This window comes from Pleurodeles waltl, chromosome 8, assembly GCF_031143425.1.
Source record: "Pleurodeles waltl isolate 20211129_DDA chromosome 8, aPleWal1.hap1.20221129, whole genome shotgun sequence".
NCBI lineage: Eukaryota > Metazoa > Chordata > Amphibia > Caudata > Salamandridae > Pleurodeles > Pleurodeles waltl.
The window spans coordinates 503,870,959-503,943,047 of NC_090447.1; positions in this window are offsets into that span (position 1 = coordinate 503,870,959).

A 72,089-nucleotide genomic window follows, 5' to 3' on the forward strand; every position below is an offset into this window, starting at 1 on the left:
GTGTACAGTGGGATGGTGAACAGTGTAACAGCATTTAGCATAGTGGCATAAAGTAGAATGGCATAGCGCAGAGTGGCATAGAGTGATAGCATAGAGTGGAGTGCGTAAAGTGTAGTTGTGAACAGTGGAGTAAGATAGACATAAATGTTGTAGGATCTAGTTGCGAACACTAGTGGATAAGAATATAGTGGAGTGGTGTACAATAGAGTGGCATAGAGTGGAATGTGGTGGAGTGGAGGTGTGTACAGTGGAATAACATAAAGTGGAGTGGTGTAGAGTGGAGTGGCTTAGAGTGGAGTGGCATAAAGTGGAATAATGTACAGTAGAGTGGTTTATAGCACAGTGGTGAAGAGTGGAGTGATGTGCAGTTGGGTGGCGTACAGTGGAATAGCATAGAGTGGAATGGCATTCAATGGAGTGGCATTGAGTGAAGTGTGGTATAGTGCAGTGGCAAACAGTGGAGTGGTAGAGAGCAGAAAAGCATAGAGTGGAATGGTGTAGAGTGGAGTGGTGCAGAGTGGAATATCATAGAGTGCAGCGTTGTAGAGAGTCTCCCTATGATAGACAGATCAATTTGTGCTGGATTTTGATAAAGGGCTTTATGATGCTTTTCTGATGCATTCCTGTAGTTTTAATACCAAAGCATAACTTGGTGATATTTAGTTAGATGATTGCTATATTATGAGTCCTTTTTTGACTCACAATAGTCACTGCCTTCAAGGGGTTAGGTGATGCCTTGATTTTCTCTCCACACAGAATTATGTGTGCCTATCTTTTTCCAGTGTAAGATTAAGTGGTGTAGAGAATACACAATAAAGAGGCACCAGAAACATATGCCCTTCTTCTCTGTGTGACATATTTGAACTTGAAAGTGCCCATTGAGAATGGAATGTGAGAAACCAAAGATGCCCAGTGTACATTTTGTATAATGAAAGAACAGGAAACAAAGTTGAGCTCTCAGCAAGCAGCACATCACCAAACCCAAAGACTCTTAACTATAAAAGAGGCACCACTTTGTTCTCGTTAGTTATTGAAATGTCTATATTACTTTGGATCAAGCCAACCTATTGTATGGACGTTACAAGCCCTCTGAGGCATATGCTCCTATTAGAGACCAGATAGCCACTTACAGCACTAAAGCCTAAGAATCAGCCATCCTCGGAGGGATGTGGGGAGGGGACCTTTGGTTTCCTCACCATTATCACTTTTAAATAACTTTCATAACCAGAAGGACTTATTGACTGAAGTCTCATGCAGGATACTGAATTAATTGCTGCTTCAGCACAGTGACTCAACACAACTCTCCAGTCATTAGGTGAAATTCTACCTGGGTTTTAACTCAGTCATTGTATCTGGAGCAGGTACTGGAACATGAGCAAGTGAGTGGTCCAGAAAGTGAGGCAATTGAAGCACTGCACCACTTCCATGGCCGGGTATCTAACTAGTTTTATACATGGATGGGTTGTTGACTGGCCAGGCTTGAGGACAGGCCCTGCATCTAACTAGTGGGAAATGTGCATCGATGACTGAAGGCCAAGTACAGCATAGATATTTTGGAGTTTGGGTGTAGGATCTCAATGCATGCCAGACCTGTGTCCAGCTAGTAAAATGCACAAGTTAGGGGCAACAGTTCAAGCCAGATGCTTAACCCCCATTGCACTCATGTGCAGTGGGAGCTAGCAGTCCAAGCCCTGAATTCAACCTGTAAGATGCATTTGTGTTGGGTGCAGGGGTTGAACACATTGCAGGCTCTCAGCCCATCTGGAAACGCACACAGATAGATGGATGCAGGGTCTAGGTTTAGACTAGCCACTGCATTCAACCAACATGGTGCACAGCCAAAGGCCATAAATTGTGAGGGTGGACACTCAAGTGGTTGGGTATGGGGTCTGGCTGCAGGTCAAACCTTGTGCACAACTGGTAGAGTGAGCAACTGTTAGGCAGTTGAGGTCCCCTTTTAAACTAGCATGAGGTGCAGTCAGGTGGCAACAAACTAGCACTGTGGGGGATCAACACAAAGGCAGTTCGGTAAAGAGCATGTGACCAGGGCCTGTGTCGAACCAACAAGCCATGCACATGTGTGGCTGAAGGGTATGTGCAAGGTGGCAACATGTATGGGTGATTGGGTGCATGGCCTGGCCAGAGACCATGGCCCTCATTATGAACTTGGTGGTGTGGGCCACCATGCCAGCGATGGCAGGAAATCCTGCCATACGGTATGGCGGCCCACACTGCCACATAATGATGACAGGGAGGGCCACCATAGGCGGCCCTCACCCACTGCCAGGCTGCCTCCAACAGGCAGCCTGGCAGTGGAGGGCATCATTATCCGACAGGGCAGCGCTGTTGCCCCTCAGATAATGGTCCCAATTTTCCCAACCTTTCCCTGGCAGGTTTCCCCACCAGGGAAAGGCTGGCAGAAGGGGTGCCCCTGGGAGCCCCTGCACTGCCCATGCACTTGGCATGGGCAGTGCAGGGGCCCAGGTGCAGTATCCCATCGTGCAGGTCACTGCCCGATTTACGGACAGTGATCTGCGTGAAGGGCGCAGCTGCACACACCGCAAAGAGGCATTGTCGGCGGCTCCACGTGGAGATGCCGGCAATGTCACGGCCAGGTATTCTGCTGGGCTGGCGGATGGAACCAATGTTTCCACCTGCCGGCCCAGCAGAATGTTTGTAATGCGTCCAGCAGGGTCCCAGGGGGGCTGGCAGTCGATGGAAAGACCGCCAGACTGAACACAGCGGTGAAAACTGCTGTGTTCGTAATGAGGGCCCAAGTCCTTCATCCACCTGTTTGGATAAGCACTCAGGTTGACAAAGAGTTTAGGCACAGATCAGGCTCCCCATTCAATCCCCACTGTGCTTGGCCGAGTCGGAGCGTACAGGTAATTGGATGTAGGGCTTGACTTCTGCCCATGCCCTATGCACACTTGCCAGTGGGGTGCACAGACCAATGAATTAAGAGTCTGTCTTGTGGCCAGGCCCAGCATTCAATTAATAGAGGATATAGGCATTTGGGTCCAGGACCTGCTTTCAGTGATCTGCTCTTATTACTTGGTTGTATACTTTTTAAAAACATTATATAGTTTTACAATTGGCCTGTCACTTCATTATCCAGCCCTCAATTACTTATATTGATGCAACAATCAATTATCCCTCTGTGATGTCCTTGTTGTGGGGCTAAAGTGTCAGCAGGCCTGATAATACTGTGTATGGAGTCTACGTTTCCCGAAAACACTCCTCCTTTTTCCGTGCAGGTTGAAGCTGATTCTTTTGCTCCTAATTGTATAAGTACACACAGCCTATAATAGATTTGTCTCCCAGGAAAGAGCCATGTGCATTTTCATTTTTTTTAGGTTGAGCAAAAAACCAAACCACATCTGGCTGCTTGGTGGGGCACAGAATTGTCTGTCTGTGCTCCAAATAGAGCCATACGTTGTTTGGATTTTTTCTTACCAAATAGCACCTGGCTCTTTGCTGGCACATAATTTTGTGTCTCTACTCCAGAAAGGAGCCAGATACTGGTTTGAATTTTTCGTAGCTCAAGAAAAAAATCCAAACATTGTTTGACTGCTCACTGGACAAAGACACTTAGGGGCATATTGATACTCTGCTTGCGCCATATGTGCATTATTTAGTTTGGTGCAAAAATGGCTCAAAATTAACTCCATATTTATATTTTAACACTACATCCATCTAGCGTCAAAATATAGGAGTTTACATTTTTTTTTTTATGTGTGAACCCACCTCGGGTCAATGAGATGCAAGGTAGGCGTTCCCATATAAAAAATGACGCAATCCCCATAGAGCCATATTTATCTCCTGGTGAAAAAACAACACAAACCTATGAAGCGGACCCAATAAATGACGTTAACTCCATTTTGCATCATATTTTAATACCTGGGTCTGCCCAGACATTACAATGAGGCCCCTACACCACTACTTAAAGAAAACTCACAGAAGGAACATTTGTTACCTCCAGGACAACATGGAAATCGTACTGTTCCAGCTAGGTACAGGCCGCAGACGTCCCCAGCAACAACAGCTCCCTCCACCACCACTACAACAACCCCAAACACCACCACCACACCCACAAAGGTAACACAAAAGGGTGGAGAAGATATTTTGGCAGAGGACAACCCTCCTTGGTCTCAGGGAACAAGACCTCATCAGGACTAACCGTCTCAACCTTTAGTCGATTCTACTTCTGCTGACCCACATTGTGCCAGACATCACAGCCAGGCTGCAAACTCCCAATAACATACCACCTATCATAAAACTCCTCACTGTTCTGCACATGCTGGGGTCTGGATCCCTTCATACAACAGGGGCACTAATGGCTTGTGTCTCCCAGCCATCAATATCAGTCTTTCTGCCCAAGGTCATAGATGCCATCATCTGCCTCACACCCTGGCACATCTAGGAATGATGCCTGCACCATGAAACAGGCATTAAATGGTGTGTAAAAAAAATAGGGAGGGCAAACTTCAATCCTAAGAATCACAACATATTTTCCTAGGTATGAATTTCAAACACTCTGCAGGACTGCAGAGAGAAGGTGTGATATGTGGGCATATATGTGTATGAGAAGGGCCCCTATGTACTCAGCAGAAGTTTCTGCAACCTGTAGCATCTCCTGCTGAGTGCATCATTGACCTTCACATGAATACATGATGTTGGACTATACCGCCATCATGTTGTGAGTTATATCTGACTACGCACAGACATGGCTGAAAGTAAGGGGTACACTAAGGCCCACAAGGACAGTATAGATGCAATTGGTGCTGCACCACTGTAGTTCTATAGGTCGCTTGGTGTCATTATGCAAGGCCATGTAATGGAGATTGACCATACACTGGGTCCAGACTACTGGCAGTTCCATTTGTCCTGTGCACTGTGTATCACAGACAGCCTATATGATCTGCATGACCACACACATGTGCTGAGTCTGTTCCACTGACCTGCTGCTTCTCACTGACAGTATGGGGATGCACTGCTTCAGCTCTATCCCTGGCACATCACTCACTAACCTGCAACACCAGATACATCCTCTGGCCACTGAGCAAGTGTGTCTGAATTGAGCCATATTCCTATGCCCATGTACTTATCCCTCACTGGATTAACAATGGTATACCATGGCAACAGTAGCAAGGAACACACCGTTGGCAATACATCCATGTTTTAATTCAGTTAATGTGCAGGTAGGTACAACTCTCTTCACATGAGTCCACTGCCATTGCAATTTTTAAAGTGTGTCTGCCTTGCTATGGCACACACACTTCACTTACTTCACCGAAGGATGTATAATGTCATTCCTCAACACCTTGGAATACCCACTCAACCCAGGGTAGCAGTTTGTCAGTTAGCTATGATAATGATATAGATTTATACTACATCTGATGAAGGCTGAAATGCTCTGGTTGTGATAATGGGCCAGCCACTGCAACAACCATAGCATGTCCCTCAGGTGGAATATACAAGGTCAAGCTGTCCCATATGTCCATGGAGGTGTTGTGCTAACAGACGGCTACATGACAATGCCATGTATAAATGGTGCAGTGAAATGCACCACAGGAGTTTCATGGACAATGATGTTTTGTGGATGTGTGGGTCTACCTCATCTGAGACTATGAGGGTCATTATGACCCTGGGTGACAGTGTTAAAGTGGTGGTAAGACCGACAACAGGCCGGCGGGAAACAAAATGGAATTACGACCGTGGCGGAAACCGCCAAGAAAGACAGCCACTTTAAAACTCCGACCGCCTTGGCAGTACAAACAAACAGCATGGCGGTCACCGCCAACAGACAGGCGGAGGCGATGTACCACCCACAGTATCACAACCTACCACTCCGCCATCTTTTCCGGGGCGTATTCACAGTGAACAAAAACATGGTGGAAACAGGACTTCGAAGGGAAAACGCTCACCTCTACACAGCCCATGAGGAACCAGGACACCATGGAACCAGAGCTGCACATTTTCCCTCCCCTTATCTTCTTGCTTCTCTACCAGGAGCATGAATGCCGGCGGCGAAGACCACGGTGAGTACTGCACCTACGACACAGGGGAGGGGGAGGGAAAAAACAGGGACACATACACGCAACACGCAACACCCCCACTCCCACCCTCACCCACTACAACACACACACTAATGCAGCATAATACATTACAGTTAGACCCTGCAAGCCCCCTGGAAGAATGAAAGACAAAAGGAAATGAGTGTAACCATTGTAATATATTAAAATCCAGTAAGCAAAAATATATATACACTATTAACAAATATATACACCAAGAACAGTAGTCCAGGTATTGCTCCATTGAAGTCTGTGGAACACTGGGCCCACACGGTATGGGCGAGGCCCACACCCAATACCCGAACATGATGGAGAGAACACTGCAGGGGCATCAGATAGTAATAAAACAGGCACCTCAGGGGGAAGGGAAAGGAGGGGCACCTCAGCCGGTTGAGTGCACGACGCCAAATCCAAGAGGGGCAACATGCCCACTGTGCAATCCTGGGGAGTGCAAAGCCACAGTCTCTCAAGTTTCTACAGTGGGTGGTTTGCCCACTGTACAATCCTGGGGAGTGCAAAGCCACATTCTCTCAAGTCTCTACAGTGGGTGGTTTGCCCACTGTTCAAACCTGGGGAGTGCAAAGCCACAGTCTCTCAAGTGGATAACAGTCTCCACTGGTTCTGGAGGGGGCTTGGTGCCCAGAGTGCTTCATCCTGCGAAGGACTGAGGTAGTGGATGCCTTTCTCCACTGGTTCTGGAGGGGGATTTGTGCCCAGAGTGCTTCATCCTGCCACGGACAGAGGTAGTGGATGTAAATCTCCACTGGTTCTGGAGGGGGCTTTGTGCCCAGAGTGCTTCATCCTGCCAAGGACTGAGGTAGTGGATGTGAATCTCCACAGGTTCTGGAGGGGGCTTTGTGCCCAGAGTGCTTCATCCTTCTCATGAAGGACACAGTAGCGTCAGTGCCCTTGGCGCTCATGGGCCAGCAGTGCTTGTGGCGGCAGTGTCCTGCTCAGCAGTGCTTGTGGTGGTGGTGTCCTTGGCAGCGGTGCTTGTGGCGGCGGTGACCTGTTCAGCGGTGCTTGTTGCAGCAGGGTCCTTGGCAGTGACTCAGCTTCTGGGGGTCCTGTCTGGCCCAGCGACTCAGCTGCTGGCAGTCCTGTCTGGCCCAGCGACTAAGCTGCTGGCGGTCCTGTCTGGCTCTGCAGGGCTGGTCCTGGCGGTCCTTTCTGGCCCTGCGGGGCTGGTGCTGGCGGTCCTGTCTGGCCCTGCAGGGCTGGTGCTGGCAGTCCTTTCTGTCCCTGCGGGGCTGGTGCTGGTGGTCCTGTCTGGTCCTGCGTGGCTGGTGCTAGCGGTCCTTTCTGGCCCTGGGGTGCTGGTGCTGGCGGTCCTTTCTGGCCCTGCGGGGCTGGTGCTGGTGGTCCTTTCTGGCCCTGCGGGGCTGGCGGTCCTGTCTGGCCCAGCGGGGATGATGGCGGTAGCCTCCTGGGCAGCGGGGATGATGGCGGTGGCCTCCTGGGCAGCGGGACTGATAGTGGTCTTCTCCGCCGTACTGCTCTTTCCAGACTTGCTGAGTTTCTTGTGCCCCTTCCCCACCTTGGAAGGTGTCGCAGCTGAATCCACACTCCCACCTGTACCCCTGAGAGGGGCTTTGGTGGCTTGAGTCTTCCCCCTCTCCTGCCGGGCACTGCCCAACTTTTGATGCTTGACAGGTGGGGGACTGTCCGTGCTGTGGCTCCTTGCCACACTGGCTGCCCTGCTGCCTGATGCACTCCAGAATCCGGTGACTACTGGCACCACTGGTCCCGGGGATGTTGTGTCTGAGGTGCTAGGTTGAGACCTGGAGAGTTGGGCCCTAGGAGACTGACGGGGTGGGGAGATGAGAGAAAGAGGTCAAGGGTGGACAGGAAAAGGTTTTTGGGAACACTGGGATGGGTAGCTGGAGGGGGTTTGGGAGTGGAGGAAGAGGTTGTGGTTGTGGTTGTAGGAGGTGTTCGTTTGGTGACTTTGGGTGAAGGTGCATGCGCTGGAGGCTGTCGTGAGGTGGATGGCTGTTGGGTGGGTGTGTGCCTGAGTTTGTGTATCTTGGGAGGGGGCGTCACAGACACACTGGGAGAGGACACAAGGGACGTGTGTGAATGGTAGTGGGGGTGGTGACTGCATGTGAGCGGGGTGTGGTGGTGTGTGTGTAGTGATGGAAGTAGTGGCTGTAGATGTAGTGCATGCAGGTGTGAGTGGAGACGAGACTGGGAGGGAGGAGGTAGACGAGGAGGATGGGGACACAGTGGAGGCAGTGGATGTTGGTGTATCTGCATGTGTGTGATGCTTGCATGAGTGCCTGTGGGATGTGTGGTGCTTATGTTTGCCAGAGCTTCCCTTGTGTGTTGACGTGTGTGCATGCTGGTCTGATGGTGTGCTTGGGGTAGGCTGAGGTACAGGGGTGTGGGTCTGGGTGGAGGTAGTTGGAGGGGGGAGGCTAGAGACAGGGAAAATAACAGCCATTAGTGCTGAGGCCAGAATCTGAAAAGCTCGCTGAAGGGCTGCCTGACCAGAATGAATGCCCTCCAGGAATGCATTTGTTTGTTGCAACTGCCTCTCTACACCCTGGATGGCATTCAAAATGGTAGACTGCCCAACAGTGAGGGACCTGAGGAGGTCAATGGCCTCCTCACTGAGGGCAGCAGGGGTGACTGGGGCAGGGCCTGAGGTGCCTGGGGCGAAGGTGATGCCCACCCTCCTGGGTGAGCAGGCACTGGGCAAAGGCTGAGTTGCTGATGGGAGGCGGTGCTGGTAGGGGGGGTGGCAGCTGTACCTGTAGAAGCAGGGGGCACAGATGTGGGCACCACCACAATGGAGCACCCATCAGAGGACGAGTCCGTATCACTGGTCTCAGCTCCAGTCCCTGCCGTGGAGCTCCCCTTGCCCTCCGTCCCACTGGTGAATTCCGAGTCCGTAGTCTCACCCTCCAGGGCCATGTGCAATACAGCTCCCTCCTGCTCCGGTGCCACTGCTCCTCCGCCTGATGATGCTAATGCACACAAGAACAGGGAGACCACAAAAAGGGGGGGGTGACAGAAGAAAGACATGTTGAGTGCATGCATTACCACTACGTTGGCAGACACAACAGACACAGAAGCCCCCTGCACTACGCCATGCACTTGGGGTCCACTGTTCAATCCCTGGGACATGGCCTACAAGGCTAGGGCTGAAATCTGCACACATGGATGTCACAGGAGCCTGACTAGGTGTACTTGGCACTGTACACAGGAGGGGTGGGGTGCAACAGGGTCTGCCAGAAGAAGGGGAGCTAAATAGCACACTCGCCCTGCCCTAGGGAAACCCACAGCTCACCTTCCCCACCCAGACACCTCCACTGCGCGCTGAATCAGCTGAATGGGAGTGTACTCACCCCCTTGTGGATGCTGTGATGCCCTCAAGCGCTCATCTAACTCCGGGTACGCCACTGCCGGGATCCTGAACATCAGGGGGTTCATGGTGCGACGGGCACCCCTCCCACGTTGGGAGGCCATTCCCAGCTGGGCCTCCGCCGTCTCCTTGCTCCAGCGCCGAATGTCCTACCATCTCTACGGCAGTGGGTGCTCCGTCTGTGATAGACCCCCAGGGTCCAGACGTCCTTGGCGATGGCACGGCAAACATCCTTCTTCTGGTGGGCGCTGACCTACAGGAATTGTACAGGGAAAAAGTTATTACCAACTGCACCGTCACAGTCATTGGCCCCCATCCCTACCCTTGCCATGTGGCACATGCACTCACCGTTGTTTCATGCATGCCTCAATCTCCCCCCCATCATTCATCCTCCCCACTCCACACAGGCATAGCCCATACAGCATGCTCCCAGTGTACTAACCTGTTTGTCTGGAGGACCGTAGATTAGCGTGTACTGGGGGAGGACCACCCCATCCACAAGTTTCTCCAACTCCTCCGATGTGAATGCAGGGGCCCTTTCCCCAGATGCACAAGCCATTGTCTCTTCCAGACTGAGGTCACAGCAGCATTTGCAGTGTAGGTCCTCTCCTGTCGAAAATCACGTATAGAGTGATTGAACAGATAGAAAATGGCAGTCACGTCCGCGGCGGTGCGTACCGTCACCACCGGCGTACATCGTCATTGGCTCCTGGGATCCATAGGGTACAATGTTAACCAATGGAGAATTGCGCTGCGGTCTTCGACCGCCTACCGCGACCGTGTACAACGCCAGCACAGTTACCTCACATCCCATTGTCCCACTTTACAGGTCAGGCAGCCACCATTTCAGGGGCCCACATGGCATAATTTTTAACTGTGTCACACATACCTGGGCCTTTCCTTAGCACTCATATATGCAAATTTCGGATTATGAATCGTGTTCTGTGTAAGCTGTGTGTACGTACCTCCGAGTTGGTTTACTCTGTGTTCGCTGTTGTCCTTCATAGGCACAGTCCGCTGGGACATGTGAGGAGATGGCGGCATCCTCCGGTGTACAGACAGCTGGTGGTCCTGTCGACAATGGAGGAAAGACATGTGATCATCACCTACAGGCTTGATCGTGCCACAATCCTGGAACTGTGTGCCCAGTTGGAGCCAGACCTGATGTCAGCTATCTGCCATCCCACAGGATTCCCCCTTCTAGTGCAGGTGCTGTCAGTACTCCATTTCCTAGCAAGTGGGTCTTTTCAAACAACAGTGGCCATAGCATCAGGGATGTCCCAGCCTATGTTTTCCAACGTGTTGACCAGAGTGTTGTCTGCCCTGCTGAAACAAATGCGGAGCTACATCGTTTTCCCTCAGGTGGCGGATTTGCCTACAGTGAAAGGTGATTTCTATGCCCTGGGACATATCCCCAACATCATAGGTGTCATTGATGGGACACATGTGGCTTTGGTACCCCCCGCAGGAGTGAACAGGTGTACAGAAACCGGAAGAGTTATCATTCGATGAATGTGCAGATGGTGTGTTTGGCCGACCAGTACATCTCCCATAGGTATGTTGACATTACAATTGAAAGAGCATGTTGACACTGTAATTGCTAATACACTAATTCAAAATCACAGACAGACTCCTGATTGTTTTGTGCTTTAAGGGTGTTTATTTAAGTGCTAAATAGTGGAGGGGGTTGTAAAATGGTGAGCGGTGATGGTGGAGGAATGTCCATGGCAGAGTCCAGTCTATTAATCTCACAGGTGCATTGTCCAAAGGGGCATAGGAAGTGGAGCTGGGGCAGTTTAAGGATTGACAGGGTGATAAGGTGGGACAAAAGGATGACAATCAGGGCAGTCTCATTTCTTGGCGGGGGTCTTGGCATCGTTCTCTGTCTTTGTCCTGGATCTCGGGGACAGTTTGCAGGGTGGTTCTCCTTCTGTAGGGGGTGGGGTACTGGTGTGGTGGTCCTGTGGCGGTGCCTCCTGTCCACTAGCGCCGGCGGGGTGGTGGGCAGTTCATCGTCCAGGCTAGTGTCAGGGGCCCCTTGTTGTGCCACAGTGCCTCCTGGTGTTGAGGACTTCCTTCAACACCCCTACGATGGTGCCCAGGGTGGAATTTATGGATCTGACTTCCTCCCTGAAAGCCCAAATACTGTTCCTCCTGCAGCCGCTGGGTCTCCTGAAACTTGGCCAGTACCGTTGCCATTGTCTCCTGGGAATGATGGTAGGCTCCCATGATGTTGGTGAGGGCCTCGTGGAGAGTGGGTTCCCTGGGCCTGTCCTCCCCCTGTCACACAGCAGCCCTCCCAGTTCCCCAGTGTTCCTGGGCCTCTGTCCCCTGGACTGTGTGCCCACTGCCACTACCCCCAGGTCCCTGTTGTTGTTGGGGTGGTGGGTTAGCCTGGGTTCCATGTAGTGGTGGACACACTGCTGATTGATGTGTCCTGGGGACAGAGGTATGGGCCCACTGGGTGGGTGCTGTGGTGGTGTTTCCAGAGGGGAAGCTCTGTGGTGGCCTGTGCCAGTGTGTGGGGAACCGACTGTCCCGAGGTCCCAGATGGGCCGGGCTGGTCATCTAGATCCAGTTGGACAGAGCTGCTGTCTTCACTGTTGGCCTCTTCTGTTGGTGGTGTGGACATGTGTGGACCCTCCTGTCCGGTGACATTGGGTAGGGGTCCTGCAGGGGTATAAAAGGATGTTTATTGCATCTGTGTGTGCCATGGTGTGCAATGGGTGGGCGACTGTGTATCCCAGTGCTTGCATTCCTGTGTGGGACCTTGTGTGATGGTGGTTTAGGGGGGTGTATGGGTATGTGCAGTGGCCATGCATTGGTGATGGGTGTCCATGCTTTGGTGTTGCATGCAGGGCTTGGTGTTGGGATGTGTGGTTTGTGATATTGGGATATTTGTGAGGAGTTGGAGTGACGGGGGTGAGGGCAAGGGTGGGGGTATGTGATAGCATGCAGGTAGGGTGGGGGATGTAATAGTTAAGAATTGACTTACAAGAGTCCATTCCTCCATCTACTCCTGTGAGGCCCAGGAAGCAGAATCGCCAAGACTTGCTCCTCCCATGTTGTTAGTTGTGGGGGAGGAGGTGGGGGTCCGCCGCCAGTCCGCTGAACCGCATGGTGGTGTCTTGAGACCACGGAACGCACCTTCCCCCGTAGGTCGTTCCACCTCTTCCTGATGTCATCCCTATTTCTTGGGTGCTGTCCCACGGTGTTGACCTTGTCCACTATTCTTCGCCATAGCTCCATCTTCCTAGCTATGGAGTTGTGCTGCACCTGTGCTCCGAAAAGCTGTGGCTCTACCCGGACAATTTCCTCCACCATGGCCCTGAGCTCCTCCTCAGAGAACCTGGGGTGTCTTTGCCATGCCAGGGGGTGGTGTGGGTGATGTGTGGGATGGTGTGTGTTGTGTTAAGTGGGGTGATATTTAGTGGTGTGTTGTGTGACGTGCGTGGAATTTATGTAGGTGATGGTATTGTGTTCCTGTGGATGCTTGGTAGTAGTTTGTAATGTATCTCTCTGGCCTTCTTTCAATATTTTGGTTGTAAGGGTTTCTGGGTGATGTGGGGGGGTGTTTTATATTGTATTGTGTGTGTGGGAGTGGTGTGTGTATGTGTATCAGGTGTGTGTATTTTGATTTGTCCAATGTGGCAGTGTTTTGTATATGTGTGTGTATTTTGAGGACAGCGGTGTGTACTGCCAATGGAATACCGCGGTTGAAAGACCGCCGTGTGGATTCGTGGGTCGTGATAGTGTGGGCGTATTTCTGTTGGAGGTTTTGTTTTCACCAGTTTATCACTGACATTTGGCGTGGCGGACTTCTGTGGGTGTCTCAATTTTGGCGGATTTCGAGCAGTGGGTCGTAATTGCTGTGGCAGAATTCCATGGCCGCGGCGGTGTGTTGGCGGTCTTCTGCACGCCGGTAAGCGTCTTTTACTGCCAATGTTGTAATGAGGGCCTATGTGTGATTGAGTCATCATAGTTGTTTGTCAGTTTCACTGATCTTCCACTAGAATGACTTCTTAACTCAGCCTAACACTGAACTATGTTGTCCATTTACAGAAACTGAGAATTTACTCTAAGCAATGTTTACCATTCGTGTCTTACAGGTGCACCAGCCCCATACACCATAGGAGAGGTAGCGAGATTCGATGCATCAAGTAATTGTCATGGTGTGCATCCTGTCAGCTAATTCAGAGTTTGGTGTGAGTCAGTCAGAAGTGTGAAATGGAATGAGAGATGTTTTTGCCACACCAATGAACAGAAATCATAGGAGGATTAATGGTGACATCACAGGACATATGTGAGAGGCCCAAGCGCCACCAGAGCTTCACTTTTTGTGAGGCTTCGTGGCGCTATGCCCTGCACCGTGTATACAAGGTGGGGTTAAGACCCATTTTGTGGCTTCACTTTACCTTGTCAATGCGGCCCCTTCACACACAGGACTTTGCGTGGAAGGAGTGTGTAACTGGTGTTACTGCAAAACAGCAACACCCATAGCAATTAGATGCTGCCCCAGATTAACACATTTTCTTACACCAGAGGCAGTGCCAAACTCTGAAAACACACCAAGGGGTAGCGTTAGCAGGGCACAACAAGCTAAAATATATGTTTTTGTACCCTCTGTTTTTGCACTGTCGATGGGTGCTGCATTTGGCAGCACACATTGAAAGTGCAATGACCCTTTGAAGATTATAGGGCATACTTATACTCTGTTTGCACCAAATTAGCATCACTTTTTTTACTCTAATTCAGTGCAAAACTAAATCCATATTTATACTTTGGTGCTAGACCCGTCTAGTGCAAAATTTATGAAGTTAAAGTCAATTTTGGAAGAGGAAACCGACCTCGCCTTAATGAAACGCAGGGTAGGCGTTCCCGTGCAAAAAGTGACTCTATGGCCTTAATGCCATATTTATACTCCCGTGCAAAAATGGTGCACAGGAAGGAGGAGGGGTGAAAAAATGGTGCAAAACCTAGGTTAGGGCAGGCGTTAGGGGACCTGTGGATCTATTTCCATGGTGGAACACCATGAAATAAGCCCACAGGTGCCCTCCCCAGGGACACCCCCATCTACACCAGAGGGACAGAGGACTATAGGGGACCCCATCCCAGGTAAGTACAGGTAGGTACAGACAAGTTTTTTTTTTAAGTGCCACAGAGGGCCCTGAAATGGGCCCCCATACATGGCACGGGGTGCAATGGCCATGCCCAGGGGACCCTTGCCCCCTGTGCAAGCCATTGGAGTGGTGGGCATGACTCCTGTTTTTTATAAGACAGACTTCATGTGGTATGGATGGTTTTGCATCAGAAAATGCCTCTAAGCAGGTTAGATTCATTTTTTTACTGTAACCCACCTAATGTGATTCTTTGGTGCAAAACACCCTTCTTCCATACCGCCAGCCCCACCTGACTAATGCCATTTGTTTTTATGCAAGCCTACCCTTTGCACCGGCTTGCACCAATCCATAAATATGGTGCACAGAAATGGTGCAAGCCGGTGCTAAACGTTTTGGTGCAAAACTGCATTAGTGCAGTTTTTCACCAAAAAGTATAAATCAGGGCCTATGTTTGATAGGAAGGTGGCCCTTCCTGCGCAGAAACAATCTCCCCCTCAACGCAGCCAGCTATACACCATAGGGCAAAGGTTGCTGGGTTGAAGGTTGGAAGCAAAATTAGCATCAGTATAGGTGACAACACAGTGATGCGCCATATTCTATTCAATATGGCACAACCCTGAATTGTGAAAATGGCAGAGTGCTGCGCTGCCAAATGTATGTTGTGGGGTTGTGTAATCAGATTGGCTTGCATGTAGTTCTAGGGCCAACGTGTACTGGCATGGAATTGTGTGTAAAAGGGATAGTAATGGCTGACCACATATTCATGAATATCTACCATTATAGGTCACAGGCCAGCTGTATATGTACATAGCATGCCTGTTGAAAACCACCTTGTCACAGTACCATTATCAGCAATGTGTGCCATACATAGCTTACACTTGTTGACAAGATGGCACAGCTGTAGGGTTCTAACTACAATAGTCTCGAGGGGGTTTCTGTAGGAGACAGACACACACCACAGGTGCCTCAGAACCCTCCAGAGATAATGAGGTAGTAGTACAGCAAGGAACTACAGTCATCAATGTACACAATGAGTGGACAACTTCACTCCAGGGTTTTCAGGCAAAAGTGTATTAATCCCCTGACACCAGATGTCTGATGTAGGTCACATCAAAGATGCATAAGAAGGGAATGCTGTGTGTGTAGCTGGTGCTGTAAGGATGTCTGACATGCATCTGCTGATGATGTAAGATGCATCTGGATACAGTTGCAGCACCCAAAGCTGTGCCACAATAACTGTGGGCTTAAGGGCATCCATACAGCCACCATGTGTGTGCTGTTTAACACACGTAGAACTAGATAGCACAGGGTAGGGGGCTTCAGTGCTGTAATGTCCGACAACAGTGGTGTGCAGCTCAGGCTTAGCCCAACCTTTCTCATGGCAAGATAGCACCAGTTGTACATGTGGCTACAGCATGGAAAATGTTGCTGGACCCTTGTAAAGTAGGCTCAGGCCAGGTTTTACACCTGGATACATGAATGAATGTAGATGTAATAAACCATAGAATACCAGCTTTGTAGTTAGCAGCCACCCTAACAAATGGGCCACACCTTCACCCCATGATGAGCGCTAAGGCATTGGTGTATCACCAGGGGTGTTGAGCTGATGGATTGTATGCTCAACCACCTTATGTTCAGGGAGACAGGAAATCTAAACTTGTAGAGGCACATGATGCTCACTGTGTAGATGAGAGTGATGTTGAGCAGGCTATTATTAGTTCCTATCAGCTCTGGCCCATTTTGATTTGCAATGGATTGCAGTCATCCCATTGACACATTGACATGTACAAGATATTGGTGATGTATGGTTGGATGTAGACACAGCTGAGGAGCAAGTCGGTTTTTTAAGAATGTGTGTAGGACTGTATGTGTGATTAGATGTAGAAGTGTAAGTTACAAATCTGTACCTACTCCACCCAATGCTGATACTGATGGTTGCTTGTCCTCATATTACAGCTGCCAACATGACAAATGAAGAGAGGCGCCAGTTTACATGGAGGGCGGAATGGTACTGCCACCTCCTAGAAGTGGATTCAGGATACCACAACATGGCACGCCATTTTAGAGCCGAAAAAGCATCAGGGGAATGGCGGGCATTTCCAGACGAGGGACTCACACCGCCACTCAAGACCAAGCATGGAGCAAGCTCCTCAAAGATACAGAGTTCCCAGCTGCACCCACCCCATCCACATCTGCTGTACCAGTTACCACACAGGCGCCAGTCTTGCCACCACCAGCCGCTGGGCCATTCCAGTTTGAACTGGATCTGCGTATGGATTTCAACCTAATCCTCGTCGCTTGGATAAGTTGGAGGAGGAATTGGTGGAAGACTGCAAAATCTTGAAATATATTAAGAAGAAGGTGAACAAGTTAAAAAAATGAACTTGCCAAGTTATGGACTACATCCAAGTTCCTGCCCCTCCCTTTTAAAGTTGTGATATATTTTAGATTGGGTTTTATGTAGTTAGTGTTAGTTTAGTGTAGGGTAGCCATTAGTTAGAATAGGTATAGTTGGGGGTTGGGTTTAAATTCTTATGTTTTTATTGGTGGGTGGTTGGGTGGGGGGTCATGTTGGGGTATATATGTTTTAAAAAAATATATATATAAAAAAACTACAAAACAATATATATTTGTTTAGGACATAGAATAAGGCAATACATGTGTAGCTATAGTAACTGTTGTCCTGCTTGTATCTGGTTTCTTAAGGGAGGGTGGGGGGCAATGTTCAGATTGTGGTGTTTCATGTGTAAGGTAAGTTTAGCATAGGTTAGATAGATGTAGTTGTTTGATAAGTATAGTTAGCATAGGTTAGTTTAGGATAGGGTAGGTTTTAGTTGTTTTTAAGTAAATTTGTTTTAGAGAAAATATCTTGTTATAGTTGCATACATTTTGTGTATTAGACTTTTCATCCTTGGCGTGGTCTCCCTTAACTTTTTGCCTGTGTTTCCCAGGTTGTTGATGTGTGCTGGGCTCTGATTTTGCTGTTATTCTTACTCTGGGCACTTTACCACTGCTAACCAGTGCTGAAGAGCAAGTGATCCTATACAAAATCTGTGTGTAATTGGTTTATCCATGATTGGCATATTTGATTTACTAGCAAGTCCCTAGTAAAGTGCACTAGATGTGCCCAGGGCCTGTAAACCAAATGCTACTAGTGGGCCTGCAGCACTGGTTGTGCCACCCACATTAGTAGCTCTGTAGACATAGCTCAGACCTGCCACTGCAGTGTCTGTGTGTGCAGTTTTTAACTGTAAATTCAACTTGGCAAGTGTACCCACTTGCCAGGCCTAAACCTTCCCTTTTCTTACATGTAAGGCACCCCTAACGTAGGCCCTAGGTAGCCCCAAGGGAAGGGTGCAGTGTATGGTTAAGGTAGGACATATAGGGGGTCATTACGACCTCAGCAGTCTTTTTGCAAGACCGCTGAGGGACCGCCGTGCGGAAGACCGCCTGTGCAGGCGGTTTGCCGCTCGGCGTATTATGACTGTTGGCTGCTCTCTGCCGTTATTCCGACGGAGAGCCTCCAACAGCCATACTTGCGGGCGGCGTGGAAGTGGAGGTTGCTCCACCGCCACTCCAACAGAACACCGTCCAGCGAATCACGTCCTGTGATTCGCTGTGGCGGTGTTCTGTTGGCGTGGCGGTGTCGGCGGAGCTGCCCCCATGGCTCCCGTCCCCTCCCGGAGGATCGACGGACCAGGTAAGTCGATCGTCCGTTAGGGGAGGGGGGAGGGGGGTATTGTGTGTTGTGTGCGTGCATGGGGGTGTGCATCTGTGTATGTAGGGGGGGTGTGAGTGCGTGTATGCTTTCGGGGGTGTTGTGTGTATGGGAATGAGTGCGTGTATGTCTGTGGGTATATCTGTATGGATGTGGGCATGTATGTCAGAGTGTGTGCGTGTGTTGGTGGTGCCTGCATGCATGTCGGGTGTGTGTGAGTAATGTTATGTTGGGGGTCGGGGTGGGGAGGGGGGCCCTGCCACCTTTGGGGGGTGGCAGGGGTGGTGGGGGTATAGGGGAGGGAGTTGGGGTGGGGGTCAGGGGTGGGGGAGAAACCTTTCAGTGCCAGAGATGGAATTCCCTGGCACTGATAGTGCTTACCGCCATGGATTTCATGGCGGTTCAAACCGCAGGAAATCCACGGCGGCTAGCTGGGTCCAAATACCGCCGGCGGTATACTGACGGCCGCGGGGCTGGAGACCCAGGTCTCCAGCCCAGCGGTCGTTTCCGCCCTGGCAGGCGGGACGGGGAACCGGCGGATGACCACGGCGGTAACAGCCATGGTCATAATTCACCTAGGTAAGACCGCTAGCCTGTTGGCGGTCTTACCGCCGGTTCTCCGCCATCCGCCAGGGTTGTAATGACCCCCATAGTATTGTGTTTTATATGTCCTGACAGTGAAATACCACTACATTCGTTGTTCACTGTTGCAAGACCTGTCCCTAGGTTAACACGGGGCTACCTTTAAATAGGATTAAAGTGTAGATTCCCTTTGGGAGTGGATGGACATGTGGAGTTTGGGGTCTCTGAGCTCACAATTTAAAAATATCTCTTTTAGAAGTGTTGATTTTAAGATTGTGTGTTTGAAAATGCCACTTTTAGAAAGTGGGCATTTTCTTGCTTAAACCATTTCTGTGACTCTGCCTGTTTGTGGATTCCCTGTCTGGGTCAGTTTGACAGTTGAGCTGGTTGCACCTTCATCAGACAGTGACACAAAGGGAGCTGGGGTGTCGTCTGCATTTCCTGATAAACCATCTGTGCTAGTAGAGAGGGGAGGAGTTGTCACTCACATGTGAAAGGGTTGTGCCTGCCCTCATACAATGTAGGCTCCAACCCCCTGGTGTGTGTCTGGGGCCTTGCCTGGACAAGGTAGGATTTCACAAACAAGAGAGAATTTTCTATGAAGTAGGCCTACGTCAAAGAGCAAAATGGGTAAAAGAAGGGCCCCCAAAACCACAGACTTTAGAACACTTCTGGAAACCAAGAGGAACCTCTGCCTGGAGAAGACCTGAAGAGCTGAGGAACAAGAGCTGCCCTGCTTATGACTGAGATTTGTGGAGCTATCCTGCATTTGCTGCTTCTGCCTGTGCTAGAGGACAAAGACTGATCTTTGTGTTGTCTTCCTTTTTGTGAAGATCTCCAAGGGTTTGATTTAGAGCTTTCCTCCTGTTGTTTGAAGTCTCAGGGACAGCAAAGACTTCTCTATGCCAGTACCTGGAGCCTCTGGAGAGACTCCTACTCTGCCAAGTGGTGCCTATCCACTTCCTGGGACCCTGAGAATAGAAGCTGGCAGCCCAAGAGTGAGAAATCCACGCACAGACCGCCGTGCAGGGACAAGATCAATGCGACTCAGATCTGAAAAAACTGACACGCTGCTGGCTTCATGGCGGAAAATCGACACTCACCTGCATCTCGACCGGAAGATCGTTGCCCACGGCTGGAGAAACAACACGCAGCATCAGGAGGCTGGTGAGATCTCAACCCGCACCGTATGGTTTTCGGACCAGCGTGTGGCTGAATTTCTGACACAAACACCGCTGGGCGTCTAAAAATGACGCAAGGTCTGCCCTGACCCGAGAGTGCTGACTTGATCGACTCATCAGTCTCCTGCGGAGAGAAGAAACAATGCATACCTACTCGACTGAAGGAGAAAAGACGCAAGGTCTTGCTCGTGAGTGAAATCGATGCATCGCAAGCCCTTTTTGAAGCACACTCGCCCGTGCAGGGTTATTTTTGACCCACCCAAGGTACATTATCACTATAACAGCATTAGCGTTGTGTTTAAAATTACATGAAGACTCTTTTTGCATTTTCATTGATAACTTGACTTGTGTATTCTGGATTTTGTCATTTTGGTCTTGTTTTGTTTAGATACATATTTTCTATTTTTCTAAACCTGTGTTGTGTTATTTTGTAGTGTTTTCATTAAGTTACTGTGTGTGTGGGTACAAATACTTTACACCTAGCACTCTGAAATTAAGCCTACTGCTTGTGCCAAGCTACCAAAGGGGTATGCAGGGATTAACTGAGGGTGATTCTCTTTTACCCTGACTTGAGTGAAGATCCTTGCTGGACAGGGGGTAACCTGACTGCCAACCAAAAACCCTATTTCTAACATTGTGTAATTAGTTTGAGTCTTGTCTCAGAGTCTTCCCATGAGTGCATTGGGGGAATGGCCTAGGGAATAAGTCCTGCCTTCAAAACCCTCATTTACCATGTGCTTCCCCTATTGACAATGGAGTTGTGACATTGGCTGCAACATCACATCTACTAGTCCATGCATCTGCCATCCAGTGTACCCACCATTCATAATGTCTACATATACTTTGTATTGGACAGGTACATCTGGTACTTCAGCTGTCATTGTTGGGGTTCTGTAGTTACAAGGTTGGGAACTGTGACACATTTGATAACAACCACAACTGGAACTCTATTCTGCAACACTGACTGGTGGCCATTACTGATAAGGTTAGCTACCTCTGTACCACATCAATGAGTTCTTCTGGTACTCCCAGCTGACTATATTGCCCTTTACCTGCTTTTCAGTCATACCTGCCGTATATGATGAGAAAACTATATATATCCCTAATTTTTAACATAATCAGTGAATTCCGTCTATGAGATAACACCATCATACACATTTGTCATGTTAGGATCCTAGAGTGTAGCTTTGTGCCCCTACAGGCCTGCACTCATGTACTGACATTCTGTAACCATTGACATGGATTCACACAATACAATCATTTAGCTGAGTAGATGGATCACAGAAGACGTAGACATGCTAAATGTGTGCAATGTGTTTATTTACAGGTGGAAGTGTGAAAGTGAAATACTTACAATGTCCAGGTCACAGACCACATTTGTGAAATCCAGATATTTGTGACATAGTACAAGTGCAGGGTTGAGGGACTTGTCATGAGACATGCTTCGGAGTAGTGCTGATAAGTGTGGAGGAACAAAAATTGCCATTTGGTGAGTGAGACATAATGACAGTCTATAGCAGACAAGTCAACAGTGGGTGGGTGAAGAGAGCGCATATCTTACGGTGACAACACTTGCATGACCTTAAGCCCAGAACTAAGGAGAAAACTGGCCAGGTGGCACAGACTGGTGCTACCGGGGACTTTACTGAGTGAAAGTTATTTCTTCTACATCTTTATCCTCTGATGTGTGTGGTGCCTCCTGTGCCATTGGTGGTGGTGGTGGAGAGGTACAGAGGGCCACATACACTTCAGGGGATACAGATGTGGAGTACAAGCTCCCGGCAGCTGCCATTTCTAGTAAGACATAAGGCATCACTGCAGCAAGGATGAACTGCTGATTTTTCAATATGGCTGCAACATCGCGGTGGGATGGAGGGAGGCCACTTCATGCTGAATGGACTCCGGCCTGTTCTCTGTCATGATGCTACCAGTTTGGGAGTGCAGTTGTTATGGCCTCTCCCTCAAGGCAGCAGCTACGTCCGCCAGAGACTGCTGGACTCCACACAGTAGGGGAGTTTTTGCCTCAGATGGCAGCTGTGTTTTCATTAGCTGTCACAAGGCACGTGCGCACTCCGTCCCCACCTGCAACTTCTTGACCACTGTCCTCTGGAAGCTTGTCTCTGGGTCCTCGGAGTCCAGGGCTATGTTAGAACTGACAAGTGGTATATTTTGGGTGTTGGGTGGGTCATCTGGAGACCCCACAACGTTGGGTGTCATCCTTGCAACTGGAGGGATCCCAGGACATCCTGGAGAGTCTGTTGTGTGATGGTTGTCAGCTGGTCATCCAGGTCATCAGTGAAATCCAGGACCTTCAGGACGGCAGCAAAGCCATCATCCTCTACAATGAGATAGTGTAAAATCAATCTTTCTATGTTGTGGAAGTTGACATGGCACATCATTTAATTGCTAACGGAGGTTCAGTTACAACTTACAGCCCAAACATTGTACTTGTACATTATGGGTCCTATTAATCAGCCCTTTGCCCCACCTGAGTGTCACATAAAGGGAAGCTCAGGTGGTGCAATGGGCTGCATCATATTTACAAGGTAAAATTAGTCACTTATTGTGGCTCCGCACCACCTTGTAATGACGGCTCCTTGCCATGTATCAATTTGCATGGGAGGGCCTTGCAATGGCTGTTGCGGTGGTCAAGCCACACCAACGCTCATTACATTTTGCGCTGTCCCAGGTTTACGTGTTTTCTTACACCTGAGGCGGCACCAATATCTTACAGCACTCAAAGGAGGGCATTACCAAGGCACAGTGATGAAGTTTACTTTGATTTCCCCTCATGTTTAAGTTTGTGTATGTGTGCTACATTTCACAGCACACATGGGCCCAGCGGATTGCCATTTATGTTTCTAGCTGAGCTGGAAGGTGCTCTTTCCTACACAACTTCCCCCTCAAGCCAATGGTGCAAAGGATGCAGCATTGTGGCAGGGCAGCTATTTTACCAATGGCACAAGAGTGGACCCAGGGATGGCCGGCATGGGTATCATTTTGGATGTAAACAGCATTTTGTACATGACAGTGCCTGATCTCACTAAATTATGGACCTAGCCTGTCAACTTATTTTCAACTTTGATCAGGGCCTCTAGCTAATTTGATGGAGAGATTGCATCTAGTTTTACAAGTGCACACATGGGCCCTCATTACAAGTCTGGCAGTCCTATGACCACCAGACAACCCATGTCAATTTGACCACCGCCAACAGCGCCGGCGAAATAGGCCAATGGCCTGGCACTGCCAGGTTGCCACCAGCTAAAGGGCTGGCAATGCCACCTGTCTTATAACACCAACCCAGCATTGCAATCAGCGCTACCCTCCAGATTATTTTCCTGTTTTTACACCAGCTTTTGCATGGTGTTACAACTTCCATGCAAAGGTTGGTGGTAATAGGGTGTGATGTGCCCCTAGGTGACCCTGCACTGCCCTTGCACCTGGCATGGGCAGTTTAGGGGACCCCATGACCAGGCCCTTTGCACTTTCCACTGCCTGATTTGTGGTGAAAAGTGCAGTGTGTGCTGTCACACCCAATGCACTCCAAGATGAGTGCAGGCTCTATTTGATCCAGCAAAAATGTTGTGGTGACGTCCCCACAGGTCTGACTTGAGGAGACACGGTTTCCACTTGCAATCCCAGTGTTAAACTCGTAATGCCTTCCGCAGAGGGAAGATCGCACTGGCAGGCTTACCAACTCTGGACTTGCCAGTGCAGAATCCACAGCCCGTCATTGTGATAATGTGCACCATAATGTTCACAGACAAATACCGTATGTTGTACTTGTGTGATTGTTTCCCCATTCCCATGCGGCTCATATGGTTGTGTCAGAGTTGTTGCGGGTACACCCTGTATGTGTTGTGCTCTACAGATTGCAATCTTTAGTGCAGATTTTTCTCTAGTGGAACGGTTCTGATCAGCATCAATATGTGTAGCTCAACACTGCGTCACATTAGATACGCACAGAAGTGCCATGTTTACTGTGATACGGGACCACCCTGTAATTCCCCCCTGGCAGCTGGACAGATTAGTTCTCCCTTCACCGACACAGGCATTGATGCAGCATGATGAAGAAGTGGCTGCCTTGAGGGGATGTATTGTATATGTGTGGGGTGGTATCCCTTCCTGCACATGTACAAGTAATGTTAGATAAGGTGCCATTTAAATGTGTGCTGTACGATGCAGCACACATGTGTTTCAGCAATGGGACTTGGTGGTAAGGAAGAATTTCTGCAAGAGACACCACCATGAACTGACCCCAAGGAATGGTATTAACTTTCTTCCTAGTCTCTGATATCTAAGTTGCATAGGTTTAACTATATGCAAGGGGTGTTGTGATGACACTGGCACAGTAATTAGACGTGCCTTCCATCCAATGTGTTGCATATGTACATGTTGGTGTATAGCCCTGGTGATTGACTTATGTCCAGGTTGTGTATGTATTCTAGTGTATAGCACAACCAAGGCTTGTGTACATGTGTTGCTCATGTGTAGATAGTGAAACTTGATTCATGGGCAATGTGTCCCGCTGCTATCCTTTAGCATGCATTGAGTGTGTCCTATGTGCCTCCCCCTTCTGGCATTTGTAAAATTAGCAGGTATTTACCCCATGCAACTAACCCTGCATTTGTGGTGGTTGTTGGAAGTCTGCGCTGTCCTGTCCTTGTATTCCTGTGGCCAACTATTCTGGTATGGCTGCTGCAACCATCTCCTCCGTCTCATCCAGGTCCTCCTGTGGTGCTGGACTTCCACCTCCAGTCTGCATGGCTTCCTTTCTGTTCCTGGCCATTTTATCCTTAGTTCTGCACTTACAATCATGCCAGCACATCTTGGACTCAGTGAAAGTTTGCTTCACCTCTGCCACACTGATGATTTTGTCCACTATTTGCTGACATATAGCCTCTCTTACCAATTGGCAATTTGGAGTTGACGAGGAGCTGGTGTTGGTATCATCTCTCTGATAAGGTTGTAGTGCTCCTCCTCACTGAAGTAACACTTTCTCTTTTTCTTTTCCTTCCCCTGGGACTTCTGTGTATCTTCCTGGCTAGTGCCTGGGTGCATGAGATCACCCTGGGGTCTCTCCTGGCTTGCTGCTTCCGTCTTCCCTTCAAATTGCACTCTTTCATGCTCGAGTGTTTGAAGTTGGCGCTAATGCAGTATTAAAATGGGGCCAATCTATTTGCAACATGTTTACCATGTCGCAAAACAGGCTTGCGTCACTTTTGCAGCATTGACGTCATTTTGCATTACGACAGGGCGCATGGGTTAGCGTCATGGTTTTAAGATGCTAACCATTCCTTAGCACCATCGAGGGTCATGCTATAAATATGGTGCATGGATGGTGTTGGGAATGGCGCAAGCCAGCGATAACGTCTTTGACGCAAAACTTTGCGCAGTTTTGCGTCCAAAAGTATAAATATGGGCCATATTTTCCTTTCTCTTGCAATTCTTCGTATAAACAGAGAAGCAATGTGAGAGGGTGGAGCTGTGTGTCAGTATCCCAGAAAGTAACCTGTCACTCATTTGACATTTTCCTAGGCGAAGGAAAAATGAAACAACTTCTGAATCCTTTGGAGAGTACAGAATTATATCTGTGCCTTAGCAAGGAGTGCTATTGTTTGGCTTTCCCCTTAGGTAAAGAAAAAATCCAAACAGCTGCTGGCTCTATTCTGAGATGCATGTTTCTGCCTTCGAAAAGAGCCAGACACTGTTGGAGTGTCTTACTACCTACAATATATACATTTTAAACATGACATAAGGTGGCAAACAGCATTGTGCACCTCTGAAAAATCTACTTCCATGCATATAAATGGAGGACGAAAAACCTTTTACATTTACCAAAATGTTACTGTTTTAAAATTAAGGAGCATGGACCTCACCTTATAGATTTTGTCAATAAACACTTCACTTATTCACACAGTCCGGCTTTGGTGTCTTCAATCTCTTAAACACATACCTCAGGATTATGAGTCTAACCTCAGGGAGCATGTTACAAACACTACTCTGAAGAGTACCGTAACAACATCACATGTGAAGCGTAAGAGTGAACTGCCACCATCACACTCATCATGATTAGCCACATTACTTGATTGTGACAACTGAAGGACACAGTCTATGGACCCCGACATATTCATAACATCCACATTCCCATCTTGTACAACAATATCTCATCACACACAACATGTCCAAATAGGAGGTAAACAAGGGGGGCACACATGAGGCCGTCGATGTTAAAACATGGTGAGACTGTAATGTTTGAACAGGGCACTAACTCAACTCAGTGTGAGAGTTGCAATGGTTGCAAGGAGCATGTGTGACAAAGAGTGGACCTCATTGGTGACAATGCTCAACATAATTAGGTCAGGTATGAGAAGCAATGGGAGAAATTAATCCTGCACAGTACATCCATGGAAATCCCTCCTGCCACTGCCATGGGGCCCAATCCTGTCACAGGGTACACATGACCTCACACTTTGGACGGACACGTCTGTGGAATGTACATCAGAATGGATGAGAACTTATGCAGCTAGGGCTGCAGGTCCACCACAAATTACTTTTTATTGCAATGAAAATTGTTAGGAATTTCAACTGTCTATTGTGTTCAATACATTAAATGGTTGGAATGTAGGCAGAGTGTGTCAATCATAGTGTGTAACAAATGTGTACACATGTCCAACATATGGGTAGTCCACACACAAGTCATCCATATACTCAAGAAAAATATATGGAGACATATGTCGGGTAACAGTTGCCAGACTGCATTCTTCAGCCATCATCAACAATGCCTGAGCTGTGCATGTCGTCTGAAATGTGATGCTCTGTAAGACAACAACACACAGCACATAAGTTAACACAATTCACAATCACATATCATGACTCTTGCATAGTACTGACTGCCATACATATGTGGATGCACTGTTGTCATACATGCATACATATGCATGATGTGTATACATTTGCATGCTGTTGATTCTGTAACACACACATTGGTGTAACAGACCAATCACACACAAATCACAAAATGCCAAACTGAAGCCCTGCCCATTCAATTATTAAGTTCATACAGGGTGCATCCATTAACATTTGACAAAATCATGCAATCGTAAATTGAGGCAAAGAAATGACGCTAATGCTTCAAAAACATCCGCAAGAGCAAAGTACATGACCCATGAGCCCTAAGCATGATATACACCTTTGCATGCATTGCAATGCTGATTTACTATAAAATCAACACATAAAGGTAATGCCTCATTATAAAAGGCTGCATATAACTAAATATCACGCAAATATAAAATGCGTCAAAAACATTCACGCATAACAGAAAATGTGATGCAAAGGCACAGGAAGTGATGTAATAGAATATCCTGTTTGCAGGCATAGTACAGTGGCTGTACTTTCACTTTCTCTTTACAGTTTGTGCCTAGTACCTGTTACTTGGGGTGTTTGTCTGGGTTAGTTCTATAGGTGGGTTAGTTAATTTTTGGTTGTTAAGTTTCCTTTCCTTATTTCTGTATATTACTACTACATTTTACTATTTTCAACCTGTACCCCAGTGCAATGTCTGGCAGAGGGAGACAGACGAATGGGGGAGGAGGAGCTGGGAAGCTTTGTGTGGCTGGTAGCCCACTACCTCCCGTTGATGCTGGTGATGGGTGGCCGTGTGACCCAGGGCTACCGTACGGAGGTAAGGTGGCTGCGGTGGGGCAAGGTGGTCCACCACCTGAAGAAGGTGTACCACAGCAGTCGCAACGACCACCAGCTCAAGCATCGCTGGGCTGATCTGGTGGCCAGGGATCAGGATATTCTGGACCATCTTGGTGTGGTGATTGCTGGCCCTTTTGGCGAGTTGCCCATTGGCAAACTAATTACTGTTCACCGCACTTGAATAACAGTAGCAGATGTGTTGGCGTGCTGCATGCAATGCTTGTGGACAGGTTGCATGCAACCAGAATGAAGTGTCACTGTGCCAGTATAGAGATGGGCTTCACATATCCTACCATTTTACCAATGCAAGTGAGATATTAGGTGGGTCATGCACACCCATCACTAAGTCACACATTTCAGGAGCCATGGCAACATCTGTGCCCCAGCATTGTGTCATGTATGATAAGCCAAGACACCATCAGCATACCATATGTAAGTGGATTGTGATAACAAAGTACGACAATCCATGTATGGTGCAACAATGTCAGATTTTCACATACATCATCCCTGCCATTATGTTTTCAAAGGGGGCATATCCGCCTTAGGGGACTCCGGCAATGGGGCATTTGATGCCATCACCCAACTGTGACACATCAGTCATGGATTACTCAATGCATGAAAATCGCAGACAAACTATTTAGCCGCTTGCCCTCCACAAAGTGCCTCTGTGTGCCTTGCAGGACAAGCCAGAATACCTGAGTCAGTTGTCTTGTAGAGCACAAGGGTCGTATCATTTATCTGTCACCCAACTCCCCCTCATTCCATGGAGTTCCATCTTCTACAGATTGGCTACAAATGGTTGTTGTAGGGTGTAGCACTACATGAGCCTCAGGTGCAGTGTAAGAATGCAGATGTATGGTTCTCATTCACCTGAGTGTCAGTCTCATTGTAAGTTTGCAGTGGTGTGTTTGTTGCATTGTCCACAATCTGTATAGTTACCTCACTCCTCTAAAAATAGTACATACTGCCATATGTTGTCCACTAGTAGCGACAGTGATGTGATACTAACCATGCTTTTCATCCATATATTTCATTTGAACCTGCCCCATACACCATTAGACGAAGTGGCAAGATTTGAGAACCTATCTGTATCCAGTAAGTGTGATTTTGTCTGTCCTGTGTAGTGTTGAAGTGTTTTGTGTGAGTGAGTCATGAGTGTTGCGTCCGGTGCTAGAAGTGATGAGCCATAAAATTATCAGAAATCAAAGTAGGCTGGATGGTGACACTGTGTCACATTTAAGAGGTTCCCCATGCCTGTGCAGGGAGTCATATCTTGTGAAGCTTGTGGCGCTTAATGGCCAGCATTGTGTAAACAAGGCGATGCCAAGCCACATATAGCTCCAGATGTGGCTTAGATGTGCACCTTTGTGTATATAATGGCAGTGGAACACACTGTCATTCCTACAACACAGTGATGCACCATTTCATAGACAAATTGGTGCATCCCTGCATTGTAATGTACATGTAGGACTGGGTGGCCAATTGTCCCCCATGATGGTGCCACTAATTTTGTGCTCCACTTACATGACACTTATATGGAATGTAATAGGCATGCATGCAGGTCAAGTCCATCCAATCGTGTGCTGACATGGTTATGGGTGTGTGAGAAATGGTAGTGGCTGATAAGGTATTGATGGGTGTCTACACCTGGACACATGAATGTAGAAGTGACAGATTTCATTTTTGTCATCACCTGATATATGGTCCACTCCCTGTCTCCATGTATGAGTGATTATGCATTGGTGGATAACCAGGACAGTTGAGATGTTGACCTGCATGGCCATACCCCCTAAGGCACAGGGGGTGGGGACAACAAATTTATAGGTAGATGTGATGCTCACAGTGTAGGTGACAGTCATTTTGATCATGCTTGCATGTGTACCTATCAACACTGAACCCTTATGGTTACCAACAACATCCCATACTCCCAAGAACAGGTGCATGTATGTTAGAGAATTTGACACAGATGCAGAGGAAGAGTGGCCCTGATCAATGTGAATTTGACGCTGCCTTAGCATTGTCTAACATGGTACATACATGTGTACTTGAGGACAAAATGGACTCCATGCACTGGGAAATCATCTCCCTCAGGGCAGACCTGGCTGCCTACCACAAGGATGTTGCAGCTATACTTAAAAAACAGCAGTTCCTACTTGCTGCAGTGATGCCATATGTAATGCCACAGATGGCAGCTGCCAGGAATTGGGAGCCCACATCTAAAACCACTGAAATGTGTGTGGCCACCTCTACCTTCCCACTACCACCATCGAGGGTAGAGGAGGCACCACACACATCGGAAGATAAAGATGTGGAACAGATCATCTTCACCCATTGGAGTTACCGGTGATACCAGCCCATGCCACATGGGCAGTGTTTTCTTTTGTATTGTGCTTGACATCATGCCAGTGTTAGCACAGTTGCAGATATGCACTCTTCCTCAACACACTGTTGACCTTTCTGCTATGGACCACGATTGTCTCTAATTTTCAATTTTCAATTTATGTTCCCCTGCACTGAAAGACACTTTACCCATCATGTCCCATGACATGTCCCTCAACCCTGGACTTGTGTTGTGTCACAATTGGATGGATTCAACAAATGGGGTCACAGACCTGGACATTGTATATATAGCATTATTACACTTGTTAATAAACTCCACCTACACAACCAGAATGTCTATGTGTGTTGTGACACATCTACTATGCATGGGATATGTGATGTGTGAAACATGTCTTAATTCACAGAGTGTCAGAACAAAAGTGTATGAATATGTGGGCACATATCTATGCACTTGGTACCTACATCTTGTCTGTCAATGCTGGTCTAATCCCCTACAAACAATTTACTGAATATGTGAAACATGTTGAACACATGTATGCTACACACACTACATATTGCAGGAATGGGTGTAAAACAGATATCAGGCAATATCGTCAACTGGGAGTACCAGTAGAACACATTGGTGTGAAACAGGGACTCAACCTCATCATATTATTGCCACTGGTCACTTTAGCAGGATAGGAATGAAATGTAAGCTGTTGTCAAATGCCCCACATTACCCAACATTCCTAAACAAACCCATACAATTTTAGCGGAATTCCCACACCAACCTGTTCCATACATGGTCAACATAGTCACCTTGAGTGGTGGGTACACTGGATGCAGATGCACAGGTAAGTAGATATGTTGTAGCTGCCAATGTGACAGCTCAGTCATAAGGAGGTATTGAACATGTCAAGAGCGGGATTTGGATGCCGGATGGAGTCCCTAGGACAACACAATTTTCGCTGTACACCCATGGAAGACCCAGAGACCCATGCATATGACACATGAAGTAAGGGAGTACCCAATATTATTTATTATGATAATATTAGTAAAAAAATATTTATTAACACCTATCCTAACCTAACCTATCTGAACTATACATAACCCACAACAGACCCTAACTACTCTATGGTACACTTACCTAACACATTTAATGATACACTCTAAACATTTGCCCTCCACCCCCTTATATCACAGGACACATGCAGGACAACATACACTAAACTACACATTTACTAACTATGACTAAACAAATATATATTTTTTGGTATTTTTGTTTCTTACAATTCTTTTATTTTTTTATTATAAACACATAAAAGCACCAACATCAACCCCGCCCACCCACAAAATTGAACATAAAAAATAGAAATCCCACCCCACACCTACTCAAAAAACTAGTAAAAAGAGGAGGGAGGGGAGTGAACTTGGGAGGAGTGACATCATGCCATTCAGATGTTAGTCCTTTTCAGTCTCCTCTTCATGTTCTTGAGGGCCTTAATATTCTTTGCCACCGCTTTTCAATAGAGTCCAACTTTTTGAGGACCTGTTGTACATCCCTCTGTAAATCTGTGATGGAGCTCATGTCCATTGCAGCAGATGTGGTTGGCTGTGTGTTGGTAGTAGAGGGTGCAGCAACTAGAGCAATATGTATGTTGGCAGCTGTGGGCCCCTGCACAGCTGTGGTGCTTGGTCTAGCCTGTGTGGGTAGTGTGGGTCCCCCTTGGCTGAATGCCCACCACTCACCATTGGATCACCCCGAGCGATAGCGGCGTGCCATCCTCCTGAACCCAGATTCCACTGCCGATATGTGCCTATAGCGCACTGCCCTCTTCTGAAAGGCACGGAGTTGGTTGTTATTCATGTTGGCAGCTGTTAAAATGAGACAGGCAACCATCAGTGTCAGCAATGTGTGGAGTATGTACAGTAAATTAGCTTACTATCGACATCGATTTGCACATGCACTCCTACTCACATTCCAGATGATACAATGACCCTGATGGATTATACAACAATGCTGCCTTAGCACCATTTTGTTGACACCATAGCCACCCACAACAAGATTATGAAACAAATAAAATTAGATCTGCTTAGACTTTGTACCATATACTTTGGAAGTTCTCTTGGCTGATAGTTGCCATCCGGTCATCCAGGTCATCAGGGTACTCCAGGACAGGCAGATCTGCAGGAGAGCCATCATCTTCTGCAATGAGATGGTGTAAAATCAGTCTATCTGTGTTGTGGCAGTTGACAAGAGACATCACTGAGTTGATATTTGAGGCTCATTGTCATATCAGGCCCATATTTCTGTAAAAGTGGTGCAGCACAGTGCTGTGCAAAAATAATCAGCGGTGCGCTGCATCACTTTGGTAACACAAGGATGCTCCGTAATTAAGTGTATACGGGGCACCTCTGTGTTGCCCCCGCCCTGGTGCAAGATTCAGCTGCCAGCGTCAACGCAGGCATCCTTGCACCATCGTGGAAGGATGTATGCGTTGAGGGGTGTGACTGTTTATGAGCGTGAAGGTGTCCCTTCCTGCACATTAACAATCACTAATGGCACTTTGGCACTTCTGTGTGGGCTGTAGAATGCAGCACACACAGAAGAGCCAAATCGTCATTTACATATGATTGTTTATGTGCATGAAGGAACATCTTAATGCTCATAAACAATAATTTCAGGCTTTTTGCTTTTCCTATGCATGCTGCAAAATGCAGCACCCATTGGAAAAGCAGAAAAGGAAGAGGTATAAATGTATTACTCCTCCTTGCACCCTGCTAATGCTACCCCTGGGGCTGGCGTTAGAGTTTTGACCCTACCTCAAGTTGACAATATTCCATTTATCTGAGGCAGCATCAAAATTCAATAGGTGTGCTGTGGCACGCCCACAGCAACACCCATTGCACCACCTTCCAGGCCCAGTCATGATCAGGAGGGTAAGTATTTACAAGGTGACATAAAGCCACAAAAGTGGCTTAGTGCTGCATTGTCATTTCAGCGCAGTGCTTAGCACCACAGGAGCGTCACTGAAAGTGACACTCCTGTTTCGCTAGGGGACTATGATGAACCCCTTAGTTCCAAAGGATTGAACCAGTACATCATAGCTGCAGTCCACAGCCCTATTCCCCACTAGCATGTCACATGAATGGAAGCCAAGTTGGCATAATTGGCTGCATCATATCGTCCTTATTGTGGTTTGATGCCGTCTTAACATGTTCTACCCTCCCTTTGCAACCATTTGCATGGTGAGGCCTTGCAATGGGTGTTGTTGTGCTCATGCCACAGCACCACACATGGCATTTTGCACCTGTCACAGTCTTACATGTTTCACATACACCCATGCTGTGCTGAGACCTTGCACCACCCCCAGGGATGGCATTGCCGGGACACTGTGCTCTTGTTGCCATTGATGGCTCCTCATGTTGTCATTTGTGTTTGTATGCTACATTGCATAGCACTCATGAACCTGGCAGAGTTCAGTTTCAACTACTGTTTGTGTAGGTTGTTTGCCTTACTAAACACCTATTTCCTCCCTCTGAATGCAGCCCTCCTTTCTCTATGATACATGAATGCAGCATCGTGACAGTTCAGCTCATGTGACAAAAGCACAGGTTTGAACCCAGGGATGGGCAGTATGGGTATGACATTTCTGTTGTGTACATCATTCTGGATGGTACAGTGCCTGATGGTAAATGTGTATCAGTTCAAGGGGCACCTGACTGCCACTGTGTAATTGACCACCCCCAACAGCACAGGTGGTAGTGGCAACTGTTGTCAATGTGTAATGCCCCATGGGCCAATGGCCTGGACATGGCAGGTTAGCAGCAGCTTACAGACTGGCTATGGCATCTGTCCTGTGACACCAGACCAGTGATAGGTTCAACACTACTGTTAGACCTGACAGCCTTAGGGTGGTCGCCCCTAACTTTTTGCCTGCCTCCCTCCCTCTATTTTTTAGATACTGTTTTTGATGGTTTTAAGACTCTGCATACTTTACCACTGCTAACCAGTGCTAAAGTGATAATGCTCTCTCCCTTTAAGCATGGTAACATTGGATCATACCCAATTGGACTATTTAATCTACTTATAAGTCCCTAGTAGAGTGCACTATGTGTGCCCAGGGCCAGTAGATTAAATGCTACTAGTGGGCATGCAGCACCGATTGTGCCACCCACCTAAGTAGCCCCTTAACCTTGTCATAGGCCTGCCATTGCAAGGCCTGTGTGTGCAGTTTCACTGCCAATTGGACTTGGCATTTAAAAGTACTTGCCAAGCCTAAAATTCCCCTATTTCTACATATAAGACACCCCTATGGTATGCCCTAGGTAACCCACAGGTCAGGGTGCTGTGTAGGCAAAAGGCAGGACATGTACCTATGTAGTTTACATGTCCTGGTAGTGTAAAACTCCTAAATTTGTTTTTACACTGCTGTGAGCCCTGCTCCCTTCAGAGGCTAACATTGGGGCTGCCCTCATACATTGTTTGAGAGGTAGCTGCTGATCTGAAAGAAGTAGGAAGGCCATATTTAGATTGACCAGAATGGTGATATAAAATCCTGCTGACTGGTGAAGCTGGATTCAATATTACTATTTTAGAAATGCCACTTTTAGAAAGTGAGCATTTCTCTGCACTTAAATCTTTCTGTGCCTTACAATCCACGCCTGGCTGGGTTTAATTGACGGCTGCTTGTGAATTCCCTCTGACATACCCCAAACACAGGATACTCAGCCTCACTTGCATACATCTGTATTGTGAATGGGTCTTCCTGGGCTGGGAGGAAGGAGGGCCTGCTCTCAGACAAAGGACTGCCACACCCCCTACTGGGACCCTGGCAGACAGGATTGAACTGAAAGGGGACCTGGTGCACTTCTAAGCCACTCTTTGAAGTCTCCCCCACTTCAAAGGCACATTTGGGTAGATAAACAGGGCTTCTGCCCCTTTCAACTCAGACACTTCTTGGAGAAGAAACTTGTAACCAGAACCTGCACCCTGCCAAGTAGAACTGCTTGGCTGCCCAAAGGACTAACCTGACTGCTTTCTGTGAAGGACTGCTGCCTTGCTGGTGGCCTGCTGCCTTGCTGCTCTCTGGCTGAGGTGAAGAAGTGCTCTCCAAGGGCTTGGATAGAACTTGCCTCCTGTTCCCTGAAGTCTCAGGACCAAAAAGACTTCATCTCTTCAAGAAGGACACCTTGTGCAGTGAAATTCGACGCACAGCCTGCCAGAAACGATCCACAGCCTGCACCGCAGTGAAAATTTCACCGCACACCGAACCGGAACAACGCAGCCCAACTTCGCAATGATAAGATCGACGCAGCACCAGCATAGTGACCAGAAATTCAACGCACGGCCCACTGGAACGACACATAGCCGAGCTGGAACGACGCAACCCAACTTCCAGAGAGGAATTGATGCAGTGCCTGCCGTAAAGTAGAAAATTTTACGCAATGCCCAGCAGATCGACGCAGCTCCTGTGACTTCATCCTGCCAGCACAGGAAATCCACGCATCACCCCCGGGGTGTCTGAAAACCCCAGAACCTGAAGAGGATCCACGACCGAGCGCAGGAAATTGATGAACAGCCTTCCCTGCTTGGAAACTAAACAACGCATCGCCGTGTACGGCCCTAGAAATTGACGCACACCCCCTTTGTTTCCACACTTCTCCTCCTCTGAGGCCCTTTGCAGAGATTTTTCACGCAAACCAGGTACTTGCGCTTGAAAGAGACTTTGGCGGTCATTATGAACATGACAGGAAAGACCCCCGACCGCCGCGTCGGCAGTGAACAGAATCCCGCCGTTGGCGGTGAATGGAAACCCGCCATATAATGAACAAAAAGCCCAATCCCGCCAAATATTCCCAGACCACCACTCCCCGCCATGACTCTGTTGGCGGGAATCCCGGCCCACTCTACCCCGCCATCGCCAAGCACACCCACATCCCGCCCTCAAAATAAGGACGACATCTGGAAGAGATGAAACGACCTGCGGGGGAAGGTCAATTGGCATGGCATCCAGGTACCACATCGCAGTGAAGAAGACTGGGGAAGGACCGCCACTAACACCACCCGACTACACTGACTGGGAGAAAAAGGTACTGGCCATCCTGCACCCAGAGGGACTCACAGGACTCACTGGGGGAATGGACTAGGGTAAGTCATCTACAATTACCCCATACACACCACAGCTGCAATGCATGCACCACCCCACCCACACCCACCTGGACCTACATCCCACCCCACCCACACCCACCTGGACCTACATCCCACCCAGCCATCACCCACCACATCCACCCCCCAGCATGACCTCAAAGCCACTAACAGGGCCACATCACTCCCGCTGTGCACAACCACCCACCCCTGCATGTACCCACAATGGAACAATACCCCCCACCACAATGCAACCCCACACTGGCGCTAAATGCAATGTCAACCTCACAAAGGCACCTTGGAAGGCCACTGAAAGTAACACCAGCAACCCAAACCTACATGCATATGTAACAGACATGTCTATGTCCCCCAACAGGCACCACCACCCATGCAACCCTAACGGACGGGACAAGGAGTGCCACTGCCCTCCAGGGAGACAGAGGCACCTCACAAGACACTGACAAAGGATCCCTGGACACTGATGAGCAGGTAGGCCCCTCAAACAGTCCTGGATTCTCACCATGCAGCAGCCCCACCCAGGAAACCACTGTCACCCCTACCACCCACTCAAGACCAGCAGCCCAGGGCAGGCGTACCCACACCAGTGTACCCAGGGCACAGACTGGTGGAACACAGCTACAGAGGCCACAGTCTCCCACTCCCAACATGCAGGAAGGAGAGGGCCCCAGTACAAGTGGCACTGCCAGACCTGTGCAGGGGACACAGGCACAGGAGGCTAGGGCAAGTTCAAGGGTCTCAAGTGGGCCAGGGGGGGCCACAGGATGGATGCAGCAGCCCAGGACATTATTTCGGAGGTATTGGGGGCCTACTAACATACCCAAAACAGGTTGGCACAGATTGTGTCCAACCTGGAACAAAGTCAGAGGATGCAGCAGGAACAACACCAACAGGTCATGGAACAGTGGAATGAGCACAATGCCACAATGGCCACTATAGCAGGAGCACTGCTGCAGTTGGTCAAAAACCAGTCTGACACCCACACCGGACAAGAGGCCCCCACAACAGCCCTGGACAACCAGCATCAGATGATCCAAGCTGCAGAAACATCACAGGAAATACCCTCCCAGGAAACCCAAGGGCCAACCCTGTCACCCCAAAAAGCTCCACAGCAGGCACCCAAACATACTCTTAGGCCAAGATATAGCACTGGAAACCCAGCTAAGAACAAGGCCCCCTCCAACAATTGACTCTGCTACAAATGCAAAGCAACCATCCCACCCATTCCCCAACAACACTTACCTGAGGGCAATTTGAAGTACTGTTTGACAAAATGGACCCATCAATACTATCCAACAAGGCTGCCACCAAGTTGGGTTTGAGGACCCCCCACCCATACGACTACCATCACTGTATAAAGCACAATTCACTCACTTATACCAATAAAACACATTTCACACCTGTAACACTGTCCCCTGTCTTAAATTGTGAACAAAGGGGAGTATGGATGCAACTGGCAGAGAACAAATGCATTGTCAATTTTGCTCATGATAGTAGTCCTGTGTGCCCAAATGGTGGCAAGGAGGGAATGCATATATATTCAGTCAGAAGCATGCAGAAGTGGGCTATGTATCACTTATCATGACCAACCCCCCCATATGACAGAGCCCACTGACAGTATTAGTCACTAACCCCAATGACAGACTTAAGTCCCACACAGTTATTAGAAGTAGAGTTGTATCAGTTGGTTCCTGGAATTGACATCTTCCCCTTCCTCATCCTCACCATCACTCTCCTCACCTCTCTGAGGTACCTGATCAGTACCTATAGCACCCTCCACCTCCAAGAGGGGGATAGAATGTCTCACTGCCACATTGTGCAGCATTCAGCAGGCCACCACTATTCTACACACCTTATCAGGCCCATAGGTCAGGGAACCCCCAGAGATATGTAGACACCGGAATCTAGCCTTCAGAAGACATATAGTTCACTCTATTACCCTCCTAGTAAGTCCATGGACCTCATTGTAATTCCTCTCTGCATCCGTCCTGGGATTCCTCACTGGTGTCAGGAGCCAACACAAGTTTGGATAGCCAGAATAACCTAGTAAATGGTGCAATACAGAGTCGTCATTGTAATGTCCCTTAGTCAGACAGGCTGTTTTTCTCTAATGTGTCAGTTAGTGACAGGCAAACTTACCTATGATCTACCCTCTGTCCTCTTCTGTGGCAGACTACTGTTTCTCAACACAAAGGAATCATGGACTGAACCTGGAAACATGGCATTCACATGGGAAATGTACTGGTCTGCAGTGCATACCAATTGGATGTTCATGGAGTGAAAGTTCTTCCTGTTTCTGTACACCTGTTCACTTACTCTTGGGAGATGATAGCTATGTGTGTGCCATCGATGGCACCTATGACATGGGGAATGTTGGCAAAGGCATAGAAGTCAGACTTGATGGCAGGGAGGTCAGTACTTTGGGGAAACTTCACATAGGATTGCAGATGTTGTACAAATGCATTCAGAAATCTTGTCACTACCTGGCTGAACATTGACTGTGAAAAACCAGCACCCATGCCCACTGTCACTTGAAATGAGCCCGTGGGCAGGAAATGGAGTGCAGAGAGCAACTGCACTTCAGTTGGAATGGCATGCTGATTACGATTTCCCGGAGTTAGTGCAGGATCCAGTAATGCACAAAGGTCCTGAATAGTTGCACGTGTGAGTCTGTAAGTGATTATGATCTGACACTCCACCATGGTCCCCATATCCACAAGTGGTCTGTACACCGATGGTGCCCTTCCTTGCCACAAGGGTCGATACCTATGAGGGGTTACAAAAAGGAGTGATGAAAATACATACATAGGCACACTTGTCATCATATGTGCACGGCATTGTTCATTGCAGTGTCTCTACAATAATTGCTACCTGACAGATATACATGCACATCACAAGGAGGGAACAGAGTATTTCATGTTTGCTACAATACTGAATGGACAGAGGTCTAGGTGCTTCATGTGGCTGGTAGGGCCTGCATTGTGAGTATTAATTAATTGTGGATGCGTAGGTAAAGGCAAAATGTCTGCCCACTGTTGTTCTGCCCTTTCGTTGTGGAAGTGACCTCATACCGCTAGCGGTTAACGTCACAGCCTAAGGCCTCATTGGTTAACATGGATGCCAATAGGGAATCCTGGTGTATCATGATCGCTGCTGTCGGTGACAGTGCACACCGCCATGGAACGTACGCACTTTCATCATCATTTGATCGCTTGACTCCCTGATCTTGTGCGGACAGGTACTCCACTCTGTGTACTGCTGTGGACTGCCTCTGGCTATGGATATGCCATGTGTTGCAGAGGAAAGGGCCCCAGCCTTCACCCAGGAAGAACTGGAGAAGCTAGTGGACGGGGTCCTGCCCCTGTACGTGAAACTGCACGGACGGCCAGAGGTACAGGTGAGTCTGGGTTTGGAGGGCACTGTGTGTGAGTAATGGATGGTGTTGATTGGACATATGTGTGTACCTCTGAGCCTGCATGGGCCATGGTGCATGGTATGCTGCATGCAACTGTCCTGTATGTTTGAGAGTACTGTCCATCCCATAGTGAACGATTAGCCAGCTGTTCCTATTGTGCAAGTGCCTGACCTCTGTGTTCCATTTCTGTGTCGCCCTTTTAGGTCAGCGCCCACCAGAAGAGGGCACATTGGCATGCCATCACCAAGGAGGTGCGGAGCCTGGGGGTCTACAACCGGCGGAGCACCCACTGTCGAAAGAGGTGGGAGGACCTGTGGCGCTGGGCGCGAAAGATCAGTGAAGCTCAGCTGGGGAAGTCCTCCCAGGAGTGCCCGTCAGGCGCTGACCGCCTCATACAACGGATCCTGGCCGTGGTGTACCCAGACCTGGATGGGCGCTTGAAGGCTGCACAGCAGTCACAAGGGGGTGAGTACTCATTCACCATACTTCAGTCTGGAAGGATGTCTGGGTGTGCAATAGGGCTCATGCTGCTTAGAGGCAAGGAATTTGACTGGTGTCCATCTACTGTATGTTCCCCAAAGGGTGTAGGGGTGTCCGTGTCAGGTTTCACCTACTTCTGCTCCTAAGGTATTTCAGTGGATGGATGTAGAGCAGTACTCTGGTCTGTAGTCAGGGGCATGGCCATGGGCATAGTGAACAGTGCTGAATGTTGGGTGTGTTTTCTGGGTGGGTGTAAGTCTGACCATGTACCTGCATTCAGCTATTTACAAGTGTCTCTCCTGTTTTGTCTCCCCATCCCTGTTCTCTTGTGTTCGTTTGGTACATCAGGCGAGGGAGCTGAGGCACTGGCATGGGGGAGGCAGCGGCCCACGGATCCTCCGAGGCAGAGACACCCGACGCCCAGGGGACCAGGGGTGGGAGGGCGAGGGGACTTCCACGTGGGAGGCTGCTACCACAGGAGGTAGTGACTCTGAGACCTCCTTTGATGGGGGCCCCCCAGCGGTGGGGGACCCTAGTGCACATACCACTACTGTGACATCTTCTGACACCCCCCATTCCCTCACCGCCCTCCCTTCTGCTCCCCACTGTGTTGGCCGTGCCCGCCCACCCAGAAAGGTGGGCGTCTCCTTTGCACCAGGCACCTCCTCCCCTGCCCCAGTCAGCCCTGCTGCCCTCACAGAGGAGGCTACTGAACTCCTGAGAACCATCTCTGTAGGGCAAACAACCATCGTCAATGCAGACAAATGCCTATCTGGATGGCATTCACGGTGCCGTGTCTGCCCTACAGAGATCTTTTCAGGGTCTGGCCTCCTCTTGGACTGCAGCCAGTTTCCCTGCCCATTCCGTCCCTCCTTCAGGCTCCTCTACCCCTTCCAGCACCCCCACTCCCTTCACCCGTCCAAAGCACACATTCAGACATGCTGACAGGCACATCAACTCACAAGAAGCACACTTCAAAACACAAGCACCACACCTCCCACCACAAGCATCCACTTCCCCCAGTGTGCCCACCTCTTCCGCCTCTCTGTCTGTCCCCTCTACATCCACACCCTCATGCACTGAACCTTCCCTCACTGTTACTGCTCCTCTTCCTGCACTCACCACAAAAGCAGACAGCCATACATGCACCCCATACACCACACCTGCACTCACCACGTCTACTGTAGTTGACACATGCAGCACACTCACCAGACTTGCTGACACCCAAACAACATACATCAACACTAGCTGTCTATCTTCTCCCACTGTGTCCACCTCCCAAGACACATAAACACACCAAGACACCCACCCATCCACTCCCTCTGCCTCCACTCCCACGCCCTCATCCACGCCCACCCCAATTGCTCCCAAAAAACATTTCCTCTCCTGTGCTGACCTCTTCCAATCCACTGGCCCACCCTGCCTTGTCCCCAAACGTGCCCACCTCCTTGCCCTTTCCGCTCCTTCCACATCACAGTCCACCCCGGTCCACCCTTCACATTCCCGTGCCCCTTCCCCAGATAAGAAGAATGACCGGACAGAGCCTAGACCATCCAGCTCCACCCGAGCCAAACAGCCCCAACCCCCTTCAAAGAAGAGGCCCACACCCCCTCCACCCTCCAAAAGAAAGTCAAAGACCCATCCCTGTCGAAAATGCCCACCCCCACCACCCTTATGTGAGATGCCTGGATGCCCATATGGTGCCACATTATGTGGAGTACCAAGCACTTGTGGAAGTCAGGTGGGGCCCGTTGTGGCCCATGACAACTGTGAATATACGGACTGGCCATTGGCCCTGTTTGCACTGTTTGGCTCTGTGAGCTTGTGAATACAGTTTCTATGTGGCCTATGTTTGGGCTGCACACCGTTAAACCCTGGTCACTTGTTTCACTTTTTTATGGGTGTGGGGCTTTTGTATGTACATACCATTTGTATGTACTATGGTCAAGTTGCATTAGCTTTGTGTCGGGTAAGTACCTCTTGCTGTGGGGTGTATGACTTGTGCTGATGGGAAGGGTTGGGGGGGCATTGCAGGATGGGTGGAGTGGGTGGGTATGTAACTGTGCCCTTTCCTCCCTTGTGTCGTAGGTTGTGGTACTTACCGTTGTCGTCTTCGTCAGAGGTCTCGGTGGTGGAGGTGTATGGCTGGCATGATCTGCAGCTCTCTACCCATGGCTGGCGCAGCGCATTCTGTGGGACTCCGGTGCGTTGTTCCTTATATTTGGTTCATTTCTGCCTGGCTTTGTGTGATTGATGGTTCATAATTTGATGGGGGGGTTGGGCCTTTCCGACGGCCTGTGAGCGGACTCTGCCGTCGTTGGTGGCACTCCTCTCCTGGCGGTGGGCGCTTTGCGGGATGACTGTGTTTCGTTTGGATCATTATTTGGTGGTCCAGACCGCTACTCTGTTGGCAGTTTCTACCACCACCGCCGGCAGAGCGGAACGTACCGCCATGTTCATAATGAGGTCCTTTGTTTGCTTTAAAAAGACTTAAGACACTATGGGGGTCATTATGACCCTGGCGTAAGGCAGAGAAGCGGTGGTAAGACCGCCAACAGGCTGGCAGTCTTTTCTCTGTGTATCCACCGGTTCTCCGCTCCGCACGCCGGGCTGGAGACCAGGGTCTCCAGCCCGGCGGCCGTCACTATACCGCCAGCGTTATTTGGACCCGGCTGACCGCCATGGATTTCATGCGGTTTGAAACCGCCAAGAAATCCATGGCGGTAAGCACTATCAGTGCCAGGGAATTCCTTCCCTGGCACTGATAGGGGTCTCGCCCACCCCCACCCCCACTCCCTCCCCTACACCTCCCACCACCCCTGCCACCCCCCAAAGGTGGCAGGACCCCCTCCCCACCCCGACCCCCAACATCACAGCACTCATACACACACGCAGGCACCACCAACACACATACACACACACCGACATACATGCCAACATCCACACACACAGTCAGACACGCACACCCACATTCAAACATACACGCACACATCCATACAGACATACACACACTCGTTCCCATACACACAACACCCCTGCAAGCATACACACACTCACACACCCCCTCTACATACACACACACACCCATGCACGCACACAACACACAACACCCCCCCACCCCCCTCCCCTCATGGATAATCAACTTACCTGGTCCGACGATCCTCCGGGAGGGGACGGGAGCCATGGGGGCTGCTCCGCCGACACCACACCGCCAGCAGAACACCACCACACCGAATCACAGGACGTGATTCGCTGGGCGGTGTTCTGTTGGTGTGGCGGTGGAGGTGGAGCAACCTCCACTTCCCCGCCGCCCACCAGTATGGCTGTTGGCGGCTCTCCGTCGGTAAAATGACGGAGAGCTGGCAACGGTCATAATAGACCACTGGTGGTCTTCCGCACGGCGGTCCCTCGGCGGTCTTGGAAAAAGACCGCCAAGGTCAAAATGACCCCCTTTATATCACTTTTCAGTCATATCTCAACATTTACTTATTGCATCTTTGATCGTTTTGACCTGCATTTATCCATATAAATATTATATATTTTTCTAAACAATGTGTGGTGTATTTTTGTGTTGCCACATGGTGTTATTGTATGATTTATTGCACAAATACTTTACACATTGCCTTCTACGTTAAGCCTGACTGCTCAGTGCCAGGCTACCAGAGGGTGGGCACAGGATAATTTGGACTGTGTGTGACTTACCATGACTAGAGTGAGGGTCCTTGCTTGGACAGGGGATAACCTGACTGCCAACCAAAGACCCCATTTCTAACTACTACCCTCCAGGTCTGTTTCCGCATTTCCACCAGCCTTTGCATGGTGGTGTAACCCCCCTGAAATGGTAGTTGGTGATGTGGTGTAGGGTGTCCCATACCTTGGCCCTGTGCCATTTCCACTGCCTGATTTGCAGGGCTGAGTGCAGCATGTCATGTTACATCCAATGAAGGCCAAAACTGGCACTGACTCTATTTGATTCATCAATAATGTTTAGTAAGTGCCCCACAGAGCTCCCATCTGCAGACAGATTTCCAGCCACTATCCCAACGTGTGACTCAAAATGCCAAGTTCAAAAGGCACACTGCACTGGCAGTCTTACCAACACCATGCTTGCCCATGCACCATCACCCGCCCATTGATGTGGAATTATCTGCCATTATATTCACAGTTGTACCCCATTTTTTGTATGTGTGTGTTTATTTCCCCATTCCCATGTGTCTGACATGGTTGTGTCCGAATAGTTGTTGTCTCAGCCTGTGACTGTTGTGACCTACTGTTTGCTCTCTGTGGTACATATTTTTTGCAGTGGCACATTTCAGTTCAGCATCAATCTGTGTGGTTAAACACAAGTTCAGTTTAGTTGGTCTGGGTAGTGGCATGTTACCAATGACACCGGTCCAACCTGCTATTCCCCCAGCACCTGTTGAGTTAATTGTTCCATGCACCCATGGGACACCCTGACTGCACGAAGTAGGGATGGCTGCCTCATGTGCATGTGTTGTCTATGTTCGGTGTGGTGGTACTACCAGCACATGCCTGAGTACTGTTGGGACAGTTGCAATGACTTGTGTGCTGTGAGATGCAGCATACATGCGTTTGGGCAATGAGGCAAGACATTTGCAAAGTGTTACTGCAAGGGACACCATTATGAAGTAACCCCAGGAATTGTGTTGACTGACTACCTGGTCTCTGAGGTCTTGGTCGTGTTAGTGTTGTTGATGTGACTACATGCAAGGGATATTTTGATGTCACAACCAGTGGCACAGTGATTATACATGCCATCCATCCCATGTGCTGCATTTGTACATGTAGGTATTTAGGCGTGGTGTTCTAAATATGTCCAGGTTGGGTGTGTGTCAATGGTGTATGGCACTACCAAGGCGTGTAGCTTACGTTGGCATGGTGCAACTTAATGTGCATTGTATCCCTCTGCGCTCCTTTGACATGCATTGTGTGAGTCCTATCTGCCTCCCCCTTCTTGCACTTGACATTTAAGCATATATTACCCCCATGCAACTTACCATGCATTTGTGGTGTGTCCTGGTATCCTGCACTGTCCTGTTCTTGTATCTCTGTGACGATTTACTCCAGGATGACTGCTGCAACCATCTCCTCGATCTTGTTCAAGTCCTCTTGTGGTGCTGGACTCCCACCTCCAGTTTGCAGTGCTGCCTTCCTGTTCCATGCCATTTTTTGCTTTGTTTGTCTCTTGCAGTCATGCCAGCATTTCTTGCACTCAGTCACAGATCTCCTAACCTCTGCCACACTGTTGACCTTATCCACAATCTGCTGCCAGATTGCCTCTCTCCTTCCAATTGGCAATTTAGAGGTGATGAAAAGTTGATGTAGGTACTCCGTCACCTCTCTCACCAATATTTCATTCTCCTCTGCGCTGAAACAACACTTCTTCCTTCTCTTCTCCCTCCCCTGGGTCTTGTCTGTGTCTGGCTGGTTCCTGGTTGAATGGGGTCTCCCTGGGGTCTCTTCTGGCTTCCTAGATCGATTTTTGGGCTCCTTTGCACTGTTCTCTCCGTTAGCGTCTGTTTTTGATGCTATTGTGGGTAAAAATGGTGCATTTCTGTTTTGCGACGTGTTTACATGATGTAAACCAGATTAGAGTAATTTTTCCTCCGTAATGTCAAGGTGTAATGGTTAACATGGGAAAAAATTACTCTGAACATTTTTTAGCACCACCCAGCATCATAGTATAAATTTGACGCCCAAGAGGCCCTAATCAGCGCTAACCTTTTTGAGGCAAAACTGCATTAGCTCAGTTTTGTGTCAAAAAGTATAAATTTGGACCATATTTTACAACTTGCTGCAGATGAATCATTCAAAGATATGTTTTTTAAGAGAAAACTCCCACAGAGATTGCAACCAATATTTGACCATAATAAGCTTTTAAGTTAACAAATCCAGTATTTTGCAAGAATATGCAATACATTTAAATTAAATTGGTTATAATGTGGCACAATTGATTAAGGTTATTTCTAAATCAAATGGATTAATATATCATTGTATAAAAGTAATAGTCAAAGGCTCATAAACATGCTCCCTGTTTCACGAGTCAATGACCTCCATTACATCATTTGTATTTGTTAAATCACTCAAGGTCACCCAGCTATGTACACAGACTGTTCACAGTAACACTGGTGTTTCTTTTAGGCCAAAAGCAGCCATTTTCTAAGTCAACAAATTAAAATCCGTTTTGAAATGAACTGGAAGAATTAGGACGCACCATTATAGAGAGCATTTGCAGTAGGAGAGGAAGCGCACAACAGACTAGTTCTATGATATTCGTTAGAAGGGTGTTTTCAAAGGTACGAAATGGAATCTACTGAAGTAAACCCCACATTTACCCAAACAACCCAAAAGGCCAGGTGTTGATAGGCAAAAAATGAGAAGACAGCAAAACACTGCACAGATGTAGGGTCTCTGTCTGAGACCCACTCTTCTCTGGCAAGGAACATCACTGGTGTCTGGGAGGAGCTGAATACTAACAGAGACAAAACAGAAGCAACTGTTGTAAACAAGATTATCAATAATTGAGCACAAGTAGTACCACTTACACAAGTCATTTCCAAGTTTTCCAGCAGAGCAGAAGACAAGAGGAAACTCAACAACAACCAAGCTGGAAGTGGAAACATCAGTCAGGAAGACGTTGAGTGGAGAGGTGCAGACAAGTGTGAAGACAACACCAAAAGAAAAAACCTTCTAGCAAAGAAGTTGAATTCCTAAGCCCAGGGAACCGAAGAAGGGAAAACAAAGTGTTGAGAAACTGTGAGGTTGGGTGAACACTAAAGCATCAGTGGGAAGGCTTAGCAAGAGGCACAGTGTCCAGGCAAGTGCAATTGTAGGAAGCCTTCTTTAGAAGGAGCTGTGCCAGCTTTAACCTGAAACATTGATGTGCTAACCTTTTTGTAAACTTTAGTATGCTAAAAGTGCCACGGAGCATTCTCCAAGCTCTAGTTTTCCATAGTTGCCAACTACCTCCTAAATGTCTGTGGAAAGTCTGTGAAGTCCCTGTGACAACTGTTTTTAGACATCCATCTTGGGTGAAGGGTCAAACAGGGAGGAGAGTGTTTGGTCTAACTGGCAGACCGACATTATAGCTTTAAATGTGGGTGCTGCACGTCCCGGTGAGACCTATTTTCACTAGCTCCATTTTTGCCAAGTATTTTGTATGCTGTATGTGCAGTTGTGTTTTAAATATTTTTAACAATCTGTTCGATTTTGTCATATTGTGCAATTTGTGATCTCATGCATATTCTGATGTTCCCTTCTGTTTTAAAATGTTTTGACAATGGTTTAACTTTTCTTTGGTGTTTCTTTGGTGTCACAGGCAAGTAGACCGGCGGTGCTTTATACCACAGTGGTCTCTGCGTGGGGGTACAGTCCTATGTGGAGGAGCGTCTGCAGTCTAGTTGACAGACCGGCATTATAGATTTAACTGTGGGCTCTGCGTGCCTTGGTAAGACTAATTTTCACTAGCTCCATATGTTGCCAAGCTTTTTGTATGCTCTGTGTGCAGTTGTGTTTTAAATATTTTTAATAGATTATTCGACTCTGTGATCTTGTGCAAATTTGACCTTGCACATTTTATAAATATTTGATTAAATCTGGTGCTCCCTTCTGTTTTAACATTTTTCTGCAACCGTTTAATTTTTCTTTGGGGTTTCTTTGGTGTCACAGGGAAGTAGACCAGTGATGTATTGTAATTGTATCATGGTGGTCCCTGCAAGAACTGTTTTGTGACTTCCTCCATCTTGGGGGTAGGGTCAGATGGGAGGGGGAGTCTGAATCTAGCTGCAGACTCACATTATGGATGTAGATGTCTTTGTTGAGCATCAGCTCTGTTGGCACACCGAGGGTATGCCAAAGGCAAGCCCATATGCATCCATCTGCACCCAAACGCCACTTGCAGACAGGCCCCAGCCAATTTCAGGTCTGGTGAGGATACCTGTGCTATGTATTCACAGGAAGCCTTCCTTGCCTTGGCCTCAAATGATCAAAGTATTGTGAATTGCTATAAGGTGGCCCTAGGGTTATATATGGACCTTTCTCCTGTGCCAGCGGTTGATAGTTCTGTATGGACCATGCTGGGCCAGGGGTGACATTAGAGGGGTGTAAGAAAAATAATGTATTTGTAAGGGGGCAGCTTGGCAGTCATCCCTTGGAGGAGAATGCCTTGTTCTGTGGCCGAGAGCTTAGTGGTGGTCTCCCGATCCGCCGCCTTTATTTCAACTCCAGATTACTTCCTAAAGATTGTAGGAAGGTTTGGGATGCTATTTATAACCAGAGGCCAGAGTTAGTATTTATTACAGAATTTGGCTTAATAGCTACACCATGCCAGACCTGGCCACAGTGGTTGCAACCAGATACAGGGTGCTTAGTGATCATATTGGAAGGAAAGGTGGGGGTGTTGCCAACTTGCCATCTGTTAGAGGGATGTGTTTGAGCGCATTAAGACTAGCAATTCCTTGTTGGAATATTGTGCGGTCATGATTGTTCAACTCTCACTCAATAACATGTTAAAATCAAGAGGAGCTTTACTTTATAAGCCTCCTGGTTAGAATTCTCAGTTGGCAGCAAACCTATTGGTGCTGCTGTCACCATGTGTGCTGACGACTGATCACTTCCTTCTTATCAGAGCCTTTGCTCTTCATTTTGAGGATCTGTTGGATCCATTAACCAGAACCAGGAGAATGAGATGCAGATTTTAGAGCCCACTCAGTTGATAAAATATGCATAAGATGCATAAGATAGGGCATAGGCTTGATCTATTATTTACTAATCTAAACACTGTGAATACACAGTCAGTTGACCTTATCACCTGTCAGACCACTTTTTGATTACATTTTATTTCTCTCTAAAGAGTGGTTTTCCAGCTAGGTATAGACTGACTCCAGTTTTATGGAAATCTTGGAGGAAAGTGAAACTTACCAATTTCATCAAAAATGTTATTCCTCATATGGTGAGGGAGAGCAGCTTGGTGGAATGCCTGCACACATCAGAAGGAGATCAGTCATCAGTGATGTCATCAATGATGCCTTTTGAGATGTCATCAGTGATGCCATAAATTATGTCATAAAACGTGATGAGTGATATAATATGTGAGGTCACAAGCAGTGCATGGCGGGCCTAACTTATAGTTAGCTCTGTAAACTGTAAATGGTGAATTTCTGTGTTTTTCAAGTTAAAGTTTTCACTGACATATTCACCTAACTATAATGTTAATTTAACCTTTATTTTATTTTTTTCAATGAATTTCCAAGTTTTTTTTTAAACAAAACATATCTTTTTATCACACCTAATTATGACTTTATTTTTAACCATAGTTGTTTTCAATTGAATTTCTAGGGCTTTATAATAAAGTAATATTTTATTATCAAATGTAAAGCCACAGCCCCACCGTAAATGGCCTTTGGTCGTGCATGGCCACAGTGTGCAACCTGGCCCTGCAACAAAACCCACACAGGCAGCCAACTCCACGCTGCGCAAGGTCTTTCATTGCACTCACTAAAGGCAGCTACCGGGAGGCAATCAACCCCACGCCGTGCGCAGCCATTGGGCATTTGTGCATTGGGGTTAGCTACAGGGCCTGTTTTGCAGTGATGTCCTGTTTACAACTCCCCGCAGACAATCAACACTATCCTGTACACAGACTATTGGTTGTGCACAATGGCACAATGTCCACAGGGCTTGGTGTGCTGCAAAGATCTGCAAAAAAAAAAACAGCATGCTACTAACCCCACACTGCAAACAGTCTTTGGTGTGCCCAGCATAGGGCTGGCCTTTGAGCCTCCGGGACACCATCCCATTGGGCAAAACAAATATATTAAGGTCAGGGGGCATGCAGACCTCTCCCCAACCCTTAATTAGGCCCAGGGACTCCATCCCCTGTGGTCATACCAATAAAAAAAGGGAGGGGTGCCATGTGGCTCCCTCCTGAGCCTCATTAGGCCCTGAGGACTCTATCCCACAGGGCCTCATGTTATGTAAAGGGGAGGCCAAGTGTCCCCCTCCCCGGAGCCTTATTGGGCCCTGGGGAACCCATCCCATAGGACCTTGTTTTTGAAAGGGGAGAGGGAGCAAGTGTCTCCCCTCCAAAGCCTTATTAGGCCCTAGGGACCTATCAAGCTTATAGGTCTTTAGTTTAGGTGTATCTTTTGGGCCCTTCTTGTCGATAGGAAATATTTTAGCTGCCTTCCAGGAGATTGGAATATCTGCACCACCCCAAAATTACTTGAGTGAGTTTGTTCATGTACACAGCCAACTTGTCAACCTGTGCCATACAAGGATTGCCAGCAATCCCATCTGGCCCTGCAGCTTTCCCAGAAGGGATGTCCCTGATTGCAGTCTTAGTTATCTTGAGATTAATACTGAGAGCAAGGTCAGCAGTGGGCCTGTATGTCTAAATTGCTGTGTGGCTCCTCTACTATCTTGAGATTAATACTGAGAGCAAGGTCAGCAGTGGGCCTGTATGTCTAAATTGCTGTGTGGCTCCTCTATTATTATGTCAACTCCTAATATCTTTATTTCTTCTTGTTTCTTGCTCTTTCTGTATGTGCTGCATACTGCAGCACACATAGAAAGAAGGAAATGCCTCAGGGGATTGGTTTTGTGAAGGCTATGTAAAAATAATGCTCCATGCAATGGAGGCACCCTTGCACCATGGTGCAAGGGTGCCTGCATTGGCGCTAAGCAGCCCATTGTGCACCGTTTTTGGAGAAAGGACAAAAATGCCCCATCTTTTGACCAATACAGCACATTCCTACCCTTTCCCTGTGACACAGTGCAGAGCAGCAAGGTGACATCCTGCGCTGCTTGGTCATAAATATGGTCCTATGTCTCGCGATTACCACAGTGACATGGAATTTAGCATGTCTTCCATACAGCAAATCCATTCATTAATGCAACTGGGCATTGAAGGATTCAACGCCCACTTACAGTTGTCTCTTTTGATATTAGAGTAAGGTTTAAAAGGTCAAATCAGGTTGGCTACACATTTTAACACCACAGCTTTGACTACAGAATTACAAACAAGACTTCTCGTTAACCTCTTGACTGTTTGTTATTTCACTTGTGGCTGGCATAATACCAATCTGCCTCCTACTCTGGGTGTTTGAATTATAATGCTACTTGCGAGGTCTGTACACATGTGTTTACCATTTACTTACATAAATGTCAAATAAGCCAATTCGTGTTTCTAAATAAGTCTCCACGTTTTATGGAAAAACGAAGGTGTGTAGATGTGTTTAACCTGCTCATTATTCCCAGAGGTTCAAAAATGCCAGCCACCTACGTCCATAAAAAGCAAACATTCTGGGGAACATGGATATGTATTTTTAAAAAGTGCACTCAATCTCCTTGGCAGTAAAAGTGGTTAAACCACCAGATATGTGTGCCTGACTTACAAAGCTGTCAGGAAAAGGAGACTGTGGGGCAGAATTAAGAAACGTGGTGCTGCAACTAGTGCAGCGACACTTTCCTTGTGCCCCTTAGTGCCCCCTACCATCACCATCATGTGTGCACCGTATTTTAAATAGTTGCGCACCATGGCGCATGGTAGGTCATTTTTTGCCTCTATCAATGTACTCTGCAGGAGCAGCGCCAAAATTTGGGCACTATTCCTGCAGGGTACATAGGGGCCCATTAATAATAATGAAAGCCCCTTTTTTAATGCCTGCTCTGAGCAGCTGTTAAAAGTGCAGAAAAAAGTTGGCCCCCCTAATGGGGGAGCGCCCCCCCCTTGCATACTTTATGCCTGGTGCAGACATAATGTGACACAAGGGTTTACAAAGGGGTGAAATACATGCATTGTGCCACTTTATAAATATGGCGCGGGGAAAATGCCACCTTAGTTCTGCCTTAGCATTAAAAAAATGACGCTAAGACTGTGGTAAGGTGGCGCTAGGTGCTCTTAAATTTTCCCCTGTGTTTGATCTTAGTGTCAACAGGTACACATGACACAAAGAATGTAATGATGTTCATGCATGCAGATTTTGTTCTCCATTTTGCGCAGTTGATGGCTAAGTGCAGAGAAGTATTGGTGATGAGGAGGAAGTTGACAGTTTCCCAGAGTCCCTATAATTCCACTAAGGTGTAACGATCGCATTCTTTTTCCTCTTTCATAGTATAATTGCACTTCAATGGCCCCTGCACTTTCCTTTTTATTGAGTTACAGCTTTTTATCTATAAATAGTTTATATTTTCTGTTTAGAGATCATATGTGCACACATGTTTTCTTAATTGAAGTTGTTATTGAACACATTGAACATTTTTAAGTATAAGCTGTCAAGGTTTAAAAGCCTACTCTGTGCTTTTACAGACAGCAGACATCGCAAGATGCAGACCAGAGTGGTTTCACAAAAGACTGCATTCACTCCTTAATGTCACATTCAGAATAAGCCAGACTTTGCGTCATTGTGACCCCTGTCCAATAAAGAGATCGGGGTTTGAAAGCACATTGTGAATATGGAATGCAGGGTTGGAGTATTGTTGCCTCAATGTAGGACGCTATCCCAGCATTCACTGCTTTTCGTGAAAAGTCACACGCTGAATTCTATCTCACTAATTAATAAGCATGAGGTGGGTAGTGTGTGATTTCTAACAAACACACGCTTTACGGTGCGAGGGCTTCGAAATCCCTCCCCTGTTTATGGCAACGGGTGTCTATAGCCTTCGATCCTTCCATACATTTTGTTGAAGGTTATGCATATAAATGTGTATACTCCTCTCACCAATTTTCTGTACCGCAAGTTCAATGAATGAAAAAACTCTTAACAACGTCCTTTTTTGGTGTGGGGCATTACTAGCTAATTTATGCTTGGCTGGTACATTGCATTATTTTAGTTTCATCTTCTGGCTAAGTTGCTTCAGTTCTCCGAGTTCCTTCCTAAGGACTTTTTTTCTCTGTTCATCAAGTGCACGCTTAAAATTGTCATTCACTGTAAACACATGGCATAGAACAACTTCATGTAAAGAGGTTCCATCAGATTTCTGCCTATAGACAATTGACACCCTTTCAAACTACGGGCCATATTTATGAAAAAGTGGCGCAGCACCGAGTGCAGCGCCACTTTCCTTGTGCCTCTTAGCACCCTCCTACTGCTACCATGTGTGTCGTATTTAAAATATGGCACACCATGGCGCAGGGTAGGGGACAATAGTGTAATTTGTTAAGACGATATTGACATAGTCTTCAGGAGTCCTGCAGAGTCCATAGGTGCCCATTCTAAAGAATGGAAGCCCCCTTTTAACACCTGCTTTTGAGCTGGCGTTAAAAGTGCCATAATAAATGGCACAAGGAAACCTAATAGATTTCCTTGCACCATTTTACCTGCTCCTCTAACAGGGGACTACCCCCTTTGCATACATTATGCCTGGTGCAGGCAAAATGTAGCACAAAGGGTTACAAAGTGGAGGAATGCATGCATCGTGCCACTCTGTAAATGCTGCACAGGGATTTTATCCTCAATGGGCCAGATGAATGTCAAACTAAATTACGTTATTGTGGTGCAAGGTGGCACTAGGGGCCTATAAATATGCCCCTATACATATTTGACCTTGCATAATGCACTTTATCTTCTGCACTCATTCGTTCATGCATTGTTACTTCACTATCAGTCCCAGGCTTAATGTCAGCTTACTGAGGGTGCACATTATACGTAACAGGAGAATGGTCAAAGAGACTGAGCCTGCTACCAGAGTTGCCGGGTCAGAATGCACAAACAGCATCGATTGTGTCTTCTCCTTCTTAAGAAATGGTCTTGGATTCTGACAACTCAAAGTGCATGGAGGACATCAATTCAATAAGAGTATTACTAGAACAGGACACTCACAGTAGGGTCTATCGCTGGCAATAACATGAGTAACAACAGGTCAGCCATGTTTGAACTGCTGTCACAGATTATTGCTACCCAAGCGCCTCCAGATATATTTGCAGCAACTGCACTTGGATAAAAGTTTAAAACAAGTACGAGCAGATTTACATTTTGATGTCCATTGACCATTGGCATAGATAAAGTGTGGTTCTACCACAACAGCCACATGGTGGCCTGGTCACCAACATTTAAGTGAAATCCTAAGTCATATACACATTTCTATTGTTAACGAAGACTTTACTGCCCTTCGTGTTTTACAAGCGTAATATCGGTACTTAATGCAGCTTCTGAATTTATAATTTGGAGCTGAAAACTTTTTAGAAGTTTAGAAGTAGCCATGAGTACTTGGTCTACAAGCAACAGATGTCTCTAGGGCTGACAACACTCTCTACCCCATACCGATTTTGTTGTGCATCTCATCTGTAAGTTAGTCATAATGTGGCCTCCCCTAACTTTTTGCCTCTGCTTCCCAGGTTGTTGCTGTGTGCTGGACTCTGTTTTTGCTGGTTTTGTTACTATGGGTAGTTTACCACTGCTGACCAGTGCTAAAGTGCAAGTGCTCCATATGTGAAATTGTTTGTGTAATTGGCTTTTCCATAATTAGCATATCTGATTTACTAGTAAGTCCCTAGTAAAGTGCACTAGAGATGCCTAGGGCCTGTAAGTAGTAGCCTACAGCACTGATTATGCCACCCAGATGAGTAGCTCTGTAAACATGGCTCAGACCTGCCACTGCAGTGTCTGGGTGTGAAGTTTTAAACTGCCAAGTCGACCCGTTTGCCAGGCCTAAACCTTCCCTTTTTATACATGTAAGGCATCCCTAAGATAGGCCCTAGGTAGCCCTAACGGCAGGGTGCAGTGTATGTTAAAGGTGGGACATGTACTGATGCGTTTTACATGCCCTAGCTGTGAAATACTGCCAAATTTGTTTTTCACCGTTGCAAGGCCTATCTTTCTCATAGGTTAACAAGGGGGCTGCCTTTAAATAATCTTAAAGTGTAGTTTCCCTTTGAGAGCAGATAGGGATTTGGAGTTTGGGGGTCTCTGAACTCACAGTTTAAAAATTCGTCTTTTAATGAAGTTGGTTTTTAGATTGTTAGTTTGAAATGCCACTTTTAGGAAGTAGGCATTTTCTTGCTTAAACCATTTTGTGACTCCACCTGTTTGTGGATTCCCTGTCTGGGTCAGATTGACAGTTGGTCTGTTTGTGAATCTCTTCTAGACAGTGACACAAAGGGACCTGGGGTGTAGCCTGCTATCCTGATGAGCCATCTGGGCTAGCATGGATGGAGGAGCGGTCACTTACACCTGAATGGTCTGTGCCTGCCCTTACACAATGCAGTCTTCAACCCCCTGGTGTGTGTCTGGGGCCTGGCCTAGGCAAGACAGCATCCTGTAAACAACAGAGACTTTTCTTTGAAGTTGGGGAACTTCAAAGGCAAAAAGGGGTATAAGTATTGGATTCAAAACCACAAACTTTAGATTTCTTCAAGTTTGCTTCAGAAACCAAGAGGAACATCTGTCAAGGAGAAGAGCTGAAGAACTGAGGGGAAGTACTGACCCTGCCTGTGACTGTGCTTTGTTGGGATATCCTGCAGTTGCTGCTTCTGCCTGTGAAAGGGAACAAAGTCTGGACTTTGTGGTATATTGCTGCTTGAGAAGAAGGGCCAACAAAGACTTCCTCTGCCAGCACTGGACTCTCTGCTGAGACTCCTGCCCTGCCAAGTGGTACCTCATCCAGTCCCTGGCCCTTGAAAGGAAAAGCTAGTGGAAAATCAAGAAGGTCCAAAGAAACCGACTTTGTACGACTCTGGACTGACGCCGCTGCTGAATCCTATGATGCTGCTTGCAACCGAAGCAATGGTCCTCACTGGAGTGCAATGACCCTGCAGGTTCGACACCGCTGCAGCCTCGCTGAAGTCCACGACTCCATAGAAGTCGCAGTACCACGTTGTGACCGCCGGATATCGACGCAGCCAGATGTGCGTGGATACAATGTTTCACACAGCCGCCCCTCATCTCCACCACTCCACAGCAAGGACCCTATGCCTTTTCATGATGCCTCCACTCCTTTACTGCACAGCACTGGAACCGACACCATCTCAGATCCAGCGACACCACGATCTCCGACTCTGTGCCCCAGCTTGTTTCCTCATTTTCATAAGATACTGTACCTGGGGGGTCCGTGTGACTCCTTGACTGGCGTCATTGGTGTCGGATTGTTGGGAACGACTCCCTCACGATGCCGTGATATCTCCTAATCGAAGCATTTGTTTTTCTAGGTGCTATATTAAAGTTTAATCTTGAAAAAGTCATAACTTTGCCTTTGTATATTAGCTTTTTGTCATGTTGGTCTTGTTTTGTTCAGATAGATATTGGCTATTTTTCTAACCTGTTGTTGAGTCATTTTGTAGTGTTTTCACTGTTTTAATGTGTGTGGTGGTGTAAATACTTTACACATTGACTGGGTTAACCCTTTCTGCTTGTGCCAAGCTACCAAGGGGCTGAGCGGGGGTTAACTGGGTGTGTTTCTCCTTTGCCCTGCCTAGAGTGAGGGTCCTTCCTTTAGCGGGGGGCAACCTGATTGCCAACCAAAGACTCAATTTCTAACACTAGTGTATTGTTATTCTATTGGTGATAGAACAGGTGGTTGACAACAATTTCAGACTTTTCTTGTAGCCTTCAGCTCCACCCTTTACACCGCACTGATTAGTAAAATAATGTCTATGACTCAATGGGCCATACGTACGAACACATTTTCCCATTGACACAGAATGGGAAAAACCCTTTGATACATCTGGACCAATATTTCTTAGATCTTATCAAAATGCCCCTCTCTTCTTTTTTTCACCTGAACATGCTTACTCCAATCCACCTAAGTCTCTTCTATCATGAATAGGAACAATATAATGAAATTATGTATTTCCCTCCATATTCTAAAGTGTATCAGAAATAAAGTTTGTTTGCGCTGGGATAAAACTAATAAGCTCTCAATGGCTACCAAATATTTTCCAGATATTTTAATCTATCTGATCCATTGTTCTTCAGGCTTACCTAATACCTCCAGAAATGGCGATTATGTGAAAATTCCTGCAAGTATAATCTTAACAAATATTTGCACTAAAATTATTGCTCCTTCATCTTTTGGCAAAGCAGACTCCTTGTTCCAGTTGCCAACTATGTGTGGCTGTAGTAAAGCTTATTCACTGCGCATTGTCCATTTCGGGGTTACTAAAGACTCGCCAGAACTGTACACTGAGCACTTGCAGAATAATCGGTCTACAGAACAGTTGTTCACACGACCTGCTCCTAGTATTCCTTCCATTATTTTTTTAGAGTGGCCCAAGGCCATAGAAAGGGATTGCGGCTGCCAAAAATGCTTCTTTCCTGTAAGCGCAACCGACATGCTAATATGCACCATGTACGAGCTGCCTGTCTATTGATCTGTCATTTAATCAATGAGCTTCCTCAATGCAAATATAATTATGATACAGCTGCCGCTGTGCTAATTTATTTCTTTGGTGTCCTGTAATTTTTCTATGTATTTCACCCTGCACTGACACTTCTAATCAGCAGGGTAGTAGCTGGGGGTCCAAGATGGACCAGGCACCCATTTAGTCGGTAGTAGGTAGAGTTCACAGGGTGAGAGGTTATTTTCAACACACAAGCTTAGCTCAACCTAACACTTCCTTCATCTCTGACACATTTTCAGCATGAAAGTTAACAATAAAGACCTGCACTGCATTGCGAAGCAAACTTCAAGCCCTTTCATTAGTAAGTAAGTAAGTTTATTAATGCGTGGCTTATTAAAACCATTACATGTTCCATATGTATAAAGGAAACAATTGAGATATGACCATGCTTACACATGTTGAAAAAAAAGTTTTGTTTTGTTTTAAAGTTGTCCTCCTTAACAAGAAAAGCAGATCTAGGTTTAATCACAGTGACCCTATGGTTTAATAGCCTAGACTTAAACCCAGCACGTGCATGTTCTGGAGAAGGGCTAGCAGCATATCATAACTTGCCCATGTGAGGTACTACGGTTTGCTATACTTGAGTTGGTTGATTTGAGCCAGGGGCACCAACGCAATATTGTGCTTTCATAATATTTAGACTACTAAGTTAAAAGCGCCAGCTAAAACAAGGTGATAAAGTGACCGGGGCTAACTGGTCACTAAAGTGCCAAGGAAAGCTAAAACAAGATAGTCAGATGACTGGCGCTAGCCAAGGCTAGCCAGTCACTAAAGTGCCAAAGGAAGCTAAAAAATTATAGTCATTTTACCGGAGATAGACGGTCACTAAAGTGCCATGGGAAGCAAAAATCAGACATGGTTATTCAGGACAAACTCAGAAAGCTTTTAATCTGTGTGTGAAAACCCCAGTATTAACCCATTGGTGAAGAACAAAACGGGGAAGACCCACCTAGGTCTCAATCAATCGGGTGAGCAACTTTTTAACACACAGTAGAAATTTGGTAGCTCTAGCCACTAACTGGATGTTATAGCCATTTAGAAGCACCATCACTGCTGTATGACAGGGTCTAAGTCGTAGAGCTTTCAATTGTGGAAATAAGTTCTTTCTAATTTGCGTGACCACTGGACAAAAGCACAAGAAATGTAGAATGCTTTCAGTCGACAAACCGCAAAGGTTCAAGTTTGCTTCCACGATGGGACCAGATCCTTAGACGGAAAAACACCCATGGGGATTTGGAGAAAAAAATGTTGGATGGTGCCTGAAAGGTTGAGATAAGGCTGCGGATGCCTGGCAGTATATGTGTGTAAGACGTGCCAGCCATGGTGTTGTCGCACCATGTCTGCTTTATCAAATGTCCAAGAATAAAGTTTAGAGGCCTTGTTGATGATTTTTTTAAGCAAAGGGTAAGCAATAGTAGTGTCCTGTGCTACTTGTAAATTTAAATTGGTCAAAGCTTGCCTGAGTACTGATAACCAACATGATCTATTGTCAGGTTGCAGCCCCATTTCCATCCAACATAGGGCAGTCAGCGTATCCGCAGGAGCAGCTCTTATTTTCCAGTAAATTTTGATTATTGCCCGCCAAGGAAACAGAGCTTGATGGAACAACCCAAATTCCAGCCTCACACAAGCATGAGATAAATACTTTGGTAAATGGAAAATGAACTTAAACAGAACTGACTGAGGCTGGTTAAGCAGAAGGGCATCACGCCCTTTAAGTAACTCCAAACCATAGATTAGTGAAGAAAGGAATTTAGCTTCTATAACCTGCAAAAGGCAATTATGTGAAGTACTGCCTAACTTTTTTTGAAGCTGTAAGAGGACAAAGCGTAGATTGTGCACCACCCCTTGTATTTGCAATAAATGATCTTTATAAGTTAAACTTGCACCCAGCGTTACTCCAAGATATTTATATTATTTAACCTGCAACTTATTGGCAGCCACCCATTTGAACTTAGTACAACGGGTGTTTTGTTTGCCTGAGAAATAGATCACTTTGGTTTTATTGTGGTTAATCTCGAGACCCCACGAGGTTGTGTAATCCACCAATTTGGAAATTAAGTGCTGGAGACCCAGCTGCATCTGGCTGAAAAGCAAGATGTCATCTGCATATTGTAATACAAGAACTGGTTCATTCGCTAATTTTGGAGGATCACATGTCAGTTCCACTAGGCTAGAGTCAAGGTCTGCTGTATAAATGTTATCTAGAATCGGGACGAGCACACACCCCTGTTTTAACTCATTACACAAATGAATCTTCTGTGTGATTCTGTCGCCATTTCCAGTTCCAGCCAAATATCCTGTGTTAGAAATGGGGTTTCTGGTTGGCTAGGGTATGCACCTCAGCCAGGCAGAACTTACCCACTCTAGTCAGGGCAAGGGAGTTACACGTCCAAGATAACCCCTGCTCACCCCCTTGGTAGCTTGGCACGAGCAGTCAGGCTTAACCCGGAGGCAATGCGTAAAGCGTTTGCACAACACACACATACATGTGACGCAATATCCCCACCACAAAGGAAACACAACACCAGATTATATGAAAATACACTGTATTGTACACAACGTAATTATTAGACCAACATCACATAACAGTACTATCCTGCTACCTTAGCAGTTGTCAGAACGTTACACATTAGTTACTCTGCAAACTAGCAGTAGTCACACATAACACACAGGTTACTCAGTATTCTGCAACATAAGCAGTAGTCAGGAAACACGTAATTACATTAGAACACTTGTCATAAGGATATCATAAAACGCCCATAGTAGGAACATTAGAAAACCTATGGCAAGTGAGGGAAACATATTAGCAAGTCATGCCCATAAAAGGAACATGTGCACACATATGTAAAATCATCATAGTACAGGCAGGTAATATAACACAATGAATAAAGTCTGTAAAAAGGACTTTAGAGTATCGGTATATTGGTCCCTTTAGAAAGTACCTGTTTTGATGAAGAGGCACTTCCAGTGCCTAAAACGAATAATGGGGCCCCCGGCGCTCTTCTGCGCAAAACGGGGGCCTCCCTGATCATGGCAGTCCGAGAGGGGCGGCACGCACCCTCTCTGACTTCTTGACGGGCCCCTTCTGGGACCCGTGATCACTGGGGCCCCCCCTGGACCTCCACCGGCCCTCCTGAGGGGGGCCCAGGTCGCCCAATAAGTTTAAAGGGTGGAGGGGGCGATCGCGCCCCTAGGGCAGTGACCGGGGAGAAGGGAACTCCCGTTCCTCCCCGTGTCCTGCGTGCCAGGGGGCAGCCGCCCTTGTCCGCGGTGCGGCTGCCCCAAAAGGAAGTATCAGAGGCAGGGACCTCCGTTGAGGTCCCTCGCCGGCTTCCTGCGGCAGCTGCACCCGGTCTGGTGCGCGGACCGCTCCCCTGCCGTCCCTCGTCCACGAGGGAGGCAGTTTTGGAAGCTGGTGCCGGCGTGTGCCCCGGGGGCGCTCCGTAGAGCGCGCGTCCCCAGGGAGCACGACAGGAGCGGCCCTGCTCCTCTTTGTAACTCCGGCAAGTGCCCCGGGGGCACAATGAGCAGCGCGGTCCTTGCGACCGTTCTCGATGCGGCGCCCGGGCCGCGGCGGTGATTCTGCACCACACAAAAGTGCTGGAGAGGACGCAAAGGTCCTCCCCTAAGCCCGGGTTGCGGCGGTGATTTTCTTTTAACAGAGATGCCGACCAGGAAGCACAAGGGCATAATTTAAAGCCCGGGCTGCGGCAGTGATTTCCTTTAAGAAAAGAAAAGCGCTTTCAAAGCGCTATGGCACATCAACAGCCCAGCAATTGGAAGAAATGCCTGGATCCTGGATACAGCGTTCTGCGCCAAGGTTTAAAAAGAGCGTTGCAGGGGTCAGGGGCCACAGCACCCTGCCCCTGGGAACGACCAAACAAGAAAGAGCACAGGGCTGGTGGGCCCAGCTACAGGCCAGCACAAGGGGTGCAGATGGTGGCAGTTCCTCTTAGTGACCAGGCAGGTCACAGGTCAGCACAGCAGCAGCAGTCCATGGCGGTTTCCTGGTGAGTCCATTCATCAGCGTTCTGTGTCCAGTTTCAAGTTCCAAGAATGTTCAAATTGTGGGGAAAATTCCCCTGTACTTATAGTCAGTTCTTACAGTGTTTTACAGTGGTAGGGAGAGGAGGTTCCAGCCAGTTACAACTGGTTCTGGGAGTGCCCCCTCTCTCCTTTCAGCACAGGCTCCAAACATCAGTGGGGGGTTAACGACCCTATTGTGTGAGGCCAGGGCACAGCCTTTACAAATGTAGGTGTGCCCCGCCTCTCCCTTCTCTCAGCCCAGGAAGACTATTCAGTATGTAGATGCACCTCAGTGACACCTCCACCCTCCCTGTGTACAGGCTGTCTGAAAATTATGCACAAAGCCCCAACTGTCACTCTGCCCAGACGTGGATTGGAGTCAAGCTGCAAAACACCAGAATCATAAGCACAGATAAATGCGCACTTTCTAGAAGTGGCATTTCTGTGATAGTAATAAAAAATACACCCACACCAGTAAGCAGTATTTATTATCACCATCACAACCATACCAAACACGCCTACGCTAGCCCTCATAAATCAGACAATACCCCTACACATAAGGCAGGGCATTTCTAATGCAATCCTATGAGAAGGCAGCACTCACAGCAGTGAGACACCAAGTTAGGCTGTTTGTCACTACCAGGACAGGCCATGCAATATGGCACATGTCCTGCCTTTCTACATACATGGCACCCTGCCCACAGGGCGTACTTTAGGGGTGACTTACATGTAGTAAAAGGGGAGTTCTGGGCCTGGCAAGTAAATTTAGATGCCAGGTCCCTGTGGCAGAAAACTGCGCACACAGGCCCTGCGCTAGCAGGCCTGAGACAGGTTTGAAAGTCTACTTCAGTGGGTGGCGCAAGCAGCGCTGCAGGCCCACTAGTAGTATTTAATTTACAGGCCCTGGGTATAGAGATACCACTGTACAAGGGACTTATAGGTAAATTAAATATGCCAATCAGGTATAAGCCAATCATACCAACTTTAGATGGGAGAGCACCTGCACTTTAACACTGGTCAGCAGTGATAAAGTGCTCAGAGTCCTAGAGCCAACAGCGAAAGGTCAGAAAAACCAGGAGGAAGGAGGCAAAAAGACTAGGGATGACCATGCGTATGGCCAAAAGTCCAACACAACCCCCTACCAGCCAAAATCCAGGGGAGAACAATCAATACCATGATGTACTTTCCTGATTGGGGCGATAGAACAAGGACCCAGGCCCACAACAGCAGGGGCATGTTCCAGTTCTACGCCTTCCTGACTCCACTGGGATCTCTCTGTCAATGCGTCCCAGGCAGCCTAGACCAACCCACGGGGATTCTCTAGCTGCCAATGGCCAGAACCAGGCCCCAGGCCATCTAGGAGCCTCTGGTCTCTGAAACCATAATGAGTGGGGGGCGGTAGCCCCAGGTGCAAAGCAACCTGTCTCCACTCCATTTCTGATCAGTTCAGGGGCTCTACCCTGCCACTGATCCACCAACCTAGGGTCCGCACCCATAGGTTCTACAGGGGCTAGAGGCGAGGCTCTCCTCCCTCTACCCCTCCTTCTAGGATCCCGCCCTCCTCTCCTAGGAGGGGTATCACCAGAATCCACACTTGCTAGGGTGCTGGGTACAGCAGCCCTGCACAACTTTCTCGCCAGCCCAGGATCACTACCTGGCGACTGACCACCCAACCCAGGGACGGCACCCTTGGGTTGCACCGGGGTCCGGGGCGGGCTTCCCCCTCCCTGAACCCCACCTCCAGAGTCCTGCGTCTCCCCACCTCGGGAGAAGCCACCAGAAGTTTCACACGGGGAGGTGAGCGCACTAACCGCCCCCCCAACCAGGTCAGAGTTTACCCCCTGAACCTGTCTATCTAGTCCAGGGACGACACCCTTAGACTGGACCATTGCCCAGCGAACCAGGACTTCCTTGGGAGCACACCTACCCCCTACCAGATCAGAGCTTACCCCCTGAATCTGGCAATCCAACCCAGAGTCACTACCCTGCGGTTGAACCACTGCCTGGCGCACCAGGACTTCCTTGGGAGCACACGTACTCCCCATCAGGTCAGAGTTTACCCCCTGAACCTGATCATCCAACCCAGAGTCACCACCCTGCGGTTGAATCATTGCCTGGCGCACCAGGACTTCCTGGGGGGCACACCTACCCCCCACAAGGGAAACACTTTCCCCAAGGGCCACACAAGAGTCTGGCTGGCGCAGGTCTCCTGACCTCTGCCCATCTGACAGAGTCTGGATTCCCCCCAGCCCAGAAATGGTCTCACCAAGGTCATTCCTGGGGGGCTCTGCACTCAGAGCTGACCCCTGACCCTCCAGGTTCTCCACTGGGGCCCGCAGCCCCCTCTCAACCCTATGCCTGGATTTCTGCCTCCTCCGCTGTGGAGCGAGACTACCAGACACCAGGACCGGCGGAACGCTATCACCAGCCACCCGCCCAAGTCCTAATGACAAAATGGGATCCTTCTGAACAGCTGGCCCTATGGCACAGGCTAGGCTCACCTCCTGGCGTTCACTCATGGAACCCTCCAGGACCTGGGACTGGAGCTCGGGTACCCTGGGCCTCAGCCCAACCCCATTCCCTCTCCTCTGAGACTGGGCATGGGGTGCCTTACCCGCCCCAATACACTGGGACCTACCTGGGACACAAGCCTTTCCCACCACACCTGGTTGGGAAACACCTAGACCACTCTCATTAGGAACACCCCCTAATGTCACACCAGACCCTCTGGTACGCAACCAGAAGTCTGCCTCCTTTGCAAGCTCCCTGGGGTCAGAGAGCTCACACACTGACAAGTGTTGGCGTAACTCTGAAAAACAACAACGAAACAGGTGCTCTCTGAGAATCAGATTAAACAGCCCTTCAAAATTGTTTACTGTGCTACCCTTCACCCATCCATCTAGTGCAATGCAGCAAGCCTCCACAAACTCCTCCCAAGACTGGTGGGACAGTTTCTTACCACCCCTAAACCTTTTTCTGTATTCCTCAGGGGAAAAACCATACTTCACAATCAGTGCCTTCTTCACAGCGGAGTACCCCTCCCTGTCACTCTCTTCTAGAGTCAGTAGGGCATCCCTCCCCTCCTCAGGAATAAAACTCCCTAGGCCAGTTCCCCAATCCTTCTCAGGGATCCTGCGCTCTACCAGAGCCCTCTCATATTCCTTTAACCACTGACGTATGTCACCCCCCTCTTGGAACCTAGGTACCAGATCTATGGGTATGTGAGGAACATCTTTGCTACAGCACTGTACATTGCTGCCACCACTGGACTCCACCTGCAGCGCTGGTGAGTCCAGAACCTTCAGACTGCGCTCTAGAGCGAGTCTTTCTCTGGCAAAGGCCCTCTCTGCCTCTGCCATTCTCTCCTGTACTAAGGCCTTCTCTACCTCAGCCCTTCTCTCCTCAACAGCTAGGCGCGCTAACTGCAACTTCAGGTCCCTCTCTTCCCGCCTATCTCTTAGCTCATCAGGCGTCATGGAATGAGAGGTAGCCCTGCTTCTTACACTGGACCCAGCAAGGGACTCCCTATCACTGGGGCCTTCCCTGTCAACTGGCGTCCCCACCCGGTCATTCTCACCCTCCTGATCAGTCTCTCTACCACTCTCTAGGGATGAGGTCTGGGAGCCCTCCCATTGGGAACCCTCGCTACACTCAGGATCCTCTGGGTACCCCCTAAGCACACTCCCTCCCTGGGTAAATGTCACAAACCTTTCAAAGAAATTCAGAGATCTCCTGAGGTCTCCTTCTACAGGCAGCCCTCTCTCTCTACAGAACCCCTCTAATTCCCCCTGCGTATAAAACGGCAGGTCCTCTAAATCAAAGGTAAGCCCCATCTTGAAAAGGTACAAATAACTCAACTGTGACAACCACAATACCCAAGCGTGAGAACTGAAAACAGGAAAAATGACCAAAGAGAGAAAGTTAAGAGAAGCCAAACATGTGATGGTCTAAACGCAATCCTTGTAGTGAAATAATGAGTCACAATGGTATTGTGCAAGCGCAAGTCCTATCCTCACCGCTGACTTCCAATGTTAGAAATGGGGTTTCTGGTTGGCTAGGGTATGCACCTCAGCCAGGCAGAACTTACCCACTCTAGTCAGGGCAAGGGAGTTACACGTCCAAGATAACCCCTGCTCACCCCCTTGGTAGCTTGGCACGAGCAGTCAGGCTTAACCCGGAGGCAATGCGTAAAGCGTTTGCACAACACACACATACATGTGACGCAATATCCCCACCACAAAGGAAACACAACACCAGATTATATGAAAATACACTGTATTGTACACAACGTAATTATTAGACCAACATCACATAACAGTACTATCCTGCTACCTTAGCAGTTGTCAGAACGTTACACATTAGTTACTCTGCAAACTAGCAGTAGTCACACATAACACACAGGTTACTCAGTATTCTGCAACATAAGCAGTAGTCAGGAAACACGTAATTACATTAGAACACTTGTCATAAGGATATCATAAAACGCCCATAGTAGGAACATTAGAAAACCTATGGCAAGTGAGGGAAACATATTAGCAAGTCATGCCCATAAAAGGAACATGTGCACACATATGTAAAATCATCATAGTACAGGCAGGTAATATAACACAATGAATAAAGTCTGTAAAAAGGACTTTAGAGTATCGGTATATTGGTCCCTTTAGAAAGTACCTGTTTTGATGAAGAGGCACTTCCAGTGCCTAAAACGAATAATGGGGCCCCCGGCGCTCTTCTGCGCAAAACGGGGGCCTCCCTGATCATGGCAGTCCGAGAGGGGCGGCACGCACCCTCTCTGACTTCTTGTCGGGCCCCTTCTGGGACCCGTGATCACTGGGGCCCCCCCTGGACCTCCACCGGCCCTCCTGAGGGGGGCCCAGGTCGCCCAATAAGTTTAAAGGGTGGAGGGGGCGATCGCGCCCCTAGGGCAGTGACCGGGGAGAAGGGAACTCCCGTTCCTCCCCGTGTCCTGCGTGCCAGGGGGCAGCCGCCCTTGTCCGCGGTGCGGCTGCCCCAAAAGGAAGTATCAGAGGCAGGGACCTCCGTTGAGGTCCCTCGCCGGCTTCCTGCGGCAGCTGCACCCGGTCTGGTGCGCGGACCGCTCCCCTGCCGTCCCTCGTCCACGAGGGAGGCAGTTTTGGAAGCTGGTGCCGGCGTGTGCCCCGGGGGCGCTCCGTAGAGCGCGCGTCCCCAGGGAGCACGACAGGAGCGGCCCTGCTCCTCTTTGTAACTCCGGCAAGTGCCCCGGGGGCACAATGAGCAGCGCGGTCCTTGCGACCGTTCTCGATGCGGCGCCCGGGCCGCGGCGGTGATTCTGCACCACACAAAAGTGCTGGAGAGGACGCAAAGGTCCTCCCCTAAGCCCGGGTTGCGGCGGTGATTTTCTTTTAACAGAGATGCCGACCAGGAAGCACAAGGGCATAATTTAAAGCCCGGGCTGCGGCAGTGATTTCCTTTAAGAAAAGAAAAGCGCTTTCAAAGCGCTATGGCACATCAACAGCCCAGCAATTGGAAGAAATGCCTGGATCCTGGATACAGCGTTCTGCGCCAAGGTTTAAAAAGAGCGTTGCAGGGGTCAGGGGCCACAGCACCCTGCCCCTGGGAACGACCAAACAAGAAAGAGCACAGGGCTGGTGGGCCCAGCTACAGGCCAGCACAAGGGGTGCAGATGGTGGCAGTTCCTCTTAGTGACCAGGCAGGTCACAGGTCAGCACAGCAGCAGCAGTCCATGGCGGTTTCCTGGTGAGTCCATTCATCAGCGTTCTGTGTCCAGTTTCAAGTTCCAAGAATGTTCAAATTGTGGGGAAAATTCCCCTGTACTTATAGTCAGTTCTTACAGTGTTTTACAGTGGTAGGGAGAGGAGGTTCCAGCCAGTTACAACTGGTTCTGGGAGTGCCCCCTCTCTCCTTTCAGCACAGGCTCCAAACATCAGTGGGGGGTTAACGACCCTATTGTGTGAGGCCAGGGCACAGCCTTTACAAATGTAGGTGTGCCCCGCCTCTCCCTTCTCTCAGCCCAGGAAGACTATTCAGTATGTAGATGCACCTCAGTGACACCTCCACCCTCCCTGTGTACAGGCTGTCTGAAAAGTATGCACAAAGCCCCAACTGTCACTCTGCCCAGACGTGGATTGGAGTCAAGCTGCAAAACACCAGAATCATAAGCACAGATAAATGCGCACTTTCTAGAAGTGGCATTTCTGTGATAGTAATAAAAAATACACCCACACCAGTAAGCAGTATTTATTATCACCATCACAACCATACCAAACACGCCTACGCTAGCCCTCATAAATCAGACAATACCCCTACACATAAGGCAGGGCATTTCTAATGCAATCCTATGAGAAGGCAGCACTCACAGCAGTGAGACACCAAGTTAGGCTGTTTGTCACTACCAGGACAGGCCATGCAATATGGCACATGTCCTGCCTTTCTACATACATGGCACCCTGCCCACAGGGCGTACTTTAGGGGTGACTTACATGTAGTAAAAGGGGAGTTCTGGGCCTGGCAAGTAAATTTAGATGCCAGGTCCCTGTGGCAGAAAACTGCGCACACAGGCCCTGCGCTAGCAGGCCTGAGACAGGTTTGAAAGTCTACTTCAGTGGGTGGCGCAAGCAGCGCTGCAGGCCCACTAGTAGTATTTAATTTACAGGCCCTGGGTATAGAGATACCACTGTACAAGGGACTTATAGGTAAATTAAATATGCCAATCAGGTATAAGCCAATCATACCAACTTTAGATGGGAGAGCACCTGCACTTTAACACTGGTCAGCAGTGATAAAGTGCTCAGAGTCCTAGAGCCAACAGCGAAAGGTCAGAAAAACCAGGAGGAAGGAGGCAAAAAGACTAGGGATGACCATGCGTATGGCCAAAAGTCCAACATCCTGCCATCCAGCTTTTGTAAACACCAGCAAGATGGCCTCGTAGTATCAGAGAGAAGGTGTAAGATGAATGGAGTAAATTTGAGGTTACAGTGACTTCGTATGGCAGAGACCGCTGCTGAAGGCTGTGGGTTACGTGCAAAGCATGGCTGTGGGCAGCTGGGCCTGTGCTGGGTGCCTTGATCAGAGGCCATGTAATGGAACTGCCTGGGACACTTTGTACCTGAGGGAGAGCACTGGCCAGACTACTGAGCGCACAGGTGGCTGGTGCTGAATAAGTGCTGTGGAGCTGAGAGAACACTAGAGAATCTCCAGCTTTCAAATTTCCATTTGTGGCTTGTACAAGAATGGCAGGAGAGGGAAAGTGGACCTGCGCGCCGTGACTGGACAGCCTGCGCAGCCTTAAAACCAAGCAGGGGACAGTCAAGGATCATCTTACACAACTTTGAAATCCACACCAACAGAACCTGGTGAGAGGCTTGGCAAGCGCTGACTGTTTCTGGTTGGGAATCGACTTGGAATGTGCACAGGGTGTAAAAACACTCCCATTTGGGGCTAATTGCAAGAGACAGGTTGCAGAAGATGTGTGGCTGTACCTGATTGTTGGAGGAGCGGCAGCGGTAGGTGAGCTGTGGAACTCAACATTTCACTGGAAGATGTGGCTGGTTTGTTGTATTTCATTGTGGATCATGCTCAGACAGTTGGACGGGCGGGGCTTAATACCATGCTTGACATCACACAAAGGAGTGCCTCAGCACCTGGCCAATGGCTGCGGTAATTTGGCACGAAGAGGTGGCCCTGCATCTCCATATCTAGGCTGCTGCCACAGCCCAGCTGGGAACCCATGCATGAAATAAAAAACAAAATAACCTGGTCAGAGTGGTGTTCATGCTCACTGGACGAATGTGCAGAGGCACAATGTACTGGGATCCACTGTCATAATAAATATACCTTGGAAGTACCAGATGATAACCAGCAGGACTAGTGAAGTGCTGCACTTAACTCTGGGAGAGTGAGCAGATAAAGTAGGCCTCCCTATATGAACTGCAGGTGTGCCAGGCTGAATACTTACCTTCAGAGACTCTGACTTTGCCGGCTTTTTGTAAGAGAGCCATACTGATTCCCAGTGGACCCCACTGCTGCCATGAGAGAAAGCAGATGGAGACTGAGTTGCCCATAGTCCGATAGAGTATTGTGGTTGGGGGGACAAGCCTGGATGAGGGTAAAGTGACTGAGAGTACTTGGTGCAAAAGAACAGCACTGTGCAGGTAGAGTTCACAAAGATAGGAGGTGCCCCAGGAGCAAACATGGGGAAAATGAACAAAGGCCAAACTCATCTGCCCTTTGAGAACCGGAAGTCTTCAAAATCGATGCCAGAGACCCCACTGGATGGCAACTGGACCTTAGAATCTTCAGGTACACCCACCCAGAGGCTACATTATTAGTGATACATAATAGCCTTCAAGCTCTTGTTGGAAAGATTGATTCACTGAATTTACGCATGGACCATATGGCTGCTAGATTGTACAAGCAATCAACGAGAATCACAGCAGTGGAACAGATCATTTCAACCGCGGAGGATGAGCTACAATCTGTGCGATCCAGCTGCCCTCAATATGGAGATGGTCCTGTCTATCATACAAGTGAAAAATGTAGATCTAGAAGCGTGTTTGTGACAAAACTATTTGGGCATAACTGGAGTACCTGAGTCCACCAACGCAGGAAAGATGTAAACATATGTGGAGACCATGCTGACCTCAGTATTCAGTGCCAAAAACCTGTTGAATCTCACGATTGTGGAGCAAGCACATAGATCACTCATGTCTCAGCCTCCGCCTGGGGCACCTCCATGACCCATTATTGAATTACCACACCATAATTCAGTGGCTTGCGAAAAGATGAACATAAATTACAGGGGGCAACCATATTGCATTCTATCCACACAGTGACGGTGCAGGACAGCCCACCAGAAGTTTTTGCCAATCAAGAAACAACTGCAGAAATACCATGCCATGCTCTATACGGCCCGCTTCTGGGTAGACTATAAAGGGAAACAAACCATTTTTACAAACCCAAAACCTGCAAACAATTTTCTCAAATCACTCTCACTGTGAAAAAGGAGGAAAATGTAGTGGATAATGAGAATGAAACATAGAAAACCTTTCCCATGGTCCACTTCACGTAATACTAGGGAAGAGCTCTGGCATTACACATGATGTCACCTAGAAGCAACTAATTATGGCTGGCAGCTGGCTATTTTTGTTGGCAGCTATCCACTTAATTCTACTGAGATGACATAGATCCAGAATGCTACAGCCACCTCTGCACAACTGGAGGGAGTCCAGTCGACTGGCAGTCCCTCAAAGGGAGCACGCCAAATGGAAACGATAAGTAGATTGCAATGTTTTATATTGTTTTGGTTTGTTCTGTTCTTTTTTGTTGTTGCTTATTGTTAGACTTAGGAATGTCTTTAGCCCATTAACCATGCTCAAGTGTTTGTGGTCAAGATTATTTGTTCATAGTCAAAGTGTAACTCACTTAGCATATGTGGTGATGCAACACAGTCAGACAATATTGTATATTAGAATACGCCTCACAATGAACAGTCCAGGGGGGCAAATTAACTTTCTGACATAGAACTTAATAACCCACGCAAGACTAGGCTGGATCTATCATATCTCACTCGGCGTACTATTCCGATTGCTGACCTGCAGGAGACTCATCTGACGTGCACTAATGATCACGCCATTCGAACAAAATCGGTGGGGTACGGATTAGCATCCTCATACTCATCATATTCCAGAGAGGTCCTAGTTAGACAGGGCTTCCTTTTCACCTTACTCACACCAAACTCAATGATCAGGAATGCATTGCAATTGCACCAGGGATACTCTATGGTACTCCAGTCACAACTGTTATTAAATATAGACTCAATGTGGATGATCCTATTTTCTACATGATATTGGAGTCATCTACATGCCATGTCATCAAATAACATCATATCGGGGGAGAGCGGAACACTTACCCACACCCTCACATGGTTAGGTCAATGGTAACAGACCGGCAGGGTAAATGAGCAGCTGACGTCATTCGAACAGGGCTAGATGAATACGGATTGGTGGATATTTGGCACTTACGACACCTGCAGCTGAGGAAAGGCACATTTGTCTCATTGGCTCAGGGTTTATAGTCCAGGCTTGACTAATGGTTGGTGTCTAGGGAATTCTGCATGAGGGTTGAATATGTGATACATATGCCTAAGACACTTTCCAATCATGCACCAGTTCAGCTAAAATTGAGGTTACCCAATGTTGCCCCAATCCCCTTCACATTGTGATTCCATGCATCAGCATTACTAGATGCTGTATTTAAACAGGAGGTGCACTCAGCTATTACTGAATATTTTGAAAAGAAGGTGGGCACTGTGTTGGGAAAGGTTAAGCTCTGGAAGGCCTTTATGGTCACAATTTGGGGTATCTGTATCAACACCATGATGGGAGTTCTGAAACACAATACGAGACCAATTAAAAAAAACGGAGGATGTTTTACACTCAATTTAGCACCAGTATGAAAGCTGTCCCCTACAGGCAAAACTAGCAGCTGTATGTCAAATCTCACTGAATTTCCTGACCTTGCAACTTCAGAAATACAATTTCTGTCCAAATGCCATGTGGTCAGAGCATACAGGGAGGG